The sequence below is a fragment of the Lepidochelys kempii genome, chromosome 3, assembly GCF_965140265.1.
Source record: "Lepidochelys kempii isolate rLepKem1 chromosome 3, rLepKem1.hap2, whole genome shotgun sequence".
NCBI lineage: Eukaryota > Metazoa > Chordata > Testudines > Cheloniidae > Lepidochelys > Lepidochelys kempii.
In genome coordinates, this window is record NC_133258.1 from 74,550,106 (window position 1) to 74,622,194 (window position 72,089).

Genomic DNA, 72,089 nt, shown 5'->3' on the forward strand with positions numbered 1-72,089 from the left:
ATCTAGGCCTAAAGTTTCATAATATTGTTTCTATGTATCTGTGATAGTGTGAACTTTCACATGGACTGGGGATTACGGGGGGGAGAGCACAAGCAGCTGACTCAAAATAACCAGTCCTCTCAGAAGTTGCTGGCAGTGGGAGGGTTCTGGGGTTTATGTAAGCCAGACGCAGCTCATTCAAAAATGGGGAGGGAGGGGTAGAAACAACACCTGAGCTGACTGACAGTCTTCAGGAAGGCCAAGGAGAAAAACAGCTTCAGAAATAGGCAGGAAGAGAGGCAATCACCTTGGAGGTGGGAGAAGGTACTGAGTTTGGCACCAGCTGAGGCCTTCCTCCCTAGGAAACTGGGCTTGACTGAGAGGTAAGAGAATTTATGGGGAAATGGGACAACAGGCTTTGGGTGTATCAAATTAGGCAGGCGAAAAAAGAATTTGAAGAGCAACTAGAAAAAAGACACAAAAACTAATGGCAATTTTTAAAAGCACATCAGCAGGAAGCCTGCCAAACAATCTGTGGGGCCACTGGATGATCAATGTGTTCAAGAAGCAGTCGGGGATCTCTGGGTGTCACTAAATCTCTGACTGCTAGAAGCTGGCACTGGGGGGATCATTCGATAAAATGCCCTGTTCTGTTCACTATGTCTGAAGCATCTGGCCTTGGCCACTATCGGAAGACAGGATACTGGGCTAGGTGGACCACTGGTCTGACCCAGTATGGCTGTTCTTATGGGTGTAGATGATGATTAACTAAATAGCGATGCATCCCCTTTTATAAATAATACTACATTCTCTCTTGCTTCCTTTTTTTCGTGCCGCCTCCCTTTCTGTAGTAGTTGGGTTATCCTGGCCCACCAGGCAATGGCTTGGTGACATTTGGAGCTGTGGAATTTGTGGCTTAGCCAGAGGGCCAGGTCATGTCATTCATTGTCTGCTGAATTCCCAGGTGCTGGTGAGAATCCACCAGTCCACAGTATCAATTTTGGAATTTTCAATAGCACCCATCACTAGAGTACCTAAAGCCTTTATCCTGTAAGTGACTCTGTGCCAGTGGGTGCCTGTGCCCACATGGAGTATCATTCATTTCAATGGGTTTCCAAGTAGATGCAGCGAGCTTACTTGCAGGATTGGGGCCTAAGTTTTTCTGCTCCCTGTCTGGGTGACTGGAATGTTTATTAACAGGCGGAGAGAAATCAAAGAGATTCCAAGATAGCCACATGTATGCTTCTGGCACATACCAGTTATATACAAAATAGTCACTGTTCAAATACTCTTTGCAGGGGAGGGGAAATCCCATTCATATGAATGCCCACAGAAAATCAAAAGGGTCAGAATTACCTTTGAAGTAAATATGTGGTTTTAGCGCAAAGGAATGCTTGCAAATACTTTATCCGTCTCCATCCAGCTCTTTTCTATGCAGTGTATTCCCTAATGTTAAAGGGATGGTCATCCAAATGCTGCAGTCCCTTTTCTTTTAATATGTTTAGCAGACAACAGGATGTGAAGATGGAAAGCAAAGATCAATTGAAATTGTTTTTAAGGAGCTAAAAGCTTTCTTTTCCCTTTCTTTCCATTCAGCTGCAGACACATGCAGAATCCTATGAAAAGACTGATATTTTGATAAGAGTTCTCTTCTGGACTTTCATTGCTTTGCTCAGTCTAAATGATCACTATAATTATTATTATATTTGTCTTTAGTGCTAATTTAGGACTCAGTGCTGCCTGTTAAATCCTTTGACTTTAGTGGGTGTAGCTAGTGCTCAGCCCTTTGTGGGGTTGACCCCTTAGATTTTTTTGGTAAGGACCATTTGTTCCTATATGTTTTTATACCATCAAGTTCATTGACAGCACTCAACAAAAAAGTCAACTATCAGGTTTTCAGTGTTGAGAAATATTGTGTCCACTTTCCCATCTCCCTCATGGAAAATTCTATTTTATGTATTATGGCATAGTCCAAAATTTGGGCCATTATTAGTCTGGAGTTTTTCCTCTCATTTTTCATCATTTTCTGTTGTACATCTGTCCTTTTTTCTTTCCTTTAATTTTTGTTTCATGGTCCCCAGATAAAAAATGAAATATTAGGTTTGTCAAGGATATATCATTGTTTAAATTCCTGGAGATGATGGGTTAAATAGACGAATCAATGAAATAAACCTCTAGTGCATTGCAACTACTGCAAGTGATGTTCCCCCTGGCTGCTTAAGACCTAGCAAGTCAATAACCTATTAATATCATACTCTGCCAGGGTCAGTTCTGAACAAGACAGGCATGCCTTTTTAAGGCTCAGCATAGAGCTCATGGGTGGATTAGGTGGAAGGCTGCTGGGGTGTTTTGGTGGATATAAAAACAAAAAACTTCGTGCTGTGTGAATCTTTTTGTAATATTACTCCTGTTGAATACAAAATAATGAAAGTACAAATGAATCACCTAGCTGAAGTATCTACATAAAATCATAGCATGACAGCTACAACACCAGTGATTCAGGTAGAACCATCATTCCTGTTGTGGATCGGATTATATTTTACTGTTGTGGATGGTAAAAATTCATTGAGTGAGTTGGCTGTTTATTTTATATTCTGTATGCAAAGTAGGCCCAAACCAAGTCTCTTCTCTATTAACACGGCCAAAGTCTTCTCTGAAAATAATAAATCCAAAACAGAGTCACCAGTATACAATCAGCTAGGATCCCCATAAAGCCACTTACTTTTTCATCACTTAAAATTACTTATTTTTCAGATTGAATACTGAAGATCATCTCACACCCTTCCAATCCAAGCTGTGATGATTAAGGGACAGATTTCGCCACTGGGTGCACACACATGGCTCCCACTGAAATCATTGGGAGATGCCTGTTGAAGGCAGATTTTTTTTCCTGCAAACTTGAGTTCAGATCCACAGCATGTATCAGCACACCTTGCTGTAATTTGCACAGGTGGGTAATTTAAGTGTACGTGATTTCTTCTTTTGAGAAACTCACATGTAGTTTGAGATCCATGGACACAAAGTAAAGGGCTTCCTATTGTGCAAGAAATGGCCTCATTTGAAAAACTCACGAGAAACTTGTCCAAAATTCAACTTTTGCCTGTGTTCTAATCCAGAAATATAATGTCTCCAAAATGACTTGTTGGATTAATTTGTGCTGGTGGGTTTATTTCTGATATGAATCCTGTTTTTGATTTCTAGCCCCATTATACCTCCTCTGGATTAGTCTTTATTTCTAAAGTTAAATACTTTGATGCCTTTAGCTCAGTGCTCCAGTGTCTTCTGCCTCATTCATTGCATCTTCTGCCTTGGAGTTAGACAAGCAGTGAGAGGGCATCAGAGCTGTTTGCAAATGTTACCTCAAGCATAAACTCTCCTTGGGGGCAACCAGGAATATGGCATAACGTGGATCCATGATGCTTTGGTGAAGAAATTTTTGAAGCATAAATCCTGGATCTGCTTCACCCAGTGAGCTCGGGGACTGCGTAGGCCCAGTGACGTAGCTTTACCAGTGAACTGTCTTGTGCTGAAGATTTCTCCACTTGTCGAATCTCACAAAGCCCCTTTAGGTATCAACAGCTGAAGTCAGTGCTGAGCTCCAGTTCATCTCATAAAGTATTGTACAAAGAGAAAGCCAGCTGTCTTCTGATATGTCACTCATGAAGTTAGAATTAGTTAGAATATAAGGGTTGGAAGGGACCTCAGGAGGTCAACTAGTTCAACCTCCTGCTCAAAGCAGGACCAATCCCCAATTTTTGCCCCATATCCCTAAATGGCCCCCTCAAGGATTGAACTCACAACCCTGGGTTTAGCAGGCCAAAGCGCAAATCACTGAGCTATTCCTCCCCCCCGCCCCCCAAAGTCTCCAACTCTAGGTAGCTTTGCAGTGAAACCTCTGGTATTCCCCTTTTTTCAGGTTCAGGACAGGAAGAGAGAGCCAGGAATCCTTAAGGTAAGTATGTACTCTGGGACGCCTGCCTAAAGGATGGTTCCAATGTAGCCATATGTGAAGCAGCCATATGGCCATTTTACCTTTGCCTTGACAAAGTACTCTTGCCAGATTCTGCTCTTAAGGGAGGCATCCCATTTTACTCTCTCAGTCCTGCAGAAACACATTTCCAAAATAAAGGATGTCAAGCTTTCTCGCTTCCTAGAGTTCTGTTTCTTTCAGGATATCCCAGGATGACCACCACGGGCTGGGGGGAAGAGGGGAGATTGGTTGGTTTACACCCTGACAATTAAGGTCCAAAGACCTGACTGCTTGGGGAGCTCTGCCTGTTTTGTGCTAACAAGTACAAGACTCAGGGTGAAAGTAGTCTCAGAAAGATCTCTTCAGAGAAGAAGAAGAATTACACAATAAGTAATCCCCCTGCACCCTGCTTTGTAAAGTGCTTTGAGAAGCTCAGATAAAAAGTTCTATACAAATAGTAAATTTTATTTTGCTTTTTTTTGTAGGATTAGAGTCTCCTGTGTCTAGTGGCACAGGCAACTCATTTTTCCCACTGCTGCCCGTCCAGATGAAAACATTTGACTCCATTATAAGTTGGCTTCATGATGGCAGCCTCCTTTCTGATCACCCTACAATGGGATATTCTTTGTTCACAATACCTTCTCTCCCTTGTAGGTGGAAGCAAAACTAAGATGGCCCTTGTGCTTCTGCCACAGGGTAGCCTGATGACATGGCCAAACCACCACAGCCATCTCTATCTAATTACTGAGTCAGCTGACCAGTGCAGTGCAAAATTTCCACATTGTTACACAATCTCTTCAATTAATTCTCAAGATTATTCTGGAACAACTCTGGTCATTTTGGTATGTAGATGTATCTTCTTACTATTCCAGATGTTTGACTAATGAGAAAATGATCCCATAGCTTTGTCAGTTCTTGCCTTCACTACGTTAGTGAGATGGCCATTAATAAATATTGTACTTCCAAGATAGACTAAGTCATCAATTATTTCATACACTTCTCCATCAATGATACATCCGCCAGTGCTGAGAGCATTCTGTCCTGTCTCCATGATCTTGGTCTTCCTCATACTGATACAAAGTCCCACTTTGGCCACTTCTGCTTTTATGCTCGTAAAGAGTCTTTTCATTCCATCCAAGTTGGTATCCAATATGCCTCTATCATCTACAAAATCTAAGTCTCGTAGTTTATCTTTTGCCCAAACAATACCAGTGTCCTCAGCAGCAGCCGCAGTTCTCATCACAAAGTCTATGTCAACACAGAAGAGAAATGGAGATTTGTCAGCTTTGCCTTACACCAATAGCAATCTAAAAGCATACCAGGTCTGCACTCTCTGTCCTTGCATATACAAAGTTTTGGGGTTTTTTTCTATCAAATTAACAATCTTTGCTGGAATTCCATAGTGTCTCAAGGTCTTCCGGAGGGCTTCTCTATGGACACTATCAAATGCTTTCATAAAATCAAGAAGGGTAAAAACCACCTGATATTCAAGCCAGTGGTTCTCAGCCAGGGGTCTGCCCCCCCCCCCCCCCCCCCGAGGGCCTGTGAGGAGGTGTCAGGGGAGCCACCAAGTATGGCCAGCATTAGATTCACTGATGCCCAGGGCAGAAAGCATTCATTCTAAACAAGCAATGAGGTCTTCAATAATGGCTAAAAGTACATAGCTGGGTCAAGGGTTTTACCCAGGAAAAAAAATTTCTTTTAATTCAATTTTTTTTAAAAGACCATATTTTATTCTTCATGGGGATAAAATGAGCACCCCCATTAAGCTGCTGAATTAGGGTCAAATGCATGGCCCAGATTTAAATAGATTTGTAGTTGAGTCCCTGGCACTACAAATGCTGTCTGGAGGGAAGCTCATTGGTGCAAATCCTTGATTTGCAATAGATGGGCTCTAAAATCCACAAAGTGGGGAGGGCTGCCTAGGAATGGAGGAAGGGCAGGGCTCTTTGGAGATATTGATTCTAGTTGCTCCTTGGCTGCCTCCACTGGTACGGTTTTCTTTCACCCCAGCCAAATTTCAAAGCTGATCTCCCTCATAGGGGAGTGTGAATCCTCAATCAGGCATATCTACTTCATAGCTCAGGTGCAGTTTTTGCACCAAATCCTCTATCCACAGCCTCAGATTTGTTCCCTGACCATACAGAGGGAAGAGTGGCCATTTTCTCCACAGCTTGTTTGGGTTTTTTTTTTTTGAGGGAGGGAAGGGATGTTGTGCTGTTTTTTGTTGTATCTAAAGCTCATTGATTTCTTTCTTAATAGAAGTAAAAAGAAAAGGAGTACTAGTGGCACCTTAGAGACTAACCAATTTATTTGAGCATAAGCTTTCGTGAGCTATAGCTTACTTCATTGGATGCATCCAATGAAGTGAGCTGTAGCTCACGAGAGCTTATGCTCAAATAAATTGGTTAGTCTCTAAGGTGCCGCTAGTACTCCTTTTCTTTTTGCGAATACAGACTAACACGGCTGCTACTCTGAAACTTGATAGAAGTAGTTAGTAATGTGGCTGTGTGGAATTGTTTGCCAGGTTATTGCCAGAAAATATAGGAAAAGAGTACGAAATCTGTGGGAAAGTGTGTTTTATGTGTGATATTACTATATAATAAAAACCCAAATCCACAATTAAGTGAATAAACAAAGAGCAGTTCAGTCCTGTCTTCACAGCAGAACATACTTAAACTTTGAAATGCTTTGGCCTAAATTAAGCAGAAAAACTTACCTACCTTTTGATTATAAAAAAAACCAACATCAGGGGCTCTAGTTAGAGCTTCTGGCAGAAAGAAACTTCAAAATCTATCCTTTTTTTTTTTTTCTATTAACTGCAAACCCTCTTTGAAGTGCACTGAAAAGAATTCTATCTGTCCCCAGAAGCCCTGTGCACTGCCGCTAGCCAGGAGTTCCCACCACTTCTGAATTAACATCCTGCAGACACTCTGAAGGAGCAGCACACCTACACTTCCTGACAGATAACTTATTTAGTATACAAACTTGTGTTACCCACCAGTCCAAAAAGAAAATCCTGCACCCCTTTGGTATAACCCATTCTACTGAGGAGAGGAGTACATCTCTTCTGTGAAACATCAAATAACATATATGCAGGCACAATGTTTTTTGTGTGACTAGATTGTGTAATTTGCACAAAGCCCTATGGGGGGGAAGGGGGAATGGTACAGTTACATCACCCTCTAGAAGAACACCAGGAGACCTGTGTCTCAGGAGGGAGTATTTTCAGAGCTGCTCAGTGCGCATCATCAATGAGACTGGCACAGATCTTTACACCTGCGCAAATGGAAATTTGCAACGTGCCATCCACTAACTACTGTGATACTTCAGAGCCTGAGTTACCCCTGAGCCACAGCCTGCTTCAGCATGATGGGTCATCCCTTAGCCAGCAGGTGTGATGAGTCATCAGAAGCAATTAGCAGCAGGTCTTGTGATAAGCCCCACGCCATTCACAATCTGGCCCTAAGTGGAGTTGGATAAAGTAGCTGTATCCTTCAGCACAGGAACTGTGATAGTGAATCAGGGCAATGGTCCAGCTAGTTCTATATCTTATCCCCAAGAGTGGCCATCATAACAGGCATCAGAGAAAGATGAAAAGTGCTACAGTGAACAATGACCTAACCTACCCAGAAGAGAAGTTTCTTCCTAACCCCTGGAAATTAGTGTTTTGTTTATGCCCTGCCCTGTAGAATGCAGGTTTATATCACTTATAAATAATTTACCATATATAATGTAACTGTGAATATGTGAATATAAATGTCCTGCTAAGATCTTGGACTGAATGACATCTTGTGGCAGTGAGTTCAATACGTGTTGTGTAAAGAAAGTATTGCCTTATCTCTCCTGTACATATTTTAGCTTGGTGATGTAGTCATGGCTTGAGGATTGAGCATATGCTTGATAAATGGCAGGATATATCTTGTGGTAGATAGACCTTGCAGATGGGTTAAGGCTAGGTGTAAATGAGTCAGGTACCCCCAGAGGATTAAAAAACCAAACTACCTGGATTAGTCTTCCAGACTGTCAAATTGTCTCCCAAGGGAAGTGGTGGAAGTCCCATGCCTAGAGATGCTGAATACTAAACTAAATAAAGCAACAGAAAATGTGTTCTAGCACATGATACCTACGTGTGAAGGGTATGAACTAAATGACCTAACAGGTCTTCATGATCTCAGACTTCTGTGATCGTATGACCACCAAAGGTGTCTTGTGTGTCTGAAGCCATAGGATCTAGGGACTTTTCAGGATAAGACACCTGAAAGTCACCTCATTTGGTAGACTCATTGGAACAATTTACAGAGGGTCATGGTGGATTCTCCATGACTGACCATTTTTAATTCAAGATTGGATATTTTGCTAAAAGATGTGCTCTAGGAGTTGTTTTGGAGAAGTTTTATGGCCAGTGTTACATGGGAGGTCTGATTAAAATGATCTCAATGGCCCCTTCTGATCTTAGAATCTATGAAAATTATATGTCATACCCTGAGTTACACCAGCTGAGGATATGTCCATCCATTGAACTGAATTTAAAGAAGCTATGCTGAGTTGAACATCAACTGAGGATCTTAGCCTATATGTTTAGGATCAGGAGCTCAATCTATTTAGGATTGTGACTGTGGTTGTCCCTATACCAAGGCATATGATGAATGTGAGCATTAGTTGTTGACTCAATTTATATTGTAAAGAAAGTTCAGGGCTTTTAGTCATTTCACACTGCTATGCCCTCCACTGTGACCAACTTTGAACAGTGCAATATCCCAAAATGTTGTGCCTAGCTTTTTCAAATGCAAAATTCTCAATTTCTATGAGCAGCAAAGGAACCTAAGGGAGTGGTGTACCCAACTCTCATTAAATTCCGTGGGATCTGAGCATCTGACTCCCTTTGGCTACTTTCTAAATCCCAGCTCAAGTGTTTCTTTTGTTTCCCAAAACAGTAACATGTCCCATTGCTGAGGTGAATGAGACCCCCAAAAAACAGAAGCAGCTAAGACCTAATGTTGTTTTACTCCTATGTAATTTGAAATTATCTGTCAATGGTGGCCTCAGACAACAGCAACAAATTACAAAAGTGCTGTGTTGTTTTTAGAGGGCTGAAGATTGTGCATCTGTGCACGTTGTTGATCTTGGGGTTCATTTTAAACTTGTTTAATTTTTCACTTCCAGCCCATCCTCCCTGGTGATTTTCCTCATTCCAGTAAAACAGATGTTCTGTCCTTCCCAGCTGCAGGATCCCTTCTGAAGAGCTACAGGGAAACATACAAGCCACTTTGGTAACATTCAAACAAACACTTAATCCCACAGTTAGGAGAGTTTACCTTGAGATTAATGATGATCAGGTCTGGAGAAATGTCTTTGACCCAACTATGAGGCAAATAGTTAGACAATTTGTATTAAGGATAACATCAAAAGAAAGGCACTTTCCTCCACTACCTGAATCTGGTTAAAGATATTTTACAATACCTGGCTTTCCTCCATACAGAGGAATGTATTCTCCCATTCCTTGTGAATGTTATAAATTATTCCCAGCGTTGTTAAAGGGAGATTTTCCCATATATCAGCTACAGTATAGAAATTTAAATTAGCAAAACCTAAATTAAAAAGACTGTTTTAGAGTTTGATTAGTTGACACCTAAAGAATGTTACATGTAACTGACATTCAAATTCATATTGATCCAGTATAAACCAATTCATTTTGAATTGTTCTCTACAAAATATACCCAGATGTTACAGCAATATGGTGTTCTGCCTCCTTAGAGTACAAATGTCTTTGAATACAATTTTAAAGAATTGCATATTTGTATAACATCAAGTAGCATATAGTTAAGGGTTTCCAAGTATTCTGCATTGTTTTTTGAATGTGGGGTGGGATTTTGAAAAGCACTTAGCACTGGGCTAATTATGCTCCAATCGAAGTCAATAAGAGCTTTACCACTGACTTCAATAATATGTATTTATATTGTGCATGTGAGTGTGTGACATACATATGTACACAGCAGTGACTGGTAGCAAAGTCTTGTCTCTAGGTAAGGTTGTTTCAAGCAAGTTCCAGTTTCCTTCTAACCTACTGCTTTTCAGTAACTTGTAACTTTCACAGGCAAATGCCCCACTACCACCTATCCCATCTCAGTGTGTGAGAGGGATGGGGCAGGGGATGTTGATCAGAAGAGCAGGGAATAGACAATCACTGGAATCCTGGAAAGAGAGCCCAGTCCTTTGCCCCCACCTTCCCCCACCCAGATCACATATGAAGATCATGCCTGGGCAGGATGGTGGGGACTAGGGCAGACATGCCAAACCTGCAGAAAAAATACAGAAATTGGGTTTGTTTTTGGCTTAATTGGCTTGTGAGTTGCTTGTTGGCTGGTTTTTGGCTTGTAGCTTGTACTGGTCCTTTTTTGTGGATCTCATTGTGGAAGGAAAAATGGTTCAAGAGTGAAACAGATTGGACCAGTATTTTTCAGTTATAAGTTTTTTAAGATGACATTTCTGCACATCCATATTAGTAGGGTTTTTTTCTGCATTGTTAAGGACTCTTTCAGTTAACGTTGTCTCTATTGCAGATGACTTATTTGAGGATACTTCAGTTAAGGATGTGTTTAAGTTGGGGAAATATTTGCTATGGGCGTCCTAGTTAAAGAGATTTGTTCAGGGCTACCTCCTTTAAAGATGGCCGACAAAGGACACTTTTCAATTAATGCCTCCAGAGCTTTGGACACTTCAACGAATGGTGCTTCAGTTAAGACTGTTTCACTCTATGATGAGTCAGTTAGTGGTGCTCTACAATTTAAGAAAAGGTTTTTCTTTTTCCTTTCATTCTTAAAAATAATGAAAATGAGGCCAGATCAAACCTCCCATAAAGAAACCCACAGGGGCAGAAAACACTGCTCCTCTAAGAGCATGTCTACACAAGGAAATTTACTGATATAGCTCCAGCAGAATATCTAGAAGCATCCCCTCCAGACATAAGAGCTTGGGGGAGCCCCAAGACTTGAAAGCAATGAAGCTTCCCAGCTGCAAGGATCCTGGGAAGGAATTTGCCCAGAGGCAGGAGCAAGAATAGTTGCTGCTCCACTGACCAGTGCTCACCTACTTTAGTGCAGCTCCCACAGGAGACAAGCTGCCATTGTTTGGGCCCCCTGCAACTGCTCATTAACAATTATGGAGAGAGCTCAGAGGGAGTTTCTACAACACAACCTATGCTCCCATTTGGGGCATGATAGCAATCCCAGAGTTTAATATTGCATAAGTACTGTATGTATGTTATTGAACTGAAAGAGCTAAGGAGACAAGCTGGATTTTCACAGTGACCTTTCTAGTGTCATGTTCTTTTCAAATGGTAAGAAATGATGTATTTTGTTTAATCCAAGGATTTACTGTGCTGTACAAGCTACAGAGGCATCATCTGGAAAAAGCCCAGTCCCATTATATTGTTAAAATATTTGAAACATGTTAAAATGTTTGTTTGTTGTTTCTCTTCTGCTCCCACTTTATATTCAATAGGTTTTGGTTCTGATGTCCTTTTTTCTGTAAAAAGGGAGCTATTGTTGTGTGTAATGACACCACTTTCATTGTAATGCAGAATGCATAGCTTCAAGTGTTTGCAACACTCAGGCCAGTTCCTTTCAAATTGAAAACAGACATAGGGCCACTCTGAATGCAACCTTTCTAGGTCCACCAGTCTTGCAGCTGACATCTTTAAAAATGTAAGCATTCACTAAAGTTGAAGAAGTTTAAAATATAATTGCACTGCAGTGCTTCAAGTTTTAAAAATAATGTACAAATGGTGGACTTTTTTTCATAAATTGCATTAAAGCAAAAGGTGGGTTTCCTTGTGAGAGGATCTTGCTCATTTTTCAGGAGTGGAAAACGTCTGGTACAAAACAGTATGGGATGTTAAATGCATCACAATTTTATTTTTGTAATTTGTAAACAGCAAAATGTCCATTGGAGAGTCACTAATATGTTGTTTACCCCTTTACAAGATGTCACTCAGTTTTGTAGACAGACTATGCTCCCCTCTGCCTCTGTGCATGGCTCGATCTTGCACTCGGAGAAGATGAATGTTCTACCGCCATGACATGCTTCCTTTCCCACCCTACAACTCCATGATAGGTGGGAATTTGAGGGTAGGGACATCTTGGCTCTTTTCCGTTTTGACCACCACCAAAATGGAGGGTGCGGGGGGACACACAGCTGGCTTGCTCCTGCATACCGTTGTTTTCCTCCTTTAGAAAGGGGCCCAGGGCAAATGCAGCCAAAGAAACCTAGTGGAGGCACACTCCCAAGAAGCTGGAGGTGAGGGCCTCAGAACATGCACAGGGCCTCCTTACACAATCCCCCAGATGTACATGTTCTTAGAACTGAACCTAGACTTCTTCCATAGGTGGGGGCAAACCCTTATCCACTCTTTTAACACACACAGACATGCAGCAAAAGATTTGTTAGGGAGCTCCACAAGTTATTAACTTTCTTCTCCCCATGTGGATTATTTTCCTGTAGGGGAGAAAAATTCCCTATGGGCCCAAACTTGAAGATACTGAGCACCTCATACAAAAAGATGAGAGCCCTAAACTCATTGCCAGTGGGCACTAATGACCTTTACCATCTCGAAGGAGCCACTCTTACATGACAGCATCAGGTCCATTACTATTCCTTTAGCTCATTTTTGTTGTGATAGAGGAGATCTGCTTAGAAAGTACTGTGCTGATCAAGCAGTCATTGGCTAGAATATCTACTACTTTGAAATGTTTACATTCAGAATGAAATAACTATTTAAACATTTATTTTTTGTATTATCCTAGATTCTGTGTAAGGTCTTAATTAGGTTCAAATTACCTTTCTTTTCTATGATGTTCTCCCTTTTCTCTGTAGCTTTTCCTTACTGGGTTACTAGTTTTTGCTCTCTTTTCATCACTTTGTTGACTAGATGACTTAGACTTCTATAAGACACTTGTTTTATTACCACATGACATTCTGATTTTAAAAAAATGGAATTATATTATATAAATGTAACACATATTAAATGGATTGAAAACTGGCTAAATGATAGATCTCAAAAGGTAATTGTAAATGGGGACTTCTTTTCTATTTGTCAGTTTTCTTTTGCCTTAGGTATTGTCCACACTTGAAATGCTACAGCACAGCAGCTGCAACACTGTAGTTCCTCAGTGTAGCCACTACCTGCACCGATGGGAGGGGTTCTCCCATTGGCATTGGTAAACCACCTCCCCAAGAAATGGTTGTGAGAGACACTGCACCCTATATTTTTCATAGTGATATTATTATGATATGATTATGGTATAAGTATGATTCATTTTGTACAAGATGAGTCGTGTGAGGTGTCATTGGAAAAGTTATGATTTGTTGAATATGACTGTCCTATTTGTATGCATGTACCATTTTTTTATCTAAAGATATGGATGTTAAGTATGTATCTGTATTTCAAATGTGCTTACTCTGGGTGACACAAACAATGTGCCTTTCAGGTACAACAATGAAGAAGCCAGACAGTGCTGATGGCCCATCAGCAAAGACAATGGACCCTGAAATAACTTAACCTTCCTGAAAACCAGCCTATAAGTAATGGCTGCTATGACTCAGCAAGGGATGCAAGGGCATGTGACCAGGCCACATGACTCTGGACTCCATTTTGGGATGTCTGTATTTTTCCACAAACTGGTCTGGGAACAAAGTTTTGAAACAAATGGTTCTTGCCATATGCTAAAACTATATAAGGCAGGGAGTGACATCATCTGTTCTTCACTCCCTATACAAAAGGACTCTTGGAAACACCTGAGGAACAAAGACTGAAATGGGGGAAGTGCTGGACCTAGGCTAAAGGGATTTGTAGCCTTTGTATGAAAACTTGGGGAACCCAAGCTGCAAAGCAAATGCAGCTTGTGCCTTAAGAATCCGCTTGTTTTGTATCATCAGTCATGGTGAGAGATTGTTAATTCAAATCCTATCCTTCTAGTGTGTTAAACTTAGTTTGCATTTTTGTTTATTTACTAGGTAATCTGCTTTGATCTCTTTGCTATCACTTATTATCACTTAAAATCTATCATTTGTAGTTAATAAACTTGTTTTATGTTTTAATCTAAACTCAGTGTGCCTTTAAGTGAAGTGTCCAGGGAAAAATCTCAGCTTGTTTTTACAGTCTTGTTGCATTTCTTCTCCCCACATTGAGTGGTAAGTGAACTAGATAATAAATTCATATTGGTCAGGGTTTTGACCAGGGGAGTACGGTATACCTCTGGGGTCCTAGGCTGGGAAGGTGGTAGTTACTTAGGCTGTAGCCTCTTGATTGTTGGTTCAAGTACTGGCTGGACAGAGAGTCTGCATGTAACTGCAGTTGGGTGTGTGCCTGCCTGTTTGAATGCTGATGGAAGTGTAGGACTGGGAGCAGGTCTTCAGCTTTTCACAGCAGCACAGTGTGAAAGGGGGCCCAGGCTGGTGAGTCACAGTGCTCAGTAGTACCCCAATTCCAGGTAGCACCCAAGGGGGAACCCGTTGCAAGTAGCTAGGTTGACAGAAGATTCTTTCTTCAACCTAGCACTGTCTACATTGGTGGCTAGGTCAACTTAACCACACCACTCAAGGGTGTGGATTTTTAACACCCCTGAGCAACATAGCAGGGCTGACCTAACTTTTCAGTGTAAACCAGGCCTTATACTTAGATTATAGGCAATTTGGGACAGAGACCATCTTTTTATGTGTTTGTGCAGTGCTTAGTACAATGTGGCCCTCATCCATGATGAGGGCCCTACAGGCTATATAATACAAATAATTAATAATTATAACAATTGTTTGGGGGTATTTATAGTGGGGCTCTGCAGGGATTTGGTTTTGGCCCACTGCTATTCGATATCTTTATCAGTCATCTGCAGGAAGATATAAAATCATTGCTGGCAAAGTTTGCAAAAGAAACAAAAGTTGGTGAAGGGGTAAATAATTATAAGGATGGGTCGGTTATATAGAGTGATCTAGTTTGTTAGGTAAGCTGGGCTCACTGAAAAAACATCCTTTTAAAAAAAACTATTTTTAGGAAGTTTTAAGACGTTGACAAATCTTTGCCATGTAAATGTTAGAAATAAAACAATCATTACAACAGTTGGCTTTTGTTTAGAGACATTATACAGAAATATAGTCATCAGATCTTTCTATTTAAGAGGGTGTTACCATATTACAGAGTGAGTATCATTACAACACCTGTGTTATTGTTAATGATTTTATTAAAATGAGTGAAATCTCTATATACGCATATTTAACAGGCTGGGTGGGTCTACCAAATGTTAATATTCAAAAGAATTGGACAAGAGTGTTGTTTGTTTGTTTTGTTTTTGTTTTGCAGGTGAATGTGCTTTGTTAGAGTATTGAATAAAAGATAATCAAACGTTTAAGTATCTATCTGTCCTCTGTCTATTTTCCTGGGTACATAATTAGTGTGTTAATTTTTCTATAACCACAATCTCCCATATGTTTTTAACCATTTCTCACTGGATGGGCTATTTTTCCTTTTCCAATGGGAGGCTACCAAGAGCTGAGCAGCTACTAGCAGATAGAAGATTAATCCATCATTTCCTTTTGTGTGACTATTTCCCCTAGGAAACCCCAGGGGGATTAGTACCAAATGATATTTTGGTAGATATCCAACAATTTGTGAAATATGATGATAGATTGTATCCCAATACTTTCTAATAACTGGACATGTCCACTATATATGCATAAAATCTCCTCTTTCATCACAATTTCTCCAACATTTATCCCCATTCAGTCTACATATATATTTTTAACCTGAGTGGTGTGAGGTACCATTAAAAGAGAATCATAAAGAAATTGAATACCAAGAATGTAGGTCACACTGATAGGATGCAGTACTTATAGGCTAGGAAAGCAGTGACCCTAAAAATGACTGAGAGGTCATGGTGGATAACTATGGTGGAGTTCCCAGTGAGATGATATGGTGAAGAGAGGTAACTCAATCCCTGGATATATAAGACCAGGAATACCAAATAGGAATAGGCAGGTAGTGTGACTGCTGCATACAGCATTAGTGAGACCACTGCTGGAATAATGTGTGCCCAGTAAAGCTCTGGTATCCACTCTTCAGAAAGGGGAAAGGATTCAGAAACATACTACAAGAATGATCCAAGATCAGTAAACCTGCCATGCAATGAGAGACTAAAGAAGTTCAATCTGTTTAGTTTATCCAAGAGAAGGTTAAGAGGTGGTTTGATAGAGGGGAAAGGATTTCTGAAAGTAGAGGGCTCTCTAATCTAGCAGATAAAGTTGTAACAAGATCCAGTAACCTGAAGCTAGACAAATTCAAACTAGAAATAAGATGCAAATTTTTACCAATAAGGGTAATTAACTATTCAAACAATTTATGTTGGACATTTTCCATTACTTGAAGTCTTTATTTAAAGATTGGGGATGAAATCCTGACCCAATGAAATCAATGGCAAAACTCCTATTGATTTCTCCAGGATTTCACCCCAATCTCTTTCTACAATACCTAGCTAAATCAGAAGTTATGGGCTTCATTACAGGAGTTACTGGGTGAAACTCTCAGACTTGTGTTATGCAGGGTTTCCGATGAGATGATCATAATGGTCCCTTAAAATCTATTAACGTTTTTCTGCCAGAGCAGCTGTTTCTCTTTGTGCCATTGGGTTCAGGTTAATATATTTGTTGTTGTTATTGTTTTCAAATTTTGAATAGCACCCTTATACATTGTGATGTGTCATATAAACAAATATAAATACATTATTTTGTAACTTTAACATTACAGCAAACAACGTGTAGGCCATGTGAAAATCCATTGGATTTTGAGTACATACTTCTGCTGTCTCTTTGTAGAAAGAGAGGGCAAGATTCTCTAAAGGGACTAGTGATTTTGGGTGCCTCAATTTTGGGGTGTCCAACTTGAGACAAAAGGGGGTTGATTATTCAGAGGGCTCAGCACTCTCTGAAGATCAAGCATCCATGTTGGGTCCTAAAATCACAAGTCACTCTTGGCCAGCCTTTTTACAAGAAAAATGGACATTAAAATTAATCAAAAAGCAAATGTTTAAAATGTAAATCCAATGAATGAAAGGGACAGAGTATAATCAGCCTAGCCGTTGTTAAACAGATCAACATGCCTCCACTTGGCCAAGTGGGGAAGTAGGAGCATCACACTATAATAATGACATTTTGAGATATTGTCCATGATGAACTCTAAGAGATAAAGAAGCCACCATGCAGGCAAAATGTCTGCTTGTTTTTACTATATGGGAAGGGCAAGATTGGTGGCATGGAGAGAGAAATTAGATTTATATTTGAACAGGCTGGAGACACTTGGTGTGGGGATTAGAAAATGGTTACTTCACTCTCCCTGCATGTGGGTGCTCATTAGGAAGGGTTATCTACCAGATAGCATTTGCGGGGCAGTGGGGATGGTTACTGCTTCAGCTCTGAGGTTCATTGAGATGCCTCTACAAATAAATGAACTTTGGAGTTGTCAGTCTTTTCAAGTTAAACCTACAGTAACTGAGCCATTGTCCTCCTCCCCACATTCTCCTCCTCTCATTACCGACGTGTTTCAAGACTGTTACCAGTGCCAAATCAAGGCAGAGATTTTATCATTTCTAATCAGGTTCTGAACTCTACATTCTATTTGTTTTTCATAAAATACTTACAGAGCTCCAGTGGTATCAGGTACCCAGTCTTCAGTGGGTTGGCTGGCACTTGCTGCCATTGGTCTCAAAGCTCTTCAGTAAGAATAGTTTTTAGTCCCTTCTTTTATTTTAATTGCTAGGATGGCTGTGGCTATAAGTTGCTCAGCACAAAGGGGTGACAAATAATGATGAAAGACACTAGAGTGCTCTCATGTGTAGCTTGGAGCAGAAGGAGAAAAGAGATTATTGCAGCTGAACTGGATGCATGGAATTTGCTGGACCTTCCTCCCCCGCCCCTTCAAAACCCTCTCTCGGAACAGTGTTCTTTCAAGCTAAGAAAGATGCAGTTGGCAAATAAATAAATAAAATTAAGTAAAAATTGATCCCATTAACAATGACCGCTAGGATTGTCAAGGACATAATGCTGGTTTTGTGAAGTGTAAACAGATGCATTGTCAAATAGTTAAAGAATACAATTGCTCCTAGATCTGTCATTTACCTCCTTATGAGCTGTAGCGCCAAACTGTAAAGAACCAGGAGAAGCGACAGCAGCATGATTATACAGTTAAAGAGACAAATACTTATGTTGGTCTTCTCAGCGACTGATATTTCTATTATATTTTTAATTAACATTTTAATCCTTTAAAATCATTTTAATCCTTGGGAAGCATGTTACATTCTGAAATCGTTGCTATGAAAAGTGTCAAATAGATAATAGCTAAAATTAATGGTTTAGTGCTATATCAAGTTTTCAAATTGTTCTTTTATTAAAAGAGCCTGACATTTTTCATTGGAGCGAGCAGCAATCTCTGCATAAAAAAGTGAGCGTGTACCCCAGATTATAGAACATTTAACTATTTGCATGATAAAGTCTTGTTCTTATTTTTCTGTCTGAAACAGTTGCTAGTTGACTAGATAAATATCTTTTGTGTTAGCAGAGCTGAGAATAAACCAAGGTGTCCTGATCTCCTCCTCCTGCTTCTCCTTCTGTTTTCGTGAAAGCTCTTTGTAGACTTCAAAGGCCTTTCCCATGTAGCTGCATTCCATGCCCTTTGAAAACCTAGGTCTCTGCTGTGGGGGTTCACTGTGCACTGATCTCTGCTGACAGTCTTTGTACACCAATGCCAATGGCTATTTCTGCTTGTTCTTGGCTCAGAGTGTCATTGGCAGATTTCTAATTTAAGCGGTTAGAGGCAACCTCTGAAAGGCTGTAACTCATAATAGGACAAATAACTGTGTGCATAATTGTGCAAACACTTCAGTAAGTGGATACTGGCTGCTACAGACTTTGTTTTTAGACCTTTCAAAACACACACACACACTGTTCTTTCTTTCTCAATCAAGCTGCTACTGTATGACATTTCTCAATCAAGCTGCATTACACAGTGAGCTTTGTGTATCAAATCCATAAGCCTCACCATCACTGGGAGCTATCAGTAGCTATATATTCAGACACAAAATGAAAACAGTGATACATAAGAATTGTGGTACACGTCTCTAACTTAAAGGTGCATTGAGTTTAGCAAAGTCCTACAGTATCAATGATAATTAAGGACCCAAACCTACAAGGTGTCTGAGCACCCTCAACTTTCATTTCATTTCATGAAATTTCATTTCATTTCACAGTTGAAGGAAATTATGCAGGGAGGGGCCAGGCAAGAGGGGGGGGTCAGGCAACATTTATGAAATGACAGTAGATGCTGATTTCAAAAAGTTAACGCTTTATAACTGGTTTCAGAGTAGCAGCCGTGTTAGTCTATATTCGCAAAAAGAAAAGGAGGACTTGTGGCACCTTAGAGACGAACAAATTTATTTGGGCATAAGCTTTCGTGAGCTACTCCGATGAAGTGAGCTGTAGCTCACGAAAGCTTATGCTCAAATAAATTTGTTCGTCTCTAAGGTGCCACAAGTCCTCCTTTTCTTTTTGCTTTATAACTGTTAAAACACATTGCCACCATCCCATGTCAAAATATACCAATTAAATATCCTTAAATCCAGCTCTAATAAGGTCTCAAGCAGCTTTTTTTCTTACTTTGCCTGTCTGCAAATTTCAATTATCATTGTTGGAAATATTTTTTCATTGGTTTGTGAACAGTGAAATTGATGTTCACTAACATTTATTGATAACAATCTAATCCTTCCAAGCCTTACTATGTGATGTGTAAGCACTGTAAGACTCTGGCTACGCTTAGCATGCCCATGAGCCGCACAACTTAAAAATCACTTCTGTATTTATCCTTTTAGATTAACATCACAATCTAAATTCACAATAACTAATATGGCTTTTTCAAGGAAATACTAGAATATTTTACTTGGAGAATCACATACTGCACAATTTATTTATTTTTTCTTGAAAATGGCGGGAGGGGAGTTTTCTTGGTTAGCAAAACACAAAAAAGTGCTAAACACAGAAAGAGCACTTTTAAAAAATTGTTTATGACCAGCAAATGGGTTACTTACTCTTTTTTATTAGAACAAGGTCTTCTAAAGAAGGGTTCTAAGTTTGTATACTGTGCTGAGGAGGCCTTGATGTTATAGCCAAACCAAATTAAAATTGCAAAAATGAAGCCAGATGTACTAGGCTGTCCAATATTTAACATCTGTGGGTCACAGGAAAGCAACAGGTTTTTTTGTTGCAACTAGAGCTACATGAAGTGTTTGCAATGAAACAAACCTGTGAATATGGAACATGCACTTGGGTTTGTGTACCCATATAAAGCTCAGCTCCTTTAAAAAGCCAGTTAAAGTTTGTAAAGCTTCTGAATACATTTATCAAGAACTTGTGTGAATATTTTAAAGCCTACTTGGCCAGTGGGTGGGTGTGGGAAAAGGAAATGTAGAATAATCATGTGGAAGGCCATTTACTAATGTTTCACTGTTAATTTAGAGAGGAAGGATGGGCCTGTGGTTAATACACTTGACTGCTACTTGGGAAGGTGGGGTTTATTTCCTGGCTCTTCCACGGCCTTCCTATGTGACCTTGGGCAAATCAATCTTTTGTACCACTGTTCTCTATCTGTAACGTTTAGATAATAGTGCTTCCTTTTTCCCATCCTTTGTCTGTCTTGTCTATTTAGATTGTAAATTCTTTGAGACAGGGTCTCTCTCTTATTATGTGTATGCAAATCACCTACCCCAGTGGGGCCTCAAACTTTGCTGGGGCCTTCAGGTGACGTTGTAATAACAATAATTGCAGAATATCTTCAAAATATGAAATTGTAGCAACAAAGGGCCAGATCCTCAGCTAGTATAAATCTGTGGCACTCTATTAAAGTAAATGAAAGCCTACTCCTGTTCCCATTGAAGTTAATAGTAGATTTTTCCATTGACTTCAGTGGGAGCAGAAGCAGGCCCCAAATCTCAATAGCATCTGGTAAGAATGTCTGTCTGAGTTCTAAGAGAGAACTTATTAAGTTAGTAGATGGACCCATTATGTCTGTGCTCTCCAGGCTGCATTGGCTTCCAGCTAGTTTCTCAGTGAAACTTAAGTTATTGACAAAAAGAAAAGGAGGACTTGTGGCACCTTAGAGACTAACCAATTTATTAGAGCATAAGCTTTCGTGAGCTACAGCTCACTTCTTCAGATGCATATCGTGGAAACTGCAGCAGGCTTTATATATACACAGAGAATATGAAACAATACACAGTGGGGTGGGAATAGGTATTGTTTCATATTCTCTGTGTATATATAAAGCCTGCTGCAGTTTCCACGATATGCATCTGAAGAAGTGAGCTGTAGCTCACGAAAGCTTATGCTCTAATAAATTGGTTAGTCTCTAAGGTGCCACAAGTCCTCCTTTTCTTTTTGCGAATACAGACTAACACGGCTGTTACTCTGAAACCTTAAGTTATTGAGTTTGACCTTAGAAGCCCTAAATAGTTTGGGATCCCAGTTAACACAGAGATCGCCTCTCTCCCCATGTGAAGCCCTAGCAGTTGCAACACGTGGAAGCACTGGTTTAAACAGGATGGGGCAGACAGCAGTTTCTTTTCAGTGAAGGGTCACTGACCCTGGAACTCAGAACCCCCCACACCACCACCACCTTCCAAGGTCAATCTACTGACCTTCAGGACACATTGCCAGGCCTTTGTGTCCTGACCATTTTGCCATGCTCTCTCTTTTGGGTGGGGTGGAGTGTAGAGGGTAAAAATAGAATGAAGAAGGTAGAATAATTTGTGGTGGGGGGACACTTCTGCTAGTGGCCTTGATGTTTGTGTATAATATTTAAGATGCCTAGAATATTAAATTAGCATCTTTGATAAATTGAAATCAATAGACAAAATAAAAGTAGGAGGTTTTTTTATTTCTGCTAAGAATAAAATACGTTATTAATAAACAAAACCATCATTAATAGACACACTCCTAATGAACTAATTTTAAATTGGAATTGGAGAAAACTCACTGTCATAATTTCAAAAATAAATCACAACTCTATTTTTTCCCCACAGAAGTACATATAAAACTGTAAATCTGGATCCACTTCAATTAATTTTCCATTTCAGTAAAATACAGGGGAAAATTCCACTTAATCTGAAACATCTAAATCAAACAAGGGGAAGATTTCTTTATACCCAGAAAGGATTTTCTTGTATCCACTACAGAGCCTTGCATTTATTCGTCTGCTCCATGTAGTGAAAGACATTTTAGTGATCTGAGTGCTCAAAAAAAAAAAAAAAAAAAAGTATTCTTTGTGCTGCTATCTCTCCTGATCTGTTACATGTTCCAGTAAAGAGTACAGGCAAAATCAAAATGGATTTTTCTACGCCTTCAGTAAACAGCATGGCACAAAAGTCCATTGTGCTATGAGATAACTGCAGAGATGAATGGAATTGGCTGTCATTGAGGTGATTGTTGAGCTAGTCACCATTGGATCACAGTCTAGGCCTGAATTCCTTTATGGTTCATCAGGGCCTGTTGGTACCACAGAAAGTGTCATGATCCTTTTTTTTCACTAGGGCCAGATGGTGTCCTTTTTGAGGCCTTCCTAATGCCCAGTTTTCCACATGTAAAACTCCTGGGAAAATGACCTAACTCACAGCTGCTTAGTGAGGCTTGAGCAGATCTTTAGAAACACTTCTGTCAGAAACAAGGAGATTGTACCACTACCCGAGAAAAGGGGGAGGCTGCTGCCAGAAATGTATCAATTACAAACTATTTTTAAAACAAAATAAGAATTTGCATTAGGACCTCGAATCTGTAGGTTTGAATTGTCAAGTGTTGAAAAGGTAACTTACAAAAGCAGTTATCCGCTGGGAATGACTGTTGTTCTCGCAGCAGAAGTTTTACCTTCCTTGAGAGCAGATGGTGTGAATAAGAACATAGAATGTGGTCCAGAAGGGTCGGGAAAGGACAAAAAGTGAAAGATTCCCTAGATAGCTGCAAGATGCCTGGGGAGAGGGGAGGGACCCATGTGTTAAAAGGGGTTAGAGAAAGTGGAAACTTTTGATGTGTATGGGGTTGTGTTTACCAATGAACTGAATAATTCCGGGAGGACAGGCTATACTGCAGGTGTGATATTTAGAACTCAAGAAGCCTTTTATATTAACAAAATAACGCTGGACCAATGGACTTGTTATAGGATTGCAATAAGAATATGGTCTGATACAGCACTGAAAAATTCTGTAGTACTTATTCCCTCAGCCAAGGGCCATAATTATCTTTATAACTTCAGCCACTAGCACTGACCTTTCAGTCTAACTTGCATGTCACTGTATTTCCCTGTATTGCAGTATTTTGATTTTTGTATCTTAACCAGTGAATTTTTTGTTTCAGGTTTACAAACCTGAATTTATTCGTCCTTGTAGCTTTAGGGCTGTGTTTCCCATGTTTTGTTTAGACTGTCAGCATATCTGGAGATGTTTAAAACCTATGCTTACTGGAGAATTGAGTTGTATCTTTCCCTGAAAGCTCTCCTAGGATATTTTTCACAAGTCTAAATACAAGAAAGCTAAGTACTAGGATAAGCAGTTATCTCTCATGTATCTGTGGTGTACTTTTTTTTAATCCAAGCAAAACTGAGTGCATTTCCCCTGTATGTTTATTTGTGTAATATGAACATGAAAAGACATCATAGCTTTATACCTTGGACCCCTGGATACCTTTGAGGTGGTGTGTAGCACTGATGGAAAAATATTTTTTTCATGGGAAATTTTTAAAAAAAAAATTTTTCAAATTTTCTCATGAAACATTTACAATTTTTCAATTAAAAACAAACCATTTTGATTAAAAAATGTTTGGGTTTTGCTATTTAAAAATTCAGGTTTTGCTACAATTTTTCAATTTCTGTACAACATTTTTGAAAACCAAAACCTGAAAAATTTTACCAAAACATTTTCAGTTGCCAGTTTTTCATAGAAAACTTCAATCAAATCTGAAAAAAAAAAACATAACAGTACTCAAAGCACTAATTAATTAGGAGTCAATGGAAATCAATAGCAGGTTTGCTTGAAAAAGAAATGCAGCATCTGGCTTTATGATTGTATCGCCCCGTTAAGCTTCATTGGCTTTTACGAACAAAAGTTAATTTTGTTGCAGAATCTACATCCAGGATATAGGAAGAAGATGATGTCAAAGAAACCAAGTAATTCTGAGATCTTACCATGGCTGTTAAAAATAAATAAATTAATTACATTAAATAAATGGGTGAAACATATGTATTAATGCTCAGAGTTAGTATGAACATGACCATTTTTTCTGTTCTGTCTGGATGCGAAAGTTAAACAAAAACAATCTGAAAGCGGTTGGCCATCATAATTCCAGAGCATCTGCCTTTGACCCAAAACCTACTGACATCCGTGAGTTCCATTTCTTTTTGGTAACTTGCAGATTATTGATTTTATCGTTTGCCTGACATTTCACAGTGCATTGCCTCACTTACAGAAATGTTCAGCATTTATGCTGTGATGTGAACTGTCATAAAGTGAGGTAACATTCCATAAAATCCTAAAGGGAAAAACACTTTGATGAGATGCAGTCCAGCTTGGAAAGACTGTATTTTTTCCCAAGCTGTTCTAGGCTCACTCACCCTGAAAAAACATGTTTCAGAGGTAACCAAATAGTTTTAAAGAAAAACTGCTCTTCTAAAAAAAGAAAACACTAAATATTTTCATGTAGTATGAATGAAAGTCATTAACTGAGAATCATAAAGTTCCACAAAATACATACCCTTGTTTGTTTTATTCTGACTTAAACATAGCAATCAAATTTGACAGAAACAGCTTGTGATTTATATTTTTGATATATTAATGTATCCTTTTGTTTAAAATGTTTCCTATCGCTGAGCCAGAATGCCCTCAGAAGAACAAGCACAGGCACTCTGCATGTATTTAGGATCTGTGTCTTGCAACAGAAGGAGTTCGAGAGAGAGAACCAGCATTTCTCCTGCTGGGTCAGTCACATGCAGTCAGGCTTTTACATAGAACTAGCCTGCTGTCTACTTCTTTTCATGGACAGAGTAACATTTTGTAGTGACACAAAGAAATTCTTCTCTATCTTGACCATAAAGACCCGCACTAGATCCTCTTTATCAGCTGCTCTTTTCTTATAAAATACAATATATTTTATTTACATATGTACTGATAGGTTTGTTAGGCAAACTTAGAAAGTTCATATTTTGTAAGACCATAAACCACTGTAGTTGCAATCTTCCTTGCAACTTTAAGAAAACAACCATCACACTGCTTTGCTTTGCTTTACTTTTCATAATTTACTCCTCCTCCACTGTAAATGTTTTCAATGTGCTGGACTCATATTTTTGATGATGTTACTTTTATTTTGTTGTTGGGGAGGGGAGAGAATCAGAATTTGCATTTAAATTATAACTGGAATCCTTTATTGATGAAGTCACTACAATGAGCTACAGATTTTTCTGACAGACTTTCATGTAAAATAATTTAGCTTTTAAATGTCATTAAAGGTATATGTACGTGTATGTAGATATACACACATTATATTAATCTTGCAAAATCTCTTATCTGTGTACAGACAGCTGTAGATATATATATGTGCTGGACCTATCTATCTTTGTTCTATAGACTTTGTTGTGGTTCCTTGTACTTCCCTTGTGTTTCTATTAGCACTCTGTAGCTTACCAATGAGAATTTAGCCTGTGGCAACACTGGATAGAGTGGAAGTCACAACATTGAAAAAGGCGGGGGGCAGTTTCTTACTAAATGAATTTGTTTCTTAGTCCCTTCTGTAATGGGTATCATTATGAGACAGTTCTGGAAACTATAAGTTTTGAAATAACATGTCTGGAATCCCTGTAAAGGTGGTGAGACTTAAGGCAGATCTCTTGCAGAGATCAGGCCAGTACCTGAACCTCATGGCTTGAGCCCAACCTCTGTAAGATGGATCCAAGCAGAATCTTGGGTCTGATTTCATATCTAAAGTTCATGGTGCAACCGCATCACTCAGAAATGGACTTCTATATGTTCAGTTTTATGGCAGAGAGGGTGTGGCTTTAGAACACAGAGATGAGGCCACAAGCACTAATTTCACATTTTAAAACAAAATCACCATTCAGTGAGCAAACTGGTAATACACTGCACATTGGAAGATAGACTTGCTCCAAAACACCTGCGCTAAATTTCTCACTCCCCATGTGTATCTCGAGGGGAATTCATCACAGGGTTGTGAACATTTTGCATCAGCATAGCTAGTGATTTTCCCCAGCACACTACACTTCCCAGGCAGCATAGACCTGCTCTTCTGGCTCTACACCTCTTCCCACACTGCAGGGGCATTCCAGAGTGGGACCCAAGCAGCATGGAGATGGGCCAGGAGCAGCATGGAGATGAGCTTTCCAGAGAAAAGATGTGCCTTGTTGGGGATAGGAGAATGAATGGTCAGGGCAAACCAGTCCCATGCCTTTTCCCTGTGGCAAATCCAGTAGGGACTATGACAATGAGGACCACAACTTTTGTTAGGCTGACCAGACAACAAGTATGAAAAATTGGGACAGAGGCTGGGGGCTAATAGGCTCCTATATAAGACAAAGTCCCAAATATCGGGACAGTCCCGATAAAACTGGGACATCTGGTCACCCTAACTTTTGTCAGCCCCCAGGCTGCTCTAGCATGCACCAGAAGCTAAAACAGCCCTTCGCAGTCCCTGAATAAGGAAGGCAAATATCACCTCCCCTCAGCACCATAGTTTCTGGGCTAGTGCCATTTATTTACATATGTAACATCAATGGTTATTTACAGTATCACAACTTTCAATCAAATTCTTCAAGCCATTTATGAAAACCAGAGCTTTTTCTTTGATGAATAGGAAATATACTCCTTAACCTCTTCCCAAACCAATGAAGGTAATCACAAGCACTGATAGAGAAATACATACATTTTTAGAATCCTATTCTTTGCCAAAAGGATGTACTAAGACCTAGAGATTGGCCCATATAAAAATGCAGGGCTGGGTACCTCCAAACTTCGGGGAAGTCTGGAGGCAGAGCCAAACTTCGTGAGCAACTGCCCTGATTTCTCTAATGGCCAAAACAAAATCCCAGATCCAAACATCTCTGGAAATTTTGGGAAAGTCTGTTTTCATATCTGAACTTTGTACATCAGGTCTATCTGTACTGGATAATGTGGGTCTTCTCCCTTCATGCTGATGCAAATCAGGAATTACTCCATTAAAGTCAATCGAGTTACACTGGTGCAAAACCACTGTGACAAGAAAATCGGGCCCTGTAAGTGCATTTGATTGCAGATCCTGCCACAGCCTAGTATGGATTATGCATTCTGGTTAAGATGCTTTGCATTGCAATCTGCAACAAATAAATGCCCCTTCTCACTTGATAACCTTTCTTCTTGGTACCTTGCCCAAGTGGAGTGCTCCTGTCCAGGTTTATCAGAATAAATAGTTTGATTTGGAATTTCATAACATACTTACATGTCACTCTCACCCTTCTGTTGAGCTAAATTGATCTTTTTTTTCTCATTGCCTGGGTAGATTGCATTTGGTCTATGAGTAAACACAGTGTAGCTGCCCCCTCTTCCCAAGCTTTCTAATGAGAATGTGCTGTCTGATCAGGTGCATGCACTCTGCTGTCATTTGCAGCCTGACCTGCAGGTCAGAGGTGATCTGAACAAGCTCAGGGATGCATACAAATCACATCCTCTTGTCTGTCTGTTTTGTTGACTGGTTCTCCTCAGGGTCATGGCTATCTTAAGTAGCAGCCTGAAGGATAAAGTGTGCCCTGTCTGAGCTGCAAAACTTTGACTTTGGACCAATTGCATCTGACATACAGCAGCATGAGGTTTGGTTTAGCCTTTGGATTCAGAACAAATCACTGGCTATCAATAGCTGATAGTGACATGCAGTTTACGAAATGTCTCCTTTTCTCTGGCAGCTAGACATTCTTGGGAAGAAATAAATGTGGTTTTGAGTTCTAAGGTCATGTTTTAAATATTATGTCACGTGCGTTTGATTGAATTCTATTTGAAAGTTAATAACTAGGTAGAAAACGTTATTCCCATTATGTGAGGCTGTTCTAGGGCTCCCAGGGTCTGTGTGGTACATGGTCTGAAGAGGAAGTTTTTATAACAGAAGAGAGCTGAGAACCAGATTACCCCAGCCTTAAAACAGAACATTTCTGTTTCTGTTTGTTTAAAAAAAAAAACTTTCCAGGTGATGGAGGGAGGGACAGCTCTCAGAATGAAACTCTCTATGGTCACAGGACAAGTAATGCATATGTAGTTTCTCTGCCGGTATGCATGATCCTGGTTGGAGTAGACCACCTAATTCAGTGTCCATAGCCATTCAGCCTCTAGACTCTTCATTGAACTTGTAGTTATGAGGGTACTTTTTTGTGAAATGAACACCTGTTCAGTAGGAGCTGAACTGAGACAGTCAATTCAGTAAGGCCTTGATCAACCTTCAGTTAGTAGTAACTAGGGCCAAAATCAAACCAGTGACCTAGAAGCAAAAGCCCCCTTTTTATTTCCATGAGCCATCCAGTCTGCTATCACTTAACTTATTAAAAACCCACTCAAAGATTCTATAACTGACCTTGTACCTGTGCTATGTTGCAGTAAAGGAAACCAATGTATCCTATAAATATATGGCGGATTTTATCTAGAACGTACGTTTTTAATAGGATGCCATATTTCTGTTTGCTTCCATTTGCAACATCCCATTAAAAGTTATATTATTTTTGTCAAAATGGTATCTGTGTCATTTTCTCAGCTCTGTTATCACAGTACTACCTTAAAACTATTACCAAGTTTGTGCTGCAGAATTTTACTAAGAAATAGTTTGCGTTCCCACTGTATTAGGACATGATTTAAAAAAAAAAACAATAAGAGCATTAGCACCACTATAAAACTGAAAGGGCTGAGATGCTGGTTTCAAGACCTACCACATTACATCTCTCAATTTATCCACTTACAGAGGGTATCCAGAACTTGTAAGATTTCCATATTATAGCATTCTTTTTTGCAAGGAATAAGGCCTGTGTGAAAATTTTCAGTTGAAACTGGAAAATTGAGTTTTTAACTAAATGAATAATAAAGTCAACCTGTGGAACTCCTTTCCAGAGGATGTTGTGAAGGCCAAGACTATAAAATTGTTCAAAAAAAGAACTAGATAAGTTCATGGAGGATAGGTCCATCAATGGCTATTAGCCAGGATGGGCAGGGACGGTATTCCTAGCCTCTGTTTGCCAAAAGCTGGGAATGGGTGACATGGAATGGATGATTACCTATTCTGTTCATTCCCTCTGGGACACCTGGCATTGGCTACTGCCAGAAAATAGGATACTGGGCTAGATGAACCTTTATTCTGATCCAGTATGGCTGTTCATATATTCTTATGACTTTTTTTTGCAAACATTTTCTGCTTTCCGTGCAAAATTTCAAGTTTTTGTTAAAAAGATAACAAGTTTGCAACTTTTAGCCAACCATGTTGTGGGAGGGAGGGGTCAACAAAAAGTCAACATTTTACAAGAGAAAAAAATGATTTTCTAACTATGATCCATCTCTATCATATTCTAACAATAAATATTGTTAAGGCAGTGTACTACCAGAGGATTCTGAAATTGGCAAAGCAGGTGTTATAGGCATCATCATATCTCAAGGTCCCATCCTGGAAGATGCTGAGATCCCTCAGCTCTCATTTATTGGGTGCTCAGGGCACTTGGCACTTTTTAGGCTCACAATCACAGTCACATCATCCAAAATAACTAATGTGATTTCTGAAATGATGCTGCAAGATGAAGAATTGATGGCAGCACATTGGGATGTGCTCCTTTGTCCTGTAAAATCCAGGGTATGGTGGTAGTAGTCTAGCAGCGGGGGGTAGGGTTAAATACCTCTGACCCAGAATATCACATAAACATTGCCAAAAAATATTCCTTGACTAACAGTTAAATGCATGACTAGCTCAAGCCTAGTCTGAAATCTTCGCTGATAATTGCTGGGTTGTACGTTATGAGGAATGGGCAAGATGGGTGTTTCATATCAGCCACATGAATGTACATACTCTGCTGCCTGAGCATTTCTAATAAGAATTGATGTAGTGTGTCATTTGTAATTTAATCAGCAGCATTACATCTTGATAGTAAAATGAGTATCATGAACGTTTTCGCGGTAAAGTAAGATTAACACACACAGCAAATATATACCGCAGTTAAGAAACATTTCACTTGTGACACAAACTGATAAATGGAAGGAATTAAAAGTTAAAGCTGACACTTGACCCATAACTGATTCCATCACACATAGATATTTCAGTACATATGGCACATATGCCAGGCACTGATCTGAGACCTCTTGCAAATCTCAGGCAGCAAGTTAAGGAATGAGTATCAGCCTTGACTTCAAATTTCCCTGCTTTTGTTAGTGTGTGTCATAACTTTAATCTCACTTACAAGTGGATATAGATTCAAGCCCCAGAGTTCAGATCTGGGTTTATATATATCTGGAGCTACTGAAAGGTGAGTGCTTAACTGGTTGAAAAACCATTCCCAGAGCGTAGTTATCAGTGGTTCCCAGTCAAGCTGGAAGGGCATATCGAGGTCCCACACGGATCAGTCCTGGGGACAGTTCTGTTCAATATCTTCATAAATGATTCAGATAATGGCATAGAGAGTACACTTATAAAGTTTGCAGTCTATACCATGCTGAGAGGAGTTAAAAATGTTTGGAGCATAGGATTAAAATTCAAAATTATCTGTATAAATTGGAGAAATGAGCTGAGGTAAAGTGAAATGCAATAAGGGCATATGCAAAATACTCCACTTAGGAAGGAACAATCAGTGGCACACATACAAAACGGGAAATAACTGTCTAGGAAGGAATACTGAAGGTAGAGCTCTGAAGCTCATAGTGGATCACAGGCTAAATGAGAGTCAACAGTGTAACATGTTGCAAAAAAAGTGAACATCATTGTGGGGCGTATTAGCAGGAATGTTGTAAGCAAGATACAAGGAGTAATTTTTCCACTCTACTCTGCGTTCACTAGGCCTCAGTTGGAGTACTGTGTCCAGTTCTGGGCCCCACTTTTCAGGAAAGATGTGGAAAAACTGGAGAAAGTCCAGAGAAGAGCAACAAAAATGATTAAAAGTCTAGAAAACATGACCTATGAGGAAAGATTGGAAAAAAATGGGTTTGTTCAGTCTGGAGAAGAGAAGACTGAGAGGGGACATGATAACAATTTTCAAGTACCTAAAAGGTTGTTACAAGGAAGAGAGTGAAAAAGTGTTCTCTTTAACCTCTGAGGCTAGGGCAAGAAGCAATGGTCTTAAATTGCAACTAGGGAAGTCTACGTTGGACATTAGAAAAAAATTCCTAACTCTCAGGGTGCTTAAGCACAGGAACAAATTGCCGATGGAGGTTGAGGAATTACCTTCACTGGAGGTTTTTAAGAGCAGGTTAGACAAATACCTGTCAGGAATGGTCTAGTTATTACGTAGTCCTACACTTCTATGAGTCTGCAGCTAAACTTTCTCAAAGCTGGAGGTATTTGGCCCATTTCTCCTTATAGGTAATTATTTATTTATTAACTTAAGACCCAGCCCTTTCTCTCTATGGGACTGGTTCTTGAGCTGGACTCCACCTTTCAGAAAGAAGGAAGGTAGTGAATCATGGGAAATGTAGTCCGGCCATGGATCCTGGCATGTAGAGGAGAACGGGAATGTGAGGCACTCAAACCACAATTCCCATGAGCCACCACTATAGCATTTCCAAATAAAATGTTTCAGGTTTGGGCCAAAATTTTTCAGTTTTAAATTTTTCACAAAAAAAGGCAAAAATAATCTACTTGGAGCTGGGAGAACTTGCAGTAAACTCTACTTATGAGAAAAATCACATTAAAATAATGGAAAAGATCTTTATAATTTAATAGGGATGAAATCAATATGGTTCTGTAAACAGTACTTTGAAAGCTATAGAATTATGTTTTCTCTACACCCTTCAGAGTGCTATAAAATAACCTACAGAAATTTTAGCATTTTCCATTAAATTCTGCAGGACTTTTCCATAAGGCTTATCTGTTGCATGTATCCCTGTTTAGATAATGTTATGGAGAAGCCCACATATAATTTACCAAGTCAGATGTGTTAATTGTTCTCACACTTTTGCTTAGTATCTCTGCCATAATCCATAAGACCTTCGATTTCCTCAAGCAGATTTTAAAATGTCATTTTATATCAATTTTTATCATGACATATTCCAAGTCTCCAGCAGCATAGTTGTTCTCTTCAGTAAAATAATTCACTTCGTTTTTATTTGTAGGAGAAGCTTTTCAACATGACACGTCAATGAGAAAGTGAACTGATCGGAGGAGCAGGTGGTCTGTTGCCACTATGTTATTCCCATTACATTTCTTTTGTGAAATTATTCTATAAATCTGAACCCTCCTCACTGACATTTGTTAAGTTTGCCTACCTCCACTCTATAAGTACAGATAACCAGTCTACCTTAATTGGGGTGTATTTAGATCAAAGTGTGCAGCCCATGCTTCCTTCCAGTATCTGGGTTGCAAATGATAGTCACATGAGTGGCTTGCTCTAGTGGACGTGCTTTTTGTTTAACTATGATCATTGCTGGCAGGCAGCTTTTGTGTATCTGAAAGGCCCTTTAGAATTCTTCTAATTCTCACAGAGAAACTCTCTTCAGAAGGAGAAACTGAGTATTGCCTTCTTGCATTTGTAACCTGAATAGTCTTTCAGTTCTGTAACTACCCTAATACACTTAATATATATGCAAGATAAGAAGTAGAGCTTAGGCCCATGAGCCTTTTAGGCACTTTATTTTACCCACTCCTGGCCTCTAAAAATGATTTACCAGGTTGAAGGGCAATACCTGATCCATCCCAACTCAGCCTTTGGCTTCTTATGAGAGTATTGCATACTCAGGTAAAAAATCGAAACATATTCTTTTATTTTAAAAAAAAAATAAAATAAGGCTAACATGGGAATTAAGTTTTTTATGGGCCTTGAGATGGCCCTCTGCCAAGAGATGAACATCACCCTTAATGAAAAAATGTCCTTATCTCTTTCCGTATGAGCTAATGGATGGAACTAAGGCATAATATTTTACGAAGGGTTGCGTTAGCCCTGTTATTTGCCTTCAATATCTGTTACAGAATGCTTCTTTAGCACGCACACAGATCTAGCTCCTTTCTTAGGTGGTCTTAGTGTTACATGGTGTAACTATTTATTATTTACGCGTATCAGATGACACCTTGAGACTTCAATCAAGATCATAGCCCTGTTGTGCTAGGTGCTACACAAACAGAGCAAAAGACCATCCCTGGCCTGAAGCTCTTACATATTATTCAGAATAATAAGACATGTGCTTACTAAATATTAAACTCACTAACATTTATATAACAATTACAATTAACTTCTAGTGCAAATACAAACTATGATCTCAGTCCAGCAAAGATTCATGTACATCTTCACTTTCAGCATATGAGTAATCCCGTTTTGTTCAGTGAGGGTGTAAATCTTTTCAGGATCTGGGTTTAGGTTTTGTAGCCAGGCAATTGACCAGCTAAGGAGAAATGTTGTTAAGGACAGAGGGTAGATCTGATCTTTGAATTCTCTGCATTTGAATGGTTAGTTAACAAAACAGAGATTCTGTATCCTTAAAACGTCTTTTTGAAGAAAGAAAAGTACTGTATCATGTGTGAAGAAAGTGCGTTCTAAAAAACCCTTGCAAAATTTGTGCTGAAAGAACTTTGCATGCATAGAAGCCACTTTTGTTTAATAAAATAACTTGCTGGACTTTTTCTTTCTCATATTTGTCTAAAGCACTGCTTCACATTACGGTCTGAAAATCTTTTGCTAAATTGTGTATACATACATTCAAAAGGGTAAACAGTATGAATAAAGCCTATTGTACTGGATTAGCTTCTTAGCTCTTTAACCCAAGCTGCAGGTTTGGGATGTCTTTGTTCAGTTAGGCTTTTGGTTCAGCAAATTTGGGCTGACCAAGTTGGATATATTTTAGTTTCTTTACTCACTCTTTTGAGGACTGCAGGATTGATTTCTTGTGCTCAATGCCAGCAGTACTGTAAGTGCCCAATGCTTTATTCACTAAGCCATTCATCCTTTCAACCTTTGGCTTTTTTTTCCTTAATCCATGTACCTTACTGAGTTTTCAAGTCAAGTGAAATGTTAAACATGTGCTTCAAGCAAGAGCAACACAGAAATAACAGAGTATGTGCAGAGAATTTCTGATTATACAGTCTATTTTCTCTTTTTTGGGGGGAAGGGTATTTGGTTGCACCTGAAAGAATGAATCTACCAAGAAAGAACTACAAAACATATATCCCAAATGATTTTATACAGAGAGGCAGAATAAACACGTTTTAGTAACTTTTCTCTAATATTGCAAACAAGTAATTGCTCTTCACAACAAATATTTTTATGGATCATTCAAATGGTTAATATTGCTTGTCTGAAGCCTTGATGACTTTTTTTCTTCTTCTACTTCTTTTCTTTTCTTTTTTTCCGCTGGAGGGGACAAGAGGCTTATACACATACCACCACTTCAAAGATTTGCCTTCCATTCTTTTTTTACTTAAGCTGAAGCTGAGTGTTAAATTGTTCAATTTAAGCCCTGAATACATTTTATAAGATCATCCTAGCCCACCATTTTTTCCAAAATAGCTTTCCTTATTTCTTTACTTCTGATCTAATGGATGAAACTAAGGCAGGATATTTGGCAGACTGACTTACACACGAGTCCTGTGAGACAGAGATAGAGATATATATCTCAATATGGCACATTGTGAATATTTTGTCACCTGTTAATCTGCTCTAGTTATCTGAGCACAAAGATGGCAACTCCTGAGTTCTATTCATGACTCTGGCACTGGTGGCCTATATGATCTTGGGACAAAAAGGCTGATCCAATTCCCATTGAAGCCAATGAAAAGATTCCCATTTTATTTCAGTGGGAGTCAGATCAGGCTTGAATTGAAGAGTAAGGAACTTATTCTCCAAAAGAGTGGCAAGATTTGGCCCTTTGCCTTTTTATCTCAGTTTCCCCATCTGTAAAGTAGGGTGAATATTTACCTCAGACATGTTATAAAGTTTACTTGGATCAATGCTAGTAGCTTACAAAATAGAAACTGCTCTAAAAGTGCTTATTATTTAACTTCTTATCATTATTACTAATGTATTTATTACTGTTAGTGGGTGCTCTTAAACCCCTAAGCAAATTCTGAAACAATGGGTAAAGTAAAAGTTCTAGCACTCTTTAGGGAGCAAAGGAAATTCTTGTGCCAATGCATCTCAAAAGGAAATCTTTTAGCATCACATTCCACAACATTTTGCTAGAGTGAGCACCACAACTGGGCAGCAGTGACAGGTGGAATGAGTCAGCTGACTGAATTTGCTTTCCACCAAGCTCATGGAGGAACACCCATATAAAATGAGAATAATGGGTGCAGTAAAGCAGAAAAGTTTCTTTCTGTTCTTCTATCACTGGTACCAGTTAGCATGGGGACTTCAATACAATATTATTATAACATTTTTTTACAGTAGGAATTATAATTGAAATTTGTTATGTATGAGGATGACTAAAACTCGATCATTTCACACTCTCCCGTCCATGCCTGAGGATATTTTGGGGTAAATAGATTGCTTGGAAACAGCTAGTGACTACAGCTAAAATTACATTTTACCAAGTGAGCTGAACGGCTTTTTAATTACAGCTCTGATGTCCACATGCTGTCACCACCGTCTAATACCAAGATGGTATTGATTTGGTTTTTAACTTTGATGCACCAGGGGGAAAAAATGCAAGGTAAGATTTTTTTTCTGAAATCCTCCTTCCAAAGTAATAAAGACTCCCAATTCTAAAACCGAAGGTTATTTTGGTAGTCTGTCTTCTTTATAATTTATTTAGATCTGTGGCCATTTTGCATGAATTGTTTGTATTTCAGGCAAGTGTGTTAGAATAAAAGTATATGATTATCATCCCCTGGTGATCCTCTCTTAAAATTAGATATGTATCATCTGAAGCTAATGTTTGTATAAAATAAATATGTTTGCAAAGCCAGGAAATCTGCAAAGCTGCAATCTCATGTGATAATGTAACCTTTGTGTATTAATCAACCACCTGGAAAAGTCATTTATAGCATTTCTCATCAAAGGATCTCAAAGCACTTTACCAGGGAGGATGTCATTATTCCCATATTACAGATTGGACAGTTGAAGCCCAGAAAATTTAAGTAGCTTCCTCCTTTCAGCTGCCGCTGAGGTCCTGCATATGCTCAGAGGAGGAAGTAATAATTGCCTCTTAAAGCTAGATTTTAAGAGTCTTAATATCTCATGCTTTCTTGTACTCCCCCATCTCTCTATACCCATCTATTGTCTTTTGTCTTGTACTTAGATTATAAGCTCCTTGGGGCAGGGACCATATTTCTGTTCTGTGTTTGCACAGCACCTAGCACTATGGGACACTGGTCCATGATCCACACTCCTAGGTACTATGATAATATAAATAAATAATAATAATAACATTGGAATCTATAAGATTCCAGTGCTCATGAAGTAAGGCACTATTTAGCACAAATGAGGCCTTTTGTGAACACAGAATACTTGCATGTTACATAATGAATAGTTATCAAAGCCTTCCTGGATTAAAGCTCCGACGGATATAGTGGCCATTTCTTTTGCATCCAAGAGAGAAAGTAATGGCTGTAAAAGCTACTGCTGCCATTAAGCGACAGGAGCAGCCACAAAATGGTGGTACTAATGCTGCTTCACGGCATCGGAAAGGGGGATTCCATCCTCCACTCCATCGCTGCAAGGCACCCGACTCAAACCCACTTACTTGGGCTGAAAACAGGGGAGAGGATTTGCTATCGTGTTTTCATTTGAATATTGACATACCGTCAATATAGCAGGTGGGGGTTCTAGCTTTCAGGACAGTGGGCTTGAGCCAAAGCCTGTTGATGCTAATGGGCATCTTTCCATGCACTCAAAAACAAAACAATGTAAAACTTTAGAGCCTACAACTCCACTCAGTCCTACTTCTTGTTCAACCAATTGCTAAGAGAAACATGTTTGTTTACATTTACGGTAGATAATGCTGCGCATTTCTTAATTACAGCGTCGCCTGAAAGTGAGACTAGGCATTCGCATGGCACTGTTGTAGCTGGCATCGCAAGATATTTATGTGCCAGATGAGCTACAGATTCATATGCCTCACATGCTTCAGCCATCGTTCCAGAGGACATGCTTCCATGCTGAAGAGGCTCATTAAAAAAAACGTGTTAATTAAATTTTTGACTGAACTCCTTGGGGGAGAATTGTATGTCCCCTGCTCTGTTTTACCTGCATTCTCCCATATATTTCATGTTATAGCAGTCTTGGGTGATGACCCAGCACATGTTGTTCGTTTTAAGAACAGTTTCACTACAAATTTGACAAAATGCAAAGAAGATACCAATGTGAAATTTTTAAAGATAGCTACAGCACTCGACCCAAGATTTAAGAATCTGAAATGCCTTCCAAAATGTGAGAGGGATGAGGTGTGGAGCATGTTTTTAGAAGTCTTAAAAAAGCAACACTCAGATGTGGAAACTACAGAACCCGAACCACCAAAGAAGAAAATCAACCTTCTACTGATGATGAAAATGAACATGAATCAGTCTGCTATGCTTTGGGTTGTTATCGAGCAGAACCTGCCATCAGCATGGATGCATATCCTCTGGAATGGTAGTTGAAGCATGAAGGGATGTATGAATCTTTAGCGCATTTGGCATGTAAATATCTTGTGACACCGGCTACAACAGTGTCATGCGAACACCTGTTCTCACTTTCAGGTGTCACTGTAAACAAGAAGCAGGCAGTATTATCTTCTGAAAATGTAAACAAACCTGTTTGTTTAAGCGATTGGCTGAACAAGAAGTAAGACTGATTGGACTTGCAGGCTCTAAAGTTTTACATTGTTTTATTGAATGCAGGGGGTTTTGTACATAATTCTACATTTATAAGTTCAACTTTCATGATAAAGAGATTGAGCTACAGTATTTGTATTAGGTGCATTGAAAAATAAAATGTATTTTGTTTGTTACAGTGCAAATATTTGTAATAAAAATAAATATAAAGTGAGCATTGTACACTTTGTATTCTGTGTTGTAATTGAAATCCAATATATTTGAAAATGTAGAAAACATCCAAAAATATTTAAATAAATGGTATTATATCATTGTTTAACAGGGTGATTAATCGCGATTAATTTTTTTAATCGCTTGACACCCTAGTTTGTTGGTTGGTGTTGCATCCAAGATTCATTGAAATCTGAACCTATGTCAAGAGATCTAGAACTGTCCTGCTGCAATCCTTAGTCAGGGTTGTCCTACTTTCTTAGAGCTTGTCCAAATGGCCCCACAATGCAGACTACGAGAGTGTGAGTTGTAGCTCGCTTCTGAAGTGTTGCGCTGTAACTGCCCTGTGTAGATATGCAAGTGTGAATTGAAGGGTACCTAGTTCATGTTAATGTAGTCCTGCTGCTCACACAACCCACAGTCCACACTACAGGGCTATGTAGATAAGCCCTTAGTTAGAGTGCTGTGACATTTTTTTTTGCCAATGAAGCTATGTGATTTACACCAACTGAGAATCTGGCCCAATGTCTATACACACCCATCCTTTTAGACCCAGTATTCCCTCACACAAACATGCAAATGCACACACAGTGCAAACGGAGTGTGGGGGGACTCCTAACAGATGTGCAACCAGGAGAGTCAGCTCTTCTACCTCCCTCCCTGCATTCCTCAGTAAAGGAGACCTGTCAGGGTCAAGGAGAGGCTTGTTGGGGCCAAGAGAGAGGGATTGGCAAGATTTGCAGTGCAGTAGTTACTAGGAAGCATTGCAAGCCCCAAAGTATTCAAAAATCATGAGATTTAGAAAAAATAGTCCGTTTGGGGTTCTTTGTATATGCCTATTTTTTTGAGCATTTAGGGGTCACATTTTGAAGCTTTTCACCTCAATAATGAAGCTATGTTACTTTTAAAAAAATGAGAAAGTGCTGAAATTCTCCTGAGGGGCTTTTAGAAAAATACCAAATATTGTGAGACTCATGATAAAATCGTTAGAGTTTACTATGCTGCTAAGCGTTTACAAATTAGAGCAGGGCTCAAACTGCTTTTCTTTGTATTAGGACTGAGGCAGAGAATAAGGCAAATGTAACCTACTCCCTGATTGCCCTTGACCTACTGTACTTTCAGGTAGAATTGTGAGGTCTACTCAAAATATCCTGCCGTGGGCTGCCTGAACTTGCAAATCTATCTCTGCTTGAGATGGCAACTTTTGTAAAAAGTTCCATTCTGTAGAAAGTATAGTAAATTCCATTATGGAGTTTCACTTATGTTTATCTCTGTTAGAATTGTTACCAGTGCTGTGTATGTATTATTTTGTAATGTATATCCACGTATATTACCATACATTAAAACAAGCTCTTACCAGCGTATTATTAGAACTCGGTCATTTTCCATATTGCCAGGAAAATGAATGCTAAGCAGGAGGCATATACAGTACATGTTTGCATCTCTGAAGGGTTAATGAACAATGAGGAATTTGTGTATAGCTCATTAATTGTTATATTGCATCCTTTTATCTGAATTGTTAGTGGCCTGCTTAGTCAATTGAAACATATTACTTTGATATTAAAGCTGCAATCAAAATCTTTATTCTTGTGCATGTGCTACTTGAGAATACAAATCCTTCAGAATAGAGCAGTCAGAATTATCATGGAAAGTATTACAATTCAGTAAGCCATATGCTCAAAAATGCAAACATCAAATCCAGCCAGATATCTTGCATATAAATGCAATAGTTCTGTCTTTTCTTTCTAAATATACTGATCAGAAATGAAGGGGTAGAGAGGAGTCCTAAAGGCTTGGATTTAGATTCTGGTTTCATGACACATGAAAATTTGTGCGGTGGTCTCACCTATATTAGTCCAAATGTAGCCATCACACAAAATTAGTGCAGCTGATCTACTCTAGGGGCGCCCAAGGTTGCAGTTAATGCAAGTTAGTATTGAGGTGCACTGGTAATACAACAATGTTCTTTTGACATAGTTTTCATCACATGGAGTATCACAAATCCTTGCCAGTTAGAACTGAACATCCACCAAAAGCAGAAAGAAAAACTGGAAGTTGAGCTTTAGGATGGGATTCGCAAAAGCACTCTAGTGACCTAGAAGTACAAAATCCCCATTGAATCCTCCAAAGCACTCTGCACCAGTGCAGAAGTTTGCTCACCTACTGCTCATTGCAGAATCAAGGCCCTAGGGCTAGGTGACTCCATGGCTGGGAAGAAAGGAGATGGGTGGGTCAGCAGTGACTCACTTAAGCGCTCTTAAACCAAATCTCCTCTCATTTGCAAGAGTGTAAAGTCAGAGTGACTCCATTCACATTAACTCTGGAATAATGCTAGTATAACCAAGAGCAGGATTTGGCTCATACAGTTTAAAGCTGGCCACCTTAAGAAAGAGTGACTCACAGATTAGATAATCACTGGAAGAGACAGGATCCAGGTGTAGCAGATAGGGAAGGCTGCATGAAAATAGACAGACACTCCAAGGAAGTCAATAAGAATGGTACCAATGACTTAAATAGGGCCAGGATTTCACCCAGAGTCTGTAAAGAAATTTTAAAAACAGAAAGGTAGGCAGTTTTGTATTCTATACAGGTAATCATGAACAGACAGAGCCTAGTGGCCCCCAAGTGTAGGGAGTCAGGATCTAGGAAGGTTATAAAAGAATAAATTGCAATAGCTGAGACAGAAGTGATGAAGGCATGAATAAAGATTTGAGCAGAGTCAGGATCAAGTGAAGGAGTTGGTGACAGGCAGACTATTTCATTTCTTCCACATTTCCTATGTTTGTAGGTGAGATCTATAGTTTAAACTCATATGAGAAGATACTAATAGAACTGCCTTGAGCTAGGCAGTGTGGGCAAGCACTGTGGAAGCTTCTTAGCACCACTCTGCTTGCAAGGTCAACATCTTAAAGTTATTTTTGGCCTTGTTTTTACTGCAGAGTTAACATGGGCATTTGCAGGGGTTGAACCTAGCTTCTGCAAACACAAAAAATACTCTCACCTGAGTGTGGTGATGTCTTAACTGGTCCATCCTGGGATATCAGCTAAAGCACAAATACTGCAGTGTGAACACAGGCTAAGCCGCTCGAGTGCTGATAATCCTCCAATTCCTTCCCACAATTCCCACCCACCCATGTATCCAGAAGAATACAATTCACTGGGAAAGAATCATACAGTTGCTCAGCTTACTACCACACTAAGAACCAGGGGATATGCCTCCAGAGATCCTAATGCCCCATACAAGTGAGTATAATCAACTAGACACACTTGAATCTGGCTTTGCACTATGGCTGCCCAGACCAGGCTAAGCCAATCCATGGTACCAATCACTCAAGTTAACTCTGCAGTTAAGACATATCCTAAGGTAACGCTAATATTTCTGACCTTGAAAGCAGAGCTGTGATGCGACGCTTCTACAATCATAGAATATCAGGGTTGGAAGGGACCTCAGGAGGTCATCTAGTCCAACCCCCTGCTCAAAGCAGGACCAATCCCCAATTTTTGCCCCGATCCCTAAATGGCCCCCTCAAGGATTGAACTCACAACCCTGGGTTTAGCAGGCCAGTGCTCAAACCACTGAGCTATGCCTCCCCTCCCCGTGTTTCCACAATGTCTACCTCAAGGCCGTGCTAATAGTATCTCTCATAAGAGTCCAAAATTTATTCACATTAAAAGTTATATATGGACTGTGTGTATATGAAATATACATATATCATTTAATTTCCATTGTATGACCTATATGTATATAACAAACCCTAAGTAACTACATATCTATTTATAGAGCGGGAGAGAGTGCAGATGAGCACAGCAGAAGATACACACATTTTTATTCTGGTGGATCCCTCATCAGAAGAAGGTCGGAGAATGGCAGTGGTTGTTTCTGTTGTAAGTATTTTTCAAGTCTCTCATGATAAAGCGTCCAGATCCTGATGTTATGTGGCTGGCATCCTTTACCACTTGTACACTTCATTTTTTTCCTTGTAGCTCCATGACTGAGTTATTATTAGGAAGAAATGTTCTTTGCTTAAAGAAATAGTTTGAAAGGTTTTTGTTGGTGATGTTAATTTGTTTGCTCAACATTAATTAAAAATCAGAGCTGCTCTAAAATGTATTTTTTTCATGTTCCATTTCATGTTACCAACTCCAAAGAGTCCAACATTGATGTGACCTAAGAAAGCAAACTGTATATAAAGAGCATGAGTACTATTTTAACCACATGTGCTAACTAGCTGGCCTAGTCATTATGGCTTGGTACCAGAAATGCCAGGATATCATCTTCTTATTATGATTCAGTTCATGGCTGGTGACATTTATACAACTTTGAGTTCAAGAGAGGAAATATTTCATAGTAAACGGAGCAAGAATGAATCCCCTTGGAATAGTAAAGGTACAAATTACTTTAGTTTTCATTTTCATGGTGCTAAATTTGTATTTCACATGTGGGATTGTAACTGATGATTGCTTCTTTGTCTGGATGAAGAGAAATGCAAAAAAAATTCTGATTATCCAGGAGGCTGTTTGTGTTAGCAGCTAAAATAGTACACATCATGCTGAAACCTTTGTAAACAGCACACAAGCAATTCTTTTCTTCTTAAGCAAAACAAGAAAGGGGACAAAAAGGATTCCAAGTCAAAATATCCTTGTATCATCTGGCTGACATCTGGGACTGCAGTGCACAAATTTTCCTGGAAATACGATTTGTATGAGCTATCAACTAAGCAAACTGCAGCGCATCAGCCAGAGCATCAGATCTTCACTAAAGCTTTGTGGGATTTGAGGAGACTTTAGCACCAGGTATCCTGGTTCTCTTTCTACTGAGACTCTCAGATGAAACCAGGAGGGTTTCTCACACAGCATTTCTTAATAAATATTTTAAAATCTATAATTATTATTTCCACATGCCAACTTCTCATCTCCTCCAAAAACTCCCAATTGCCTCTCATTATCTGAGACAATCCCAGGTCTAAATTTCCTTGATCCCTCACGGACATGATTATGTCCCACTTAATAGTACAATTCATTAACATTCTCTGTGTTGAAGTGCTAAATTATAAAAGCAAAGGGGAAAAAACTCCAGTAAAGAATTATTTTCATATCAGTTGAGGATGGGGGTGGAACTCCTGTTCTAGTTATCTCTCCTGAGTTCTTTATTTTGGTCACTGATCCCACATGAGGGCTCTAGTGAATTGGAAAAGAATTGATTATTTTTCTCCGCCTATGTATCCTGTGACTTTTGATCCATATTGTCCTGTGTACCAAGATTTTGGAAATGTCATCTTCTCTATAGTGAGTGGTCTAGTACCTGAGCAACTTACTGGGACTCCTTGACTCTGCCGCTGTCACTCCATGACCTTTGAGTAAGTCACTCAATTTCTCTGTGCCTCAGTTTAGCCATTTTAAAAATAATTTTAATATTTTGGTGAGCTTTAGTGTTTGAACGTCCTTTAAAGTCCTTGGATGAGATGCATCAGCTACACATAAAGTGTTTTTATTTACTCATTTTGAACATTGTGAACTTCTGGATAGTGATTCCTTTATGGCTGCTGCATCAGAAAAGGATTTGACATTGAAGTATCTTGTTCAAGGACCCATTTAGAGTGACTAGATTATGAAAGATTAAAATCCACATGAATTTCCAGTCCCAAACACTTCAGGGTTTTGTTTCAATTCTTTCGTCTAAAAAAAATGGTAATTAATATCTTTAGGTTCGGGCTCTGAAACAAGAAATAAATATTTAATGGAAAAATCTCTATCTGTTGGGAAATATTAAACTGAATGCTGGAAAGGTCTCATGATGGCTCAATACAATATATGTTTTTATTCTGACCTGTACATTTTCTAAGCCCGCTGTTTGTGGTCTATCGCACTTGGCACTTGCGCTCTAGAGCGAGCTGCAAATGTCTCTCTCCCTTGCTCAGTCTACCATATTTCTGCAGTTCTAACACTGGGCAAACTGGCCATTTATAAGTCTAAAAAGCGGAAGCTGGCAAGGGGCAGGGTCTCTTTGGCAACTGGTCAATGTTTAGTGTGCTCCTTAGAGCACCTGTGTAGAAAAAAGCCCACATTACTGTTGTCATAAATATAAAGTGAAGGGTAACCACCTTTCTGACTACAGTGCTATAAAATCCCTGCTGGCCAGAGGCAAAATGCTTTCACCTGTAAAGGGTTAAGAAGCTGACGTAACCCCACTGGCACCTGATCCAAAATGGCCAATGAGGGGACAAGTTTCTTTCTTTCTTTCTTTCTGGAGGGAGGGGGGGAAACAAAGGTTCTGTCTGTCTGTGTGATGCTTTTGCCGGGAACAGATCAGGAATGCAAGCCTTACAACTCCTGTAAAGTTAGTAAGTAATCTAGCTAGAAAATGCATTAGCTTTTCTTTTAGTTAATGGCGTGTAAAATAAGCTGTGCTGGAGGGAATGTATATTCCTGTTTTTGTGTCTTTTTGTAACTTAAGGTTTTGCCTAGAGGGATTCTCTATGTTTTGAAGCTGATTACCCTGTAAAGTATTTACCATCCTGATTTTACACAGGTGATTCTTTTACCTTTTCTTTAAATAAAATTCTTCTTTTAAGAACCTGATTGATTTTTCATTGTTTTTAAGATCCAAGGGTTCGGGTCTGTGTTCACCTATACCAATTGGTGAGGATTATTATCAAGCCTTCCCCAGGAAAGGGGGTGTAGGGCTTGGGGGGATATTTGGGAAGAAGACGTCTCCAAGTGGGCTCTTTCCCTGTTCTTTGTTTAAAACGCTTGGTGGTGGCAGCATACTGTTCAAGGACAAGGCAAAGTTTGTACCTTGTTTTTAACCTAAGCTGGTAAGAATAAGCTTAGGAGGTCTTTCATGCAGGTCCCCACATCCGTACCCTAGAGTTCAGAGTGGGGAAGGAACCTTGACAACTCTTTAGATGCTTTTGCGAACCAATGGAAACTACATAGGGGTATCTCATTTTTGTCCCAAAATACTGTGACCCTGATTCAGCAAAGCACTTAAGCATGTGAGTACTTTTATTGAAGTTAGTGGGGATAGGTACATTCTTAAGCATTTTGCTAGATCTGGGTGTTCATGTCTTTGATTTGAGAGATCCCTTTTGTTTATTGGACAGCACTGTTTTTTTGGTTAAACTCAGCCATGTTCCCACTTCTCCCTTTTAAAGGCAGGTATTAATGCTGTGACTTTGCTTACAGGCATCAGATAAAATGCTACAGGTCCTACTTCAAAAGGGTTCACATGTGGCTGAGAGTGCAAGCGAACCACTATCATCGCAGTTTTATGATGTGTCCAGTGCACCATCCTTCAGTTATTTCCTTCTCTACCTGATTCATTGTCCTTGCATGATTTCAGTACCTGATTGACAGATTTTCTGTTTTTAAGCACCTCTGGTGGCAAACTTTGGAACAGTCATTTGCACCAACTGCTCTGTAGAAAACCCATAATGGTCCGCAGTGCCTGGATCCAGTACATTTGTAGCTGTGGCCCAGAAACTGCTCAAGACAATCTGCCATTCTAAGCAATCTGCCACTCAGAGTGCCGCCCCCCCTCCCCTCAAACTACCTAGAACCAAGGTTCTAGAATGGGGGAGGGAGGAATGAGGCGCACACTGGAATTTCTGGAGGGGGTGTGACAAGCATTCTAATAGCATGGTATTTATGGTAGAAGTGGTGGGTCCATGTGGAGGTGGCAGCACCACTCATTCAGGCTTAGCCCAGCTGCCCCTCTGTCATGATGGAGGGGCAGCTGGGCCAAATTTGAGTGAGTGGTGTTGCACCTTGGCACAGCTGGGTCACAGCACCACTCAGAATTGGCCCAGCTGCCTCTGCCACCCTAGGCAGAATCTGCCACCCCAGGCAGCTGCCTGGTTTGCCTATAGCTACAGCAGCCCCTGCTGCTTCCCCTGTGAAAGCACTTACACCCTCATTTTTCAGGACAGCTGCTCAATTACCGAGCCAATAGAATACTGAGCTATTTGCATATTTGTAATTTGCATCCTTACTTAGGTTACAGTGTTAGAGATGAATGGGAGGCCATCCTCTGTACTGATGACTAAATAAGGATCAAAGGAAGAGTTTGTTTTTTTAATTAATCATAAGTAGGATCACTCCATGCTTTTCCCTACAACTTTACCTTTGATAGCATGAAGCAGTAAAACTATGATGAAGAGCCAAACCAAGTACATTGCTCAAAGTCAGTATTCCACCCTCACTTACATTTCTGCAATCCCAAACCCACACTGTCATGACCAGTCCTGTACATTTCTTCAATACTCACAAAAGTAAGGACTTGGAGGATTGGGCCCTATTTGGATATAATCACAGTTTTATCTCCTACTCAGGCTTCTGCATGTGGGCCTGACTATAGGGCTGCATGGGTAGAGGATAGAATCTGGTTCCTAGTATTTGTTTAATAAAAACTTTGTTTGTGTGTGTGTGTATTTTCAGGCCTCCAAGTGATTTAACTTTGTGTGGCAAAATAAACAAAAGGAGAGTATTTCCTAGTTAATAATTAATTTTAAAAATGGACACTGCCACAATTGCTTCTTATAGCCATCCCATTTGTCTTTTATCTTTTGCATGTTCGCTGTACTCCCCACAGGAACTCTACCTGCATCAAACACTGACACCCGCTGTAGCCAGGAAAGGCCAGAACTAGATCGCTTGGAGCCCTTGTGAATCCATGGCCTGTCAGTATCTAGCCTCTGGTCAAAAGGAAAATCTGGCTCCAATTAGAAGACCTCTGCTGGGTTTTTCTCCTCGCTTCATCTTCCTCGCTATTTCTTAAAACAAACAAAAAAGTGCATTTTCCCCCATGTTCTGTGAGACCCTTACATACACTGTTCTGGACTAAATGCTGCTATAATGTTATTCCAGCTGATAACTGTTAGTAGGAGAGACCAATACAATACAGTATGAGGTCAGCAGGAGAGCTCCATTGGTGTAGGTCTTTATTTATAAAAATAAACACAGTGAGAAGATACACCCTATCTTTTCTATCCAGAGTGAGGAGGCAATGGATTGAATGCTCCAAAACTGGTTTCAAACACCATTGATGCTGTCCAGGTAGTACTTCTTTGTTGATCTGTATGGTTAAGTAAACTCCATTTTCTTTCCTTTCTATCTATATTTTTTATGTGCCTTTCCAAAGAGTTTTTAGTTTCTAGTGAAGGGGGAAATAATGACCCCTAGCCTATGGCCTAAGAGAGAGCTTTGCCTGAAGCAGATCAAGTATGGATTTACAGTGTGTGAAGGAAAGAAGAGTTTGGGAGAGATGAAGGATGGGCCAGGGGGTTCAGCGTTAGCCTGAAACTTGGGAGACCCAGGGTCAGTTTCCTGCTGCACTACCAGACTTCCTCTGTAACATTAGCAGAGGTGGGCCTGACCCATTGGGGGCCCATGCAGGAATATTTTTCACACACACACAACACATACTAAAAAGACAACTGGGGGCCCCCTTGAGCTGCTCAGGGCCCTAAGCAATTGTTTAGTCTGCTTATGCCTAGCACCACCACTGAACATTAGGCTACTAATTTAGTCTCCCTGGGGACAGAGAAGCTGCCATCCCCCTCTGTAAACTGGGAATATTGGCACATCCCTTCCTGACAGACGTGTTGTGAGGTTAAATACCTCAACAATCTTGAGGTACTCAGTTATTGTAAAAAGAAAAGGAGGACTTGTGGCACCTTAGAGACTAACCAATTTATTTGAGCAAGTGAGCTGTAGCTCACGAAAGCTCATGCTCAAATAAATTGGTTAGTCTCTAAGGTGCCACAAGTCCTCCTTTTCTTTTTGCGAATACAGACTAACACGGCTGTTCCTCTGAAATCAGTTATTGTAGTAATATGGGGACATAAAAGTGCAATAGATAGATGGATTTGGATCCCCGTAGCACCGCAGGTCTTCCCTTCATGTCCCCATGCACTCGGTCAGGGCTGATGGCTCTATTCTTATGCTATGATGCTGTCGCTCTTCAGAGCAAAGCTAAAGCAGCAAAGGCTACTGCCGCTTCCCAGCATCTGCAAAAACCCACCTGTGCCAAGCGTGGCTACTTGTGCTTGTACAGAAGGCAAATATTGGCCCTAAGAGTCGTTTTCCCAATCTAGTTGTATTGAGTCTTGTGTCTGAAAGGCTGGTTCCTGTTATGCTCTCTCAAAGGTCAGGTGTGCAGAGTACAGCAACATTTCACAGAGGCAGCAGTAATAACAAGATTTAGCATTTACGCTGTGCTTTCTCCCTGTGGATCACACAGAACAAAGGTGGGTGAGCACTCCTAGCGCCTTGTCACAGAGGGGATACTGAGTCTCAGAGAGGTTGGATAACCTGCCCAGGATTGTTCTACAACTAAGGTATAACCTTTAGGACGCTTACAGTAAACCACTAGAAGCTGGTGGTGAAGGTGGAGGTTGTTTATAAATGAAAGTTCTGCTGTTAACCACTAGACATCTACTGGAATCAAAGGAAGCTTTCCTCCTACTATGGCAAAGGGGGACTCCACAGACTTCCTATTACATACTCTATGCCAGTGTTTCTCAAACTGGGGTCCGCGGACCTCTGGGAGTCCAGGAGAGTACTCCAGGGGGTCCACAGGCCCCACTGATCAACTCCTCCCCCTCCCTCCCAGTGCCTCCTGCATGCCAGGGGACAGCTGTTAAGCATTGTGCAGGAGGCACTGGGAGGGAGGGGGAGGAGTGGGAATGAGATGAGGGGAAGACGAGGGGCAGGGGTGGAGTGGGGGTGGGAAGAGGTGGGGTGGGGTAGGGCCCTGGGGGAAGGGGTGGGGTGGGGCTAAGCAGGGCACTGGGGGGGTCCGTGAACAATTTTATATCAAAATGGGCGTCCTCGGGTGGCCTAAAGTTTGAGAACCGCTTCTCTAGGCAGAACCAATTCTGGCATTTCTAACCAAACTGAGATCCAGCTCAGCTGATGTTAAGCATTTGTGCACACTTAGATGCAGACTAATTGTTCAGCTTTAGTGTTATGCCCTTGGAAAATAGTGGCCAATAAAGCGTAAATGCATAGGTCCCAGCAACATTGGCTTGACTTGTTATTCAAAGGATTCTTGAGACCACTGAGAATAATGTAATTAGCAAGAATGTGGCATTGTACAGTAAGGACAAAAGAAAATAAGACAAGTTCATTTCTGTATAAAAGAGGCCAACACAGCTTAATCCAGCAGCTCACAAGTTACCAGTCTTTCTTTCATTCTGCATTCAGATGCAGTGGACTTGAGAGTTAGAGCAGGTCAGAACTTGACATTACATGGAAATTATTTGTTCAATGGACAAAAACAGACAATACATATATGAACATAGAGTCACCCGAGCCAATTCTGTAGTTTTGCCATTTGTTAAATAGTGTCTCCCAGTTACAGACCATACCATTCAATGCACATTGAAAACAAAACAAAGCCCCAGGTTGTCTTCAGACTTAGGGAACCAGCAAAGTCTGATTTGGGGGGGATATGGTTACAGGAAACCTTTTCTTGTGTCTAGATGTGACCCAGATGGATTCAGATATTATTTGTTTGCTGACTGTTTTCTTGGATATTTAAATTACAATTTATTTTCTAATTGCCAATGTGCTATAAGGAGTGGCCAATGAGCGAGGATGTCTGTATATAGGGGGCCTTCCCCTCAATTAGCAGGCCTGATCCAAGGTGGTGGTTGTTGTGCTAATTTTTCCCCATGTGCATCTTACACAGAGTCTTACAGTGATGTCCAAAGAATGCTTAGAAGAGCTCTGAAAACCCCTTCCTCTTGATGCTTGCTTTGTGAAGGTTATTACCCTTGCTAGTTTATTATATGTCCAATGCCCTTACAGACATTAACTCATTAATTCTCACCACCCATGCTATGGGTGAGGTAGATGAGTATCACTCCCCCATCTTGCATTGAGAAATGACAAAGAAAAGGGCAGAAGCTCCCACAAGGTTACATAGCGAGTCAGTGGCAGAGGTGCGATGAAAACTAAGGACTCCTACCTCCCACCTTGTGTTCATGCCACCAGGCCACACTGCTTCCTATCATGTGATAAACTCCTGGGTCTGAAATGCACTACTTTCCTTCAGTCACATGCACACAAGTGGGAAATTCTGTTTTTTCAAAATGTTAAGAAATGCTTTGCAATAAATCTCCTTTTAGTGTTTCTCATCTGTATTCACTACTGTTGTTTTGCATGGTTGTCTTCTAAGAACATAACACCATAAGAATGGGCCCTACTGGGTCAGACCAATAGTATCCAGTGGCCAGGGCCAGATGCTTCAGAAGGACTGAACATATGTCCATATCTGTATATAGCTTTAAAATCCTTCTGGGCCTCTTTGAAGATTGCTTTAGGTTAACATAAATAAATGTATTTATAAAAAGAAGTAATGAGCATGAGAATTGTACTGAAATAATGACCCACCTACTCTGATATTGGGCCTCTGATGCCAGAGGCTTTATAAATTGTCAAGGCCTTGTTAAAGCACATCCTGTAATTTTTCAGTCCTATACTGTTGGCAGAAATTCCTTCATGACCTCATTTTATGCCCTCAAGCAAGAGCAGCTTATGCCCTCAAGCAAGAGGATTGATAGTCCTTGTAACTGTTATCTTAGCTCTGTGTCTGCAGATGCTACTCTTACTCACATTTGGCTAAATCCTGGCTCCAAAGTGCTCTGCAGCCTGGAACTAACTAGAGCACTGCAGCCCAGGCTGATTACACAGCCAGAAAGCAGAACTGAAATCCTACTGCAGAATTAGCCCAGGGGAAGCGATCCATGATAGCTTTCCTACAGGCCCGAAGGGATGTGGGTGGGGAAGCTGTGTGTGCGCGCACACATTTCCCAAAGTGTGGAGCAAGTCAGACTAGCCGGGGGGGAGGCATGTACAGATTAAGCTGTGCAGGCCTTTAACAACACATGGCAGGGCTGAAGGGGGAAGGAACGTGTTTCAGTTTCCTGACGGGGGATGGTGGGGGGGTCTCTAAGCTTTCAAACCGTCTGGGAGGCACTGGTGTACAGCATCCCCAACCCTCTGAGCAGCCTGGAAATTATAGCCGACTACAGGCTCCACAGTGGAGCAGAATCCAGCAGGGCATAGTACCCTCACCCCCAGGTAAGGTGATCCAGTGAGGGTAAAGGCATATCCAACCCCTTCCCTATCCTGATAGGTCTTTGGGATGGGAACTATATTTAGGGACCTGGCCAAGTCTGCCTCTCTTGCACAAGGCTGCAGTAATGTCCAGAGCCCCATGCCAGGGGACGGGGGATGCTGAGGAAAAAGAGAGAAGCTTATTTGCAAACGCAGATCCCACCACAGGCCGGTTGGATCTCTTCCATCAGGACTAGTCATGCAGAGACAGAGACAGCATATGAGGAGTGAGGGGCTGGCAAACCCCCTACCGCCCTGATTACTGGCTCTCAGGCTTTAGCTCTGAAGTGTATATATCTTTTTTTCTTTTTACCCTTACAAAGCTATTTGCCTCAAACATCACCTGCAGCAACAAGTTCCACAGCTTGGTTCTGTTTCATGCACTAGTTTTTCCTTCTCTTTGAGAGCTGTTGCATCATAATTTAATTTAAGTGGTGCAAAGGGGCAGCTCTATTCATGGAGGAAGGATAGAGAAGGTAGGTAATTTAAGGGAAAGATGAACAAGAAGTAGGCTTTGTCCCATAAACACTGTTTATTCTGCTTTTTAAATATTTAGGACTTCTGCAAAGGGGTAGCTAATGACATCAAAGGGTTCTACTTGCCTGCAGGGAGCTAGAGAATTGTGTGGCAAGTTCAGCTCTGAAACATAATGGTCTGTTCATCAGAAAAGTCATCCAGCTTGTGGACGTCATTTTTCCTTTTTTTTGTTTTTGTTTGGCATGTATGTAGGTTTAAGTGACTTTGATGCAACCAGGAAACAATAAGACATGAACATCAACTTTATTAAAACTATTTACCAAGGGGGAAACACACACAAACCCCGCAAACGATCCATCAGCTCCACTGAGCTCCAATGCCCCTTCCCTCCCACCCCGGAGGTTCTACAAATCTGAGTGTGGTCTAAGGGCCATACCCCCTCTACACCTCCAGACCTGCCTGGGACCCTGGCTGGAAGCCAGAGTTCCAACCTGTTCCCCTTCTCCACACATGAGGTAGGCGATATAAAATGAGGCTGTGTGAGACATGGAGGCAAATCCCTTCCTCATGCAATGTCATGCTTGGGACCCATGCCCAAGAGCCCAAAATGGCTGCTCGCCAGCAGCAAACAGAAACAGCCCCCACCCCAACAGGTCAAAGCTAATTGGTTGACCCATCCCAACCCACATTGTCCAATGGCAGTGTAGGGCGGAGTTCCCTATATATGTTTATTCATGCTTACTTATGCTTGTTTCACTGTTCACATTTGAATTTATTGTATTTGTATTAAAATAATTAGTTATAAGGCATTTTGGACAATGGAATCCATCTTTTAAAAGGAAGTCCAGTTTTGGTTGTTTACAATGCACTTTCACACTTTTTCGTTTGGTGGGAAACAGGGTTTGCCACAGAAACTGCCTCTGAGGAGACTGGATCAAACCAGTCTGAACTAGAACTTTCGCGACACAGAAGGCATAAAAGGGCTGCACACCCTGTCAGTGGGGCTCTCCATCTGAGAGGCAGCCAGTTACTGTCACATTTGCATGGGCATCGAGAACTTCCTTCACCATCTTACCTGATCTATCCCACCCATCCAGGTATCTTCCACCTGAATCCACTTACCTTGTTCCCTGGTTCCAGTGATTGCCAATACCAGCAGTCTCCTGGTTTCTGGTTCCAATGCAGTGATGGTCCTGAGCTCCTCCTGTCCCCAAGAACCACTGGGTGCACAGGTGCAGGTCTGGGTCCCTATGAGCAACGGAGAGACTGTGACTTAACACCCGCAGCTGATTCCACTCAAGATCCTTCGAGATACAGTACAGTTCTGGGGTACCTTGGTTTAGCTTATTTTGTTAGAAGTGTAAATTGCCAAGGGTTGTATTGGGAACCAGGGCTTCAGGCCCATCTTTGGACAACCACATTGCCGTTTTATGGTTTTAATCTGTTTTATTCTCCCTGACATTGTTAGTAACCTTTTCATAAATTTCCTGTTTGTTTTCAAAGAATTTCCCTCTCTAGTCTTCTGTTACCTACCTGGTGGGTGGTGGGAAGATTTTAGTTAACTTACTCCCCAGGTGATTAGATAGGGTATTGCAGGAGTGAGCAGGACAGGCTTCAGTACCTTCAGTACCTCATGATGCTACAGAAAATATCCCCCACCCCTCATGTTGCAGCACAGAGTGGTAGGGGAGGGAACAAAAAAGCAGCAGCACTCTCCCCGTCTCTGAAACACACATGCTGCAGGCTGTTGGGAGAGGGAAAGGGAACCAGGAAGAGCATGTCTAGCACTGTCTCAGCCACTCCTCTCTGTCCAAACCCACCACAGATGCTCCTCCAGCTAATGAGGTGATCCTTGCTGAGCAGGGCACAGAACTCACACAGGAATAGGTTCTCCTTAAACCTCTCCTCTCAAATTCATGTCGGAGTTAACATGGGATCTGCTGCTTGGTGGTATAATTTCAGTCAGAAGAATTATTCCTCCCAACTGTTGAAGAGCCATCTTCTCCACGTCCACCCCACCCCCTGCTATTTTGAGGGCATTGTGCAGGGGAGTGTAATCTCTGTATTGGTTCCAGTACAGAAATCCCATCCCATGCAGAGAAAGGTCAGGATGACCCTCTGGGCCTGTTTAAAAGGGTGACTAACGTAACTGATAAGTGCTCAACTTCCTTCAGGTGTTTCTTGGGGTGGAAGGAATCACACTGGCTCGACAAACTGAAGGGGAGAGAATGCAGAGGCAAAGTGCTGCCTTCCTCCTCCATCACCACCAGTTCACCAGCTGGGCATGGGGAGAGGACAAGGACAACCACAGACATTAAAAAATGGAGCTTACGTTTTGAGTGAGAAGAGTCTGTGCACAGTTAAGAATCACTACATTGTCAGCCACACACATTATTCAATGTTATATGGGCAAAAAGGGATGTGTCCCAAGGCCAATATTGGATTTTTGCATGGAGCTACATTCCTGCTGAAACCGTACTCATGTCTTACTCTGCAGCTACGTGATCTGTCTATTTTTATTTAGCTATAAGGAATTCAGTGCACTCCACAGGGAGTAACCTCTGTGACACCAGCACATAAGCCCTGCTTATTTTTAGGAAACAAGCCCTGTTGTTATCGTTATTTGCTCTTGCTTTGCATCCCCAGAATGAGACTGTGGGATTATTTATTGCACCTCATCTCCAGTGCATTATGGTGGCATACAGCAGAAATGGGCAGAGATGACCAGTGCCCGCCAATACCCCTGCGGGGGGGTAAAATGGGGGGGGCGGACTGAGGGCAGACAGCTTCAGCAGTGTTACAGAGCATGTTTAGTCCATGTGAGCATGCGGGGGCGGGGAGGGGGGCGGAGCACATGACCCTGCATGACCCTCCATGCTTCCCCTCTGGAAATGGGTATTCACTGATCATCCATACACAGTTCTGTGTACGTGCACACTTAGCATCAACACACTGAAACCACAATCTGCTTTTAAAAATAGCAAATTATAATGCTAGAGTCACATACACTGTAAAGGGACCTGCCAGTACATGCTGATATCAGGCTCTGGAGCAGAAGTTCCCAAACCTTTTCTTTCTGAGGCCTCCCCCAGCATGCTATAAAAACCTCCATGGCCCACCTGTGTCACAGTAACTGGTTTTCTGCATATAAAAGCCAGAGTCGGCATTAGGGGGTAGCAAGCAGGGCAATTGCCTGGGCCCCCATGCCACAGGGGCTCCCCATGAAGATACATTGCTCAGGCTTCAGCTTCAGCCCCAGGTGGTGGGGCTCAGGGACCTGGGCTTCAGCCCCAAGCAGTGGGGCTTTAGCTTTCTGCCCTGGTCCCCAGCATGTCTAATGCTGGCCCTGCTTGGAGGCCCCCCTGAAACAAGCTCGAGGCTATCTCAGTTTCTCCAGCTGCAAAAGGAGGATGATAATAATACTTACCCGCTAGTGTGCTGTGATAGTTAATGTCTGTACAGTGCTTTGCACATTATGCAAATGCTAATTTATTATTATTGTTGAACTACAACCCTAATTAAGGTGCTAAACTTAAGGAGCAGTATGTGCAGTTTCTACCAGACTTGCTTGTTGACACTACAGCTAAAACAGGGAGGGATACCACTCAAACACGATCATGAGTGAGTGAATACAGTGACAAACTGAGAGGATATATATTATATCATAGGCAGGACTACTTTCCTGGTAATACGTGGAGAGAAAAAATCCAACCAATTGTATGTTTTGCACTGGATTTTCTGCTTTATTTTTCCCTTGTACTTTATCTGATTTCTTGTAAATTATAGTCTATTGATTCAAATTAATCTCTGATTAAATACAACATTCTGAGACACATTCATCCAAACATGCACCCAGTAAAGCTCACATAAAATAGTGAACTGTTGGAAGTAGTATATATTTCTTAGCCTATACATGTGAATAAAAATGTAAAGTAGGGTTTCTTATAAATGGATGTCTTTGGCCTTTAAATAGATACCATGTTGTACTGGCATATGTGAAGAGAGGCTGGTTATTTTATTTATTTATTTTGTTTCTTTTAAGCAGAATATTATTTTAAAACAGGGCACCTAATGGAGCATTGCTAGTTTTTTTTCTTCTTAATTCAGCCTGCAGCCTGCACGAAGCATTTTAGTTCTGTGTTAGCACAGGTTTGTACACTAGTGCTGTGTGCATGTGTGTGATTAGTTGCTAATCTAATGCTTTGTCAATTTTGCAGCTTAAAGGCAAATAGGAATCCATTTTCAATAATCCTTTAGAAACTGTCTCCTTTATTGCTGGTTATTTCACAGGTATTTGTTTGGCCCATCTAATGGGCTAGGTTGTGCCATTAGGCACAATCCCAAGCAAGGGGTGAAGGATATAACACAGCATCCCAGGTCTAACAACAGCAAGCATTATGCCTCAAACACGTCTCTGATGCACAATTTCCTCCCTCCTCCCCACTTGCTCTGGGAGGGTAATAATTGACTTTTGTTAATGATAGTTTTGCTGCTCCTCATCTGACTGACTCCACTGTGCTGGCTGATACAGCCAAGGTTTTGCCCATTTCTTACCTGACCCCACCCACCAACCTCTGGGTAGGGGAGGAAGCAGGCACCACCTGGACCAATGTTCTGGACAGGACCTGCAGGAGTGCAAGTGGGCATTCTTACTCTCCTGCACAGGCATATAGTTCAAGTAACAATCCAGTCCAGAGCTGGCAAAGTGGTACAATATACCCTCATGAGGACTAAAATTCAAGGCCAAATGAGCTTTTCTGACCATCTGTGAGTGAAGCCCACAGGGTAAAAAATGTCCTGTTTCTCCCAACTGTTTTAAATGTCTTTTAAAAGCAAGAACAAAAGTTAAAGTTCTACCTTCAGAGCACTTATGGGGCTAGAAGTGGTAACACACAAGAACAGAACCCAAAAGAAAAGTGACAAGATTAAAGCTTCTTCCCCTTCCACTCCCCCCACTTCTGAATGGGTAGCAAAATCAAAGTTAAAAATGTATCTGTGGAAGGGACTGATGAAAGATTAATAATTAATTTTAGAGCCGCGATACAGCATTTTTGAAATGTAAATCTGCTGTGCAAAAGTGGCGTATTATGATAAGCAGGAGCAACAAGGGAGTGGGAACACAGGAGAGCCTGTTGCTCAGAGACAGGCTAGCAAGGAACACTTATAGCAGGGCTTTATTTCTCTCTTTTTATGCAAACGTATGATCTGAACTTAGGCAATTCTGAAGAAGTTTCCGGGCCTATTTGTGATGCAGAAACATATTAGTATCTTTATTTCAATTACAGTTTTTCCTTGGCACATAAATCTCCATTTGTGGTTTGCCATCCAGTGCCTTGCTGTACTTTAGTTCTTCTGACCATTCCTCTCCCAATTGTGCTAACTGCAAGCTTTTGTTTTTAAGCCTCTCATTTGCTTCTAATATTCGTATTAAATTTCTCTCTCCCCCTCTTCCCCTTGGGCAAAACCTCTTTTGAACTATCTCCTTTTGTGCTTTTTTCTGTGCATGGTGCAGAAGGCTTTACTTTTTTTTTTTTTTTTTTTGGCCCTGTTTACATGAGGGCTTTGAGAGCGGCTTCACCATGCGCTCTCATGAGAGTTGTGCAAATTGCACCACTGCTTGAGTTGGAAGAGACACTCATCTGTGGCGCCCCATGCTGTGCAAGAGTGCATCAAGGCCAAGTAAGCCCCTTGATGCTGCTTCACGCTGTGATCCCCCTTTGCACTGTGTCATGTGTCATGATGGTTTTCCCACAATGCATTCTTTAGTTCAGTGTCAGGGAAAAAGAACAAATAATCTGCTGCCGTCACAGGCAAACATGCTACCTGCATGGCAGGGAGCAGAGTGAATTTTCTTCCACTGGATCAAATTCACTCATCTAAAGTCAGCTTTACATTTTATTTTTATCTGTATAGTCAGTCCTGCCCTCTGCCTCTGTCCCTATCTCACTTCAAACTTTCTTCCTGGCAGACAGCACACTTTATTGTTTAGGAAACTTTGAAAATTATGGAAAGTTGTTGAAAAGAACTCTAGCACTTCATTTTATCATCTTATTTGAATTCATATTGCATTTGTATTTATGCATCTTGATAAACCTGCACTTCATCAGTACAATTAATGCCATATAAATCATTTGTTTTCTTTTCCCTGTAACAAACTCCATATCCTTATCTTAATTAAGCTGATGATAACACACAACAGATACAGTTCCCAAGTGCATCTGAAAACATCACCAAACAATCACAGCTTCTCTCTAGCATTAGGCGGTACAAGCTTTTTATCACCCTTCAAGGAGGTGATCTGTAATATCAGATAGTAATGTGGATAGACTACAGCTCAACTGTAGGAAAGAAATAAAAGTAGAGTCCAGGATAAGTGCAGCTTTCTGAGACGGTTTAGACTATACCATCCAGTTTCAGGGTTCTCCCACTGGGAGCCCACACAACCACAAAGCCAGTCTTCAGATGTCTGCAACAAAGCACTCACATAAAACGGCAATCAGACTTCTCCAGTTCAGGGGGGGAAAACAAAAAGAGAACTCCTCAGCAGAGTGGAAAGAGATCCTAGATTGCTATAATACTGAATGTAGGCAGAGAATCTAGGTAAAGTTGAAAGAAAAGCAATTCCAAATCAGCAGGTTATGCTGGCTGCTTAATTCAGAGACGCAGACTGCAATGTGATGTTTTGTAGTGGGTCATTTAGATAGGTATATTGTACATATATTGAAATTTTGACTATTTTTCCATGTAAATGAGCTAGTAGAATGTGTCTGAGTGCATCACTATTGGTAGTCTCTCCCTATCTTCTTCAGCTCAGACTAACGAATTGTTATTTCTGTTTATTCTCTCGCTTCTGCAGTGAAATTAGGCTTTGAATTCTTCAGTGCAGCTTGCCTCCCTCCTCCCTACATGCAGTTTTGCGCATCTCACTCTAATACGTAACAAGATTAACTCTTCGAAGGATACGTGAGCAACTCCCTCAATCCTTTTGCTGAGGTCTGAGTGAACTGTATTTCATGAAGTATGATGGTGAGTGCTCTGTAAAAGTAGTTGGAGTTGTAGGCAGATGGCCCAGATCCTCCGAAGTATTTAGGTGCCTAATGCCTATTGAAATCAAATAACTAAATACCTTTGATGGATCTGGGCCATCATGAAAAGGCTGTTTCTTAGGCCTTGACTCAGGAAAGTATTCACAGTCAAGAAATGAATTTAAGCACATGCTTAAATTGCATTGAAGTTAATGGGCTTCAAGCACATGCTTATAGTTGAGCACACATTTAAGTCTGTCCCTGAAGGGGGATGGATGAAAGTACTTAAGCATGTATTGTGGTATGAGTTGGTTCTCTTAACTCCCTGTTTAAATTTAAATTTAGTAATTCTAATTTTATTTTTTTGACAGTCAGGTTTTAAAACCAATTCAGGGAAGGATCTTGTATTAATTATTTCACAACATTTGGTTGTTTTAATTAAATGGCCGTTTTCCCTGATGCTTTGGAATGAGGTTACCATCCTCACAAAATAAAGCAGTTTGTAGATCCATTCTTTTTTTCAGCTGTAGATAAACAATATATTAACATACGCTTCATTCTGTGTTCACTCAGAGTCATTTTGCCAACACAAACATGATGTCCCACTTGGCCATTAAAGACTACGAAGGAACCATCACTGTCATTTATACCTTGAAATATGGGCAGGTTGGAATAAACTTTTCCCTGCCATTGTTCTTTTGTACATGTGTAATTGTTACCTTTAATCGGTATGATTTGATTTAGACCTCCTGCACATTGCAGCTAGGTTAATGGAATACCATAATAATATCACACAGCTCTTCCTGAAAAACAGCTAAGTGTTGATGTTACTTACTGTAGCAATATTTATGTGAGACTCCTGCAAATACTCGGGGAAAGGTTTTGAAGGTTGAAAGGCGAGTATACCCATGAATTATGAGTAACGCTGCAGTTGGGAAGTGAAATAAAGTTCAATGGCCTCTGCTTTTCTACACTGTGTGTTTATTGTATTGTATACTCATGTGACTGCTTCTCAGTCTGACTAGATTTGGTTCTCTTAATTGCTGGATGGTATTTCAATGAAGGATTGTGGAATACTCTTTTTTTTTTAAAGTGATTCTCCAATGTCTATTGTGTAACCCTCTCATCTGTAATTCGGAAGTCAGTCTAAAGGCTAATGCTAGTAATTTGAGTGATTGAAACATGATAATGGAGTTCATATTAACGATGGCTAGGCATATTAATTCAGATGTTTTTGTTACACTAAAGGACAAAGCAGAAGACAAAAAACAGTGCTCATAAGTAGAATTGGGTTCATGCTGCAAAATTATTTGTGAATTTGTTTAAAAAAATGTTGTTTGCCTTGATAGTATTAAAGCTCCTTGTATTCACTTTCTGTGAGCATTCATACCAGCAAATTACTGTGCACAAGACTATTTGTGGAAAGGGAGAGGGCCTGCTTATCCTGATGCCAGTTTACCACTGATGTAGCTCTGCTGACTTCAGAGAAGTAACTCCGGATTTACATCAGCATGAGAGGAAAACCAAGCTTGAAGAATCACAAATACGTATGAATTTACATTGGTATTTGTGCCAAATACGCACCAGTGGTGCACAACTATTTGCCCTATGTTCACATGACCATCTGGAAATCTCATTTGGGCTTTGAAAGTGTAGCGAAACATGTAAGAGACCATCCTTATTAAGCAGCCTCCTGTCTTAAGAGACTGCCTCAGCATATCCCCAGAGATACTGAGTCAGATTCTTACTTATGTGTATGTTCCTTTTTACACTGTTCTGGCAACGTGGGGCCTAAAAGTGTATGTACATTAGATTTACACATGCAATAAGGCTCCTTTCTACTGCCAGAGTAGTGAAGCCACTGATTTTTGAGTGGTCCTTTGAGTTGATGTGTAACCCACACACTTACTGGTTGCGGTGTTCTGTCCCATCTAGTGGCACCGAGACCACTGAGAGAGAGAGAGAGAGAGAATGAGATCTGCTCCACAGCCTTAGCCAACAACCAGGTGGCTTTTAGCTCATGCAGTAGAGGCTCGTGTACTAAACTCCCAGGTTTGATCCCGCCTGCCAATACTGGGGTCTGTTGATGTTGCATCAGAACAGGTTTACTATAATCTTTGACCAGGTGACTCAGGTGATCAATCATGCAGCACAAATAGGCCCTGATCCAGAAAATCAAATAATGTTTATTACTTCAGCAGAATCGGTCACGTGTTTAAAGTTAAGCACAAACTTACGTGATTGGTGGATTGGGGCCATAGTAAACCATGAATAGCAAATATTCTGAGCGATAATTGCAGTGAAGACATCACATAAACTATTCTGCCAATAATTTTTAATAATTATCAAATTAATTAAAATTAAAAGTTTGTTGTCAAGGGCTAAATTCATCAAACAAATTGTTACTGCAATACTTTAGTTTCTGTTCTATATGCAGCATACCATGCTGAGTGTGATAATCAAGCCGTGAAGGGAGCAAAACACCCCTTTGGAATTTGTCAGCTCCAGAAACACTGGACTGAGCCGTTAGGTGACCTAACCTCTGCACTACAACCATGCCATTTCCCAGCCTGTTTAAAGTCTGCATTGGGACAGAATAGACTGGAAACTCCCTCAGAAGCTAATAGGGAGGCTTCTGGTGGTGTGATTTATACAGGCAGCTTGCTGGGGCAGTGATGAGCCAGATCTGCTCAACCCTTCAGGGAGAGGGGACTGACTCAGAGACTCACACTGCAATTAAAACCCTGTGGCTGGCCAGTGCCAGCTGACCTGGGCTCCTGAGGCTTAGGATAAGGGGCTGTTTAATTGCTGTGTAAATGTTTGGGCTCAGGCTGGAGCCCAGGTTCTAAGACCCTCAGAAGTGGGAGGATCCCAGAGCTTGCGCTGCAGCCCCAACCCCTAACATCTACACTGGAATTAAACCACCTCTTCGTCCAAGCCCCAGGAGCCCAGGTCAGCTTGCATGGATCAGCCACAGGGTTTTAATTGCAGTGTAAATATATCCTAAGTGACTAGTTTTTGTTTCACTTTTGGGGCTCTTGAGTCTGGGGCTGAGAGAGAGAAGCAGAACAGCTCACGGAATCTCAGCTTATCTCCCAAAAGTCCCAGTTCCTACAAAGGGAGACTTTGAACTGTTGTAGAAAGTAGAATCTAGTGTGTGGTCAGACAGTGCCAGCCCAGTAGAGACAAGCATCCAGAGGGCAGAGATCTGACCTGGCTCTTGCTACCTAGAGTCAGCCAAGACTTCCACAGGACTCCATATCAAGGAGTCAGGAGAGGACCCTGTCCCATTCAGGGGTGAAAACATTGTAAGTGGGTACCTTGCGTTTCTTTAAGGTAGCCAATGTTTGCAGCTCATCTCTGGACTCATCCTAGGCATGCCATCTGCCTGGAAAGATGCCAGGGAGAGAGCTGGGGGGCTGTGCTATAATTGTGAATGGTGGGAGGTGGGAAATGTGTTAGATTATTGATGTTACAGCCTTTAAGTTACTCTTAACCCTGTCCTTCTGTGAACCAGGGATCCCTTGGTGCCACCAGGCAGAGCGCACAAGGGGTGCATAGGGTTTTACAGAGATCTCCTGGGTTGGATAGTTCACCAAAAAGGTGCCATGAAAGATCTCTACTGAGAAGCAGTAATCACTGAGAAAGGTATGTACAGATAATATTTAAGGAGTAATGTATCTATATTGAAAATTATGTTTGTACGGTCTTAAAGTTAAGTGAGGTCACCTGAAGGTGACACCTTGGAGGTGTTCCTTTCAGGCAGAAGGTAACAGATGGCTATCTCCCTGTCTGGCCATTTGGCTGTCGTGTTGTATGCCTCACATTGTATGCTTGTTTGCATACTAAGCCAGGTGCAAAATGAGAGAAATCTACAAGAAGCAACAGCCAGCAAGGGGTGTCCTGTTTATTAATGAAGATGAAGGATGAGACTGGTATATCTTGGGCAGGGGCAAAGAAACATACTGGATCCTTCACCTAGGAGGCAAACTGACAGTAAGTCTGTCTCATGAACGAAGAGTCACAGCCAACCAGGCTATGAAGTGCTAGCAAAGATTGTGTGTGATCATTAGTCTACAAGCCATGAGCATCTAGTTCTAGAATGTATGTTATGATTTTATTTCATATGTAACCATTTCTTTCCAATACTTCTAGTTGCTGTTACTTGAATCTCTGCTTTGTTAAATAAGCTTATACTGGAGCTCACTATAATCATATCTAAGTGCTGTGTGTTAAGCAGAGTGGTGATCTGAAGTGGAACTGGTAAGCTGGGCTGTTCTGTTTCTTTGGAAACAGTAAATCTGTGAATACTGCAAGTGTCCAGCGGACCAGAAGCCGGACACCTCAGGAAGATGCTCGGAGGGATTGTGGGTTGGAGTGTCCCAATCACTAACCTGCCAAGTGATGGCAGGGAGTGTGTGTGTTGCCAGTGGACAGTTGAGTTGGGGAGCTGGCCCACGTCAGGTATAGACAGGCTTCCTCATGCTAGGAGCAGGTGCTATTGAGATGTCTACAATCCTGGCTACCACTCGGAAATGTCACACCCTCCCTAGAACCTTTTCTTTTTTTCTGTCCCCAGTAAAGTCCACTTTGTTAAACTGTCATTTGGGGTGTGTTATTTCATTTGTTGGGATTTGTATTAATATATGTTGTTTCTGTACTAGGTTATACTCCTTGTTAAGAGTGTTAATGTTAGACATTTTCCCTTGTGTCTTGGGCACAGAGAGGAGTCACCTTGGGTGGAGGGACCAAGCATTGCAACAAAGAACTCAGGAACCAACCCATGTGAGGAGGAGGCAGAAGCCACTTCACTTAGCAAGTGCCATGGGGGAGGCTTGAGCCAGGCCACAGTGGAGGGGGTGCATGAGTTTGAAATCTATTCTTGAAAGTGATGCAAAATATTAGAGGGGTTTTGGGGGAGCGGGAGGAATGGCTTTTCAAAGGAGAATTAACCAATAATCTGTCAGTAGTGATAGATGGCAACTTTGGGAAAATGCATTCAGCATTTCTAACACAAAATACAATTTGCAAATCAACATTTAAAAAATAAAGGCCTGAAACTCTCTGAAAGAGAAAACGCTACTAGAAAAAAAAATAGTTTCTACTTTGGTGTCTTCCTCTCAGAGTATCTGAGCTCCAAGTATACCACAGACAATGGTGTGTAGTGTAGAATGTTGTTTTTTAAAAGGAACTGGTCTGGCTTCTTAAAAAATATTTTCCAGAAAAGTTTCTAGAAAGGTAATGTCATGAGCCCATTCACCTCCAAGTACCTCTAAATTTTATTTGATCCTCTAAAGCTTTAATTGAGTAAAGAAAGATGCCTGCATGGTCAACTGAGTCTTCAGCCTACATAGAAAGTTAACAAATTATCCTGTTTTTAAAAAGAAAGTGAAAAAATTCCCCATTGTTTGCATGTATGTGACAAGCCTGAACATGAAGCAGGAATCAATGGAAAGATTAAAAGCTGAAGGAGGTTTCCCTCAAAGCTGAAAATAATCTATCCAGACAGTGCAATTCAATGAACGATAGACTCAGAAGCATCCAATGGTAAAGGAGCATTGTCAGCAACTGGCAAATTGTAAAACCACCACTAAAAATAGGCTCTGATGTGGGACAATTTTGTAGATCATGTACCTTTAATAATGTGTTCAATGTGCTTGCAAGGCCAGCAGGAGCCTCTGTTTCTTACTAAGGCTGGAAGAGGTTCAGCTTCACATGGTACCTGCAGGATAACAGCATGTGCTGCCTCATTGAAAGTTAAAGGATAATGTCCATAGGGCAAGCAATAGTTGAGTTATCTATAAACTCATTTTTCTCAGTGCTTTAGGGAGACAAAATCCTTTTGACTTTATTGAATGAGGGTTTCTCTAATCTCCTGCCAGCCTGTTGTTAGCGTTACCAGTGGCTGCAGAGCTGACCTCAGAGTTGACCTGGTCTCTCCCTGTGGAACAAAGTCACAACTTCTGGAGGCAAGATGTAATGATATTTCTGATGCTGGCTTGAAAGAACTGGCCTGTCATGTCAGTACAGTACTGCACAGAGAACCCTTGGGCCTGCTGGGAACTAAAGATAATTATTGCCAAATTATCACTTAAATGCCAACTATCTGACACGTTTGTATCCTCATTTGTAAGGACTTCCACTGTGTCCTTGCTAGCTATACATTTGTGAAGTTTCTGTAGAAAGAGTGTTCTTTTTTGGAAATTGTATATGTGTGCATGAATTTGCTTTTTAACAAAATCCATATTATTAATATCCCTTCACATTCCTCATAACTAAGATCATGGACTGAAAATTGTATCCTTTGTCTTTAATCTTAGTACATGGCAATTATGCCCCAATTCAGCAACTTCCTAAGCATGTTCTTATGTCCATCCCTAGTCACCAAAACAATTAAGTAGTCCTTAAGACCCAGATCCTCCTAGGTATTTAGGTGCCTAACTCCCATTGCATTAGCATTTAAATATCTTTGAGGATCTGGGCCTAATTGCTTTGTTGAATAAGGGCCTTTGTGATGTGGCGTGCAAACCTCACATTGGGAAAGAAGAGGTCAATGAGAGCCTATGGGCTCACTCAGCCCTGCTCTGCTACACCTGCCCTGCAGTAGGTGTAAAACCTGGAGGAACAAGAAGCTGAAAAGGGCTGAATGCAACTCATCTGGGAGCAGACCAAGAAGGAGAGTGGTTTGCTGGCTCTCACTCAGGGAGAGAAGGTTGGCTGGGTCAGGGAGCTCTGTTGGACTGCTGACAGACAGAGTCTCCCTGAAGGAAGGTACGCAGCAACAGGGAGACCATGGTAGCTGGGGAGGACAGCTGGGGAAGCGCCTCCACTCAGGGTTCTCTATGTTGGTGGACGGGCCAGCAGGAAGCAGGAAACTTCCTGCAGGGTCAGGGACTGCCCTGCCGGGGGAGTTGAGAAAACTCTCTTGCAGCAGAATCAGCTGGATGTCTGAAAGTGCTATAAAGCTCTGCAGTGAGCCTGCAGAAGAGGTCTAGAGAGAAATGCAAATACCCTCTGAGCCCAGGGAGAGGCTGTGGGAAAGGCCTAGGACAGGTCGAGGTAGGAAATGGTGCAAGGAGGAAGCAAGGGGTTGGTGTAGCCAGGCCTTCTTTGCTTAGTAGAGCATCCCTGAACCAAAACCCAAAAGTAGTGGCAGGGCATCAGTTCCCCTACTGGCCCACTGAGGAAGGTGGAATAGAAAACCCCTGACACAAGGATAGGGACTGTTGAAACTTCCTGATACCTGGGATAAGGACTACTGAGTCCAGAGTTGGGCTGAAGTCCCAAAGTTAGGTCAGTGGGCTGTTGTTTACTGGACTTTCGGTTTACCCTGGAAGGGCTGGCACTATATGTGGTTCAGAGTCACAAGAAGAAATGGCCCGGGCTTGTGATTTAGCATTTATCTCAAGCCCTTTCATTTTCTCTAGTATTTCCTTTACCGTTGCCTTCAATGAGATTGTTCTATATATTTACATATGTAAATAGTTAGTCGATAGATGGCATTCAAAGAATATGTAACACAATTCCTGAGTTATACAGGTGGTTGTGTGGTCTGTAAATGGCTTCCTTTGTGCAACTTCTTACATGCAGCTCTTATCATTGCCTGCATACTCAAGCAAGCTGCTGAGATACTTTCTGAACTAACTGCCCAGGCAGTTTATCTACTGAAATATCGAGGAAAAACTGAGCTACCAACTGGAGAGCTTGAACTTGTTGCTTGCATGAGATTCCACCACCATATAACTCCTCCCCACCTGGAGGAGGGAAACCCTGGTTTGCAGGAATATGGGGCAATTAAGGAGACTTCCTTAATTTCCCAACCCTTCTGAAGCTTTATGTTATATCTGTTTCTATTATCTTTGGTTAATAGAACTTCTAGTCCACAGGCCCCATTTTCTCACTATTTCATAGGCACTTTCCTATTTCACCAAAAAACAATCTTAGTTGAAGGAATTAAAGATATTTGCCTCAGCCTGTAGGATTCCAGAGTTGGTATGGGCCTTCAGTCAAGAAGAGTCTGCTTCCCATCTTCTCTACGTTATACCTACAAGTCTAACCATGCTGATTTTACATGCCTGATAGAACACATGGCAACAGAATGTCCCTTAGTTATGCTGGTTTGAATATTATTTAAATGAGCTTTTTTATAGGAGAGCCATGAATATACACTTGTATGTTAACTAGTGTATTTAAACTAGATTCTAAAATAAAAAGCACAGTGTGAGAACAGGTATCAGATTTTAAGTCAGCCAGTATTCCTTCCTACAGCCAGTACACTAGGAACCAGCACTAGGCCACCACAGTACACACATGGAGCGTGAGGATTAATAGCCATTGAACACTCTCTATTTTCTTAATGTATCACAATTACAGAAACACCTGTTCTAAACAATTGTGTGCTTTATACATTGTGGAAAATATATAGTGCTCAATAGCCCTCAATAGCACTCAACATTTCTCATTTAATTTCCATGGTGGGTGGACCAGTGATTGCAAATTGAATGAGATGTAGAGCATGTTGGGGCACTGGGTTAAATTTGTTTTGTTTTTTACTCTACCTACAAGCTATGTATCTGCTTGTATTACTTATGCAACATAGTTGTAGCCGTGTCTGTCCCAGGATGTTAGAGAGACAAAGTGGGAGAGGTCATATCTTTTACCGCACCAACTTCTATTGGTGAGAGAGACAAACTTCTGAGCTTCAGAGTTCTCCTGAAGAAGAGCTCTGTCTAACTCAAAAGTTTGTCTCTCTTACCAATAAAAGTTGGTGCTGTAAAAGATATTACCTTACCCACTCTGTCTCTGTGTTGCTTACGTAATATGTATTACTTGTGTTTTGACTTCTGTTTTTCAGATTTAGAAGTTTAAAGTATTTTTAAAAGTACATCATTGTATTAAAACACACTCTGTATAAGCCATAGAGATACAGGGGAAAATCTATACAGAAAGGAAGAAACAAAACCACTCTTATATGTGCTGTGGAACCTTGCACTGAAATCATGTGCATTGCCAGAATGTTACAGATGGATACACCAAGAACAGGTGTAAATGTCTGTATGTGATGGGATGATTATTCCAAATTTGAGGTAACTCAATGTGCACTTTTGAACTATTATTATTAGAGAGGGAAAGAACCAGGATTATCTTGCTCAGATTCTCAGGTTGACCTTGATCCTGCAAGTCTTTGTATGATGTACAGTAGAGTTTTCAGGGTTGTTGTGCTCCAGCACAAGTGTAACTGGGGACTATGCACAGGTGCAGGTAAAGTTAAGTGCAAAGTTAATCCGTCTCACTGTGCAGCAGTAAGTTTCAAGACCCCTGCTCCCATACGCACAAGTGTGCACAGTATGAAAGGAGCAAAGCATGAGCAGAGAACATGTGTATCTGAGGAGATAAGGACACACAATCTTCAGCAAGCTAATGAGACACCTAGCTATGTGCTTCCTACTCATTGATCTTACTCCACCTATCGGCCGGAGTACCATGATAACAGCACAGCAGTGCTGTCATTAATGCAAGATCAGCATCTCCTGGACTGCACATCATACTTTACCTTGTTCTGTTACATACAACACTCCACAACTGTGCTCTGCAGGATTAAGCCTGAAATAATCCCAATATTTGTCATCTCCAGGTTTTAAGCTATTTTGGTTGCTATTCTCTTGACTTTCCTTGAGCTGAAGCAGCCATATTCAAACACACTACTTGAAGTGTAGACTTTCCGCTAGTGTTAGACAAGGCATTATAATAGTCTTTATGAGTGAACAGAATTCCTTCTCTTTCCTTCCCTTATAATATCATTATGGCTGGGGCAGGGGTGCTGGAACAATTTGTATAGTGGGGGTGCTGAGAGACATTGAACCAAACTGTAAATCCTGGATATGATGGAAACCACTTCAAGCCCAGGGGGGCACGGCAGCACCCTCAGCACCCCCAGTTCCAGCACCTATGGGCTGGGGAATGGAGAAAAGGAGTCTTACAGATTCCACATTATTAAGAGTAATAGTGACAGGCTCTTTTTAATAGATGGTATCTGGGTGATACCCGTCTGTTAAAAATGTCACTCTTTCCAAAGCTTGTTTGCTCTTTGTATAGCTGAAGATGCTGCAGAGAAACAAGTCCACCGTTTTTGCTCAAAAACATTCCCTCTTGTTTGTAATGAACTATAATACTATTTGTTAAAAAATGTATCATTCATATGAATGTCTAAGTCCATTCTGCTGTTTCAGCTACATCATACCATCATCTCAAATGATTCCTGGCTTTTCTTAGTGGAGTTAGATCCAGCTGGTCCCCATCTAATGTCAGCTATATATATAAAAAAGACTCAATACCATATTGCTTGCTCTGGCTTTTCTTAACACTTGCCCTTTCACTTACAAAGCATGTTTATAGTGCAAACAATTTACAGAAGTCTGACAGTAGTTCAGAAGGGTGAAAAGCAAGAGACAGAAGAATTCCACATTTTCGTCATGTTGCAAACTTGATAGAAAAAAAAACAATTCTGTTTTCTGCTTTCTCTTTTCAGACAAGATAAAGTTAGATCTGTTAGGAGGAATTGCTGGGAGACTAACACTTAAGATACACCTGAGTTTTTCACCCCTTTGAGGTGAAGTTTAAAAATACGTTTGGATTCCAGAAATGCCTAGGACTCAATCACTGTATACTTCCCCAAAAATATCTGGTAAGATTTGCTTCTTTGTGACAGAAATAAACCTGGCAGGCCAAGTTTGTCTCTAGTGTAAGCAGGAAAAGCTCCCTTGTCTTTAGTAAAGCTGCCCCTTCTCAAGTCCAGAGTGAATGTGTCCCTATAGGCTAGAGTCTGACCATCTTATTCACATTGAATAGAACCTTTGACAATGATTGTCAATAGGGCTATTTGAGGCTAAAAGTGCTACTACACTAGAGCCAGGATATCAAAATCCAGCCCTATGGGAATAAAAGATAGAGGGTCCGATCGTGTGAGAGGCCAGCTCAGGCCCTCAGTCACTATATTACGTAAATTACCAGTTATAATTCCTTCTGTCAAAGCTTATATGCCAAATCCTACCTTGAGGGGCACAGATGTGTCTTCCATTGAAGACAATAGGAGCCACGAATGTGCCTCTGAGAAGAGGACTTAGCCCTGCATGATTTAAAAGGATACTTCAATCTCCAGCTACATGGAACTCCTAATCAAACCTTTAATGCTAATAATCATAGCTATGTTCCCCAGAAACCTGTCAGCAGATTAAACTCTGAGACTTTTGTTCTCTTTCTGTGTGAACTTACTTTACTGATCACGGTGGGCTCCATTTTCCACACGGTGTGGGGGGGGCAGTAGGTTTGCAGCTCTTGCTATTGTTAATGGGAGTTGATTGCTTAATTCCTAGCACACTGTGCTGAAAATGCGATCCAATGTCAATCTGTGGGGGGGGGGAAATAATAAGAATAAAAATTGGTTTTATACAGCACCTTTCATTCCCAAAGCGCTTTACAAACAATGACTTGGATACAGGTAATACAGGGGCTGTGCAAGAAAATGTGGCATTAAACACTCAGCAATAGCTCACACACAGTCCTCTGAAACTCCAGGAGTCACCCCTTAAACAATGCTACTGCCCATGAAGCGTACTTAGTATGATTAGTTGTTAGCCAGCATGCCACACTGTCAATCACCCAACTCCACTCAGACCCTTCCTATGAAAGAAAAACAATGGTCTGTTTTAAAGGAATTGTGCAGCTCTGACAGCAGATTTCTAGATGATTTACCAGGGAAAAACATGGAATGCACTAGAGTGAAATAAATTTCATTAGTGTCCTGTTTGCTAAGCCCCTTTTTTTCCCCAGAAAAAGGAATGAGAAGAGATAAAAGAATGGTCAGGAAATGGATGAAATAATAACGAAAAAAGTGATTGATTTTTGCAGAATGTATAAGCCCTTTCTGTAGTGCTGATTAGCAACTTTAAATTGTTCAGGAGGGAATTTAACTTACACTCCAATCTCTTGGACAGATATTTAACTTTGTGCTATTGATGATGAACCAAGTTCTGACACCTTTTCGCACAGTGAATAGCACTTTTGTCTCAATGACTTCAGTGGGGCCATGCAGAGAGTAAGGTACTGTTCAACATGAGTAAGGCTGTCAATCTCTGGCCCTAAATGAAAGCTGCTGGAGTGCAAATCACTGTAATTGCATGGAATAAAGAGAAATGATGATGTTTTATAAAAGCACAAGATGGTGAGTCAAGACACCTGGTTTCCTGCCACTGTCATAGACTTCCTGGGTGTAATCTTGGGCAAATGATTCAACTTCATTGCACCTCAGTGTCCCCATCTGTAAAATGGGGGTAATAATACCTACCTGCATTACAGGGGTGTTTACCTAGCTTACCTCATGAATGTTTGTAAAGTATGTTGAGATCTTCAGCTGGAAGCACTAGGAAAGTATAACTGTCATCTTTATACCTGTGCAGAGAAAGGAGATTCCATGTCATGGAGGAGTCCCAAAATTTTAAAATTTGGTTTAGTTCTGATTCAGAACAAAACAACAAAGTCTGAAACTCTCCATGAAAGGAAATGGAGCCCTGGATCTGGGGCTGTCTGCCTGGCAACCTGTCTGTTAGGAGTAAGGCCCTGCAGCTGCTCCCACTCAGTATGCCTGACACCCTAATAAGCCAGGTAGGCTGCCTGATGGACCTCCCTGCCTGGTTGGCAGAGGAAGCTAGCAGACCTGTTCTTAAGCTAAGCAGCAGCTCACTGGCTGCTCAATGCATATGCCCATGGACTCTGCCTCCCTGTGCTCATCTCTGACCAAGCCCTGCTCCTGCTCTGCTCTTCCACAGCTCTGCCTCCAGCCTGAATCCTGCCCTGCATCCAGCCTTGTTTCCATCTTGTCCCAGCCTTGCTCCTGTTTCAGAACCACCCCTGCTCCTGCCTTCGCTAACTTCTATTGTGACCCTCGGCTCTGATTCCGGCTCTGTCTCCACCCTCAGCTCTTGCATTCCGGCTCTGACCTTCGGCCCTGCTTCCTGGTTCTGGCATTCAGACTCCGCCCACAAGGCCTGACCACCTATGACCGGATCTCCTGACTTTGCCCCAGAGCCATGGACTCTAGAAGCCTTGGGGTCCTCCACTGCAGTCTGGCAGGTGGGCTGCTGAGGAGCCAGGCAAATGAGCTGGCAGGGAACCAGGCAGGTTTCAAAATATGACTGGTAGGCAGGGTTCTGTCAGAACTTCATTCAAATCACATCATCTGCAAAAAACGTTTTTAATTTCAACACACTTTTCTGACCAGCTCAAAT

The 72,089-nt window shown here is 40.9% G+C and overlaps 1 long non-coding RNA gene across 1 annotated transcript; it reads left to right on the top strand.

The window, feature by feature from the left end:
- The first annotated feature begins 41,978 nt into the window (after positions 1–41,978).
- LOC140908198 (uncharacterized) lies at positions 41,979–59,526 on the top strand. The gene is made up of 3 exons (XR_012157802.1): positions 41,979–42,067; positions 58,638–58,807; positions 59,380–59,526. It is a non-coding gene; the product is annotated as an uncharacterized lncRNA (long non-coding RNA).
- Positions 59,527–72,089: the final 12,563 nt, after the last annotated feature.